The sequence below is a fragment of the Scyliorhinus torazame genome, chromosome 7 (genome assembly GCF_047496885.1).
Source record: "Scyliorhinus torazame isolate Kashiwa2021f chromosome 7, sScyTor2.1, whole genome shotgun sequence".
NCBI lineage: Eukaryota > Metazoa > Chordata > Chondrichthyes > Carcharhiniformes > Scyliorhinidae > Scyliorhinus > Scyliorhinus torazame.
Genome location: NC_092713.1, coordinates 49027210 through 49099298, shown reverse-complemented (window position 1 = coordinate 49099298; position 72089 = coordinate 49027210). Strand labels below are relative to the sequence as shown.

The 72089-nt window shown below is 45.8% G+C and overlaps 1 protein-coding gene across 1 annotated transcript; it reads right to left on the bottom strand.

Annotated features, from left to right (window-relative positions):
* Positions 1-13759: 13759 nt before the first annotated feature.
* On the bottom strand, positions 13760-66749 carry rad54l (RAD54 like). The gene is made up of 19 exons (XM_072510656.1): positions 66195-66749; positions 65486-65794; positions 61896-61961; positions 59435-59554; positions 56725-56785; positions 53652-53787; positions 50885-50954; positions 48613-48901; positions 46095-46219; positions 44202-44352; positions 43835-43961; positions 43224-43298; positions 36195-36334; positions 35047-35157; positions 32180-32303; positions 29664-29742; positions 19913-20092; positions 16812-16975; positions 13760-14671 (listed from the first exon to the last, which is right to left on the bottom strand). The coding sequence occupies exons 2-19, from the start codon at positions 65486-65488 to the stop codon at positions 14470-14472; spliced, it is 2223 nt and encodes a 740-aa protein (XP_072366757.1). The 5' UTR covers positions 65489-65794; positions 66195-66749; the 3' UTR covers positions 13760-14469.
* Positions 66750-72089: the final 5340 nt, after the last annotated feature.

Here is a 72089-nt window from a genome sequence, read left to right as displayed (position 1 = left end):
CACCCTCAAAAGTTCTTGCAGCAACCGCTCCCGTTCCTTACTCTCCTGCTTCCCTTTATGTGCCCTTATTGATATCAGCTCCCCTCTAACCACCGCCTTCAACGCCTCCCAGACCACTCCCACCTGGACCTCCCCATTATCATTGAGTTCCAAGTACTTTTCAATGCACCCCCTCACCCTTAGACACACCCCCTCATCTGCCATTAGTCCCATGTCCATTCTCCAGGGTGGGCGCCCTTCTGTTTCCTCCCCTATCTCCAAGTCCACCCAGTGTGGAGCGTGATCCGAAATGGCTATAGCCGTATACTCCGTTCCCCTCACCTTCGGGATCAATGCCCTACCCAGCACAAAAAAGTCTATTCGCGAGTAGACTTTATGGACATAGGAGAAAAACGAGAACTCCTTACTCCTAGGTCTGCTAAATCTCCACGGGTCTACACCTCCCATCTGCTCCATAAAATCTTTAAGTACCTTGGCTGCTGCCGGCCTCCTTCCAGTCCTGGACTTCGACCTATCCAGCCCTGGTTCCAACACCATATTAAAATCTCGCCCCATTATCAGCTTTCCCATCTCTAGGTCCGGAATGCGTCCTAGCATCCGCCTCATAACAAAGAACAAAGAACAAAGAAATGTACAGCACAGGAACAGGCCCTTCGGCCCTCCAAGCCCGTGCCGACCATACTGCCCGACTAAACTACAATCTTCTACACTTCCTGGGTCCGTATCCTTCTATTCCCATCCTATTCATATATTTGTCAAGATGCCCCTTAAATGTCCCTATCGTCCCTGCTTCCACTACCTCCTCCGGTAGCGAGTTCCAGGTACCCACTACCCTCTGCGTAAAAAACTTGCCTCGTACATCTACTCTAAACCTTGCCCCTCTCACCTTAAACCTATGCCCCCTAGTAATTCACCCCTCTACCCTGGGGAAAAGCCTCTGACTATCCACTCTGTCTATGCCTCTCATAATTTTGTATACCTCTATCAGGTCGCCCCTCAACCTCCTTCGTTCCAGTGAGAACAAACCGAGTTTATTCAACCGCTCCTCATAGCTTATGCCCTCCATACCAGGCAACATTCTGGTAAATCTCTTCTGCACCCTTTCTAAAGCCTCCACATCCTTCTGGTAGTGTGGCGACCAGAATTGAACACTATACTCCAAGTGTGGCCTAACTAAGGTTCTATACAGCTGCAACATGACTTGCCAATTCTTATACTCAATGCCCCGGCCAATGAAGGCCAGCATGCCGTATGCCTTCTTGACTACCTTCTCCACCTGTGTTGCCCCTTTCAATGACCTGTGGACCTGTACTCCTAGATCTCTTTGACTTTCAATACTCTTGAGGGTTCTACCATTCACTGTATATTCCCTACCTGCATTAGACCTTCCAAAATGCATTACCTCACATTTGTAAGATAAAATTGGCATCATCCAAGTTCGGGGCATATACGTTTACCAAAACCACCGTCTCCCCCTGTAGTTTGCCACTCACCATCACGTATCTGCCCCCGTTATCCGCCACTATAGTCTTTGCCTCGAACATTACCCGCTTCCCCACTAATATAGCCACCCCCCTGTTTTTCGCATCTAGCCCCGAATGGAACACCTGCCCCACCCATCCTTTGCGTAGCCTAACCTGGTCTATCAGTTTCAGGTGCGTTTCCTGTAACATAACCACATCTGCCTTAAGTTTCTTAAGGTGTGCGAGTACCCGTGCCCTCTTTATCGGCCCGTTCAGCCCTCTCACGTTCCACGTGATCAGCCGAGTTGGGGGGCTTCCTACCCCCCCCCCTTGTCGATTAGCCATCACCTTTTTCCAGCTCCTCACCCGGTTCCCACGCAGCTGTATCTCCCCCAGGCGGTGCCCCCCCCGCCCATCCTCTCCCGTACCAGCTCCCCCCTCTCCCCAGCAGCAGCAACCCAGTAATTCCCCCCTCCCACCCCCCCCCGCTAGATCCCCCGCTAGCGTAATTACTCCCCCCATGTTGCTCCCAGAAGTCAGCAAACTCTGGCTGACCTCGGCTTCCCCCCGTGACCTCGGCTCGCACTGTGCGACGCCCCCTCCTTCCTGCTTCTCTATTCCCGCCATGATTATCATAGCGCGGGAACCAAGCCCGCGCTTCTCCCTTGGTCCCGCCCCCAATGGCCAACGCCCCATCTCCCCTCCTCCCCCCATCACCACCTGTGGGAGAGAGAAAAGTTACCACATCGCAGGATTAGTACATAAAACCCCTCTTTGCCCCCCACATTCGCCCCACCATTTTGTTCGAACGTTCTTTTTAATAACCCGCTCATTCCAGTTTTTCTTCCACAATAAAAGTCCACGCTTCATCCGCCGTCTCAAAGTAGTGGTGCCTCCCTCGATATGTGACCCACAGTCTTGCCGGTTGCAGCATTCCAAATTTTATCTTTTTATGAAGCACCGCCTTGGCCCGATTAAAGCTCGCCCTCCTTCTCGCCACCTCCGCACTCCAGTCTTGATAAACGCGGATAACCGCGTTCTCCCATTTACTGCTCCGAGTTTTCTTCGCCCATCTAAGGACCATTTCTCTATCCTTAAAACGGAGGAATCTCACCACTATGGCTCTGGGAATTTCTCCTGCTCTCGGTCCTTGCGCCATCACTCGGTATGCTCCCTCCACCTCCAACGGACCCGCCGGGGCCTCCGCTCCCATTAACGAGTGCAGCATCGTGCTCACATATGCCCCGACGTCCGCTCCCTCCACACCTTCAGGAAGACCAAGAATCCTCAGGTTGTTCCTCCTTGCGTTGTTTTCCAGTGCCTCCAACCTTTCCACACATCGTTTCTGATGTGCCTCCTGCGTCTCCGTCTTCACCACCAGGCCCTGTATATCGTCCTCATTCTCGGCTGCCTTTGCCTTCACGACCCGAAGCTCCCGCTCCTGGGTCTTTTGTTCCTCCTTTAGCCCTTCGATCGCCTGTAGTATCGGGGCCAACAGCTCTTTCTTCATTTCCTTTTTGATCTCTTCCACACAGCATTTCAAGAACTCTTGTTGTTCAGGGCCTCATGTTAAACTGCCACCTTCCGACGCCATCTTGGTTTTTGCTTGCCTTCCTTGCCGCTGTTCTAAAGGATCCTCTGCAATCTGGCCACTCTCTCTTCCTTTTTCCATCCGTATCCAGGGGGGATTCCCTTCTGGTTTACCGCACAGTGTTTTTAGCCGTCAAAATTGCCGTTGGGGCTCCTATCAAGAGCCCAAAAGTCCGTTTCACAGGGAGCTGCCGAAACGTGCGACTCAGCTGGTCATCGCCGCACCCGGAAACCAAGCATCCCCCTCTTTACTTGCGGGGTCTTGCCCGCCCATACAAAGCCAGTGATCGATACCCGGTTAAAAAAGGACTGTGGAATAAAGATGGAGAAACACTGAAACACAAACAGGAATCTCGGAAGGACCGTCATCTTCGCTGTCTGCACCCTCCCAGCTAGTGACAGCGGGAGTGCGTCCCACCTCTGAAAATCGTCCTTCATTTGGTCTATAAGTCGGGCCAAATTTAACTTGTGCAGCCGTTCCCATTCCCGCGCCACTTGGATGCCTAGATACCTAAAGCTTCCCCCTACCACTCTAAAACGGCTTTCTTCCATCCTCTGCTGGGTCCGTTACTTACAGGAGCAGGTCGTCTGCGTAAAGCGAGACTCTGTGTTCCATCCCCCGCCCCAGACCAGCCCCTTGAGGCTCTTGGTGCAATTGCCAGCGGCTCTATGGCTATTGCGAACAACAGTGGGGAGAGGGGTCACCCCTGTCTCGTCCCCCGATGCAACCTAAAATAGTCCGATGTTGTCCTATTCGTTCGTACGCTCGCCCCAGGAGCCTGATACAGCAACCTGACCCAGCCAATAAAGCCCCACCCAAATCCGAACCTTCCCAGTACCTCCCACAGATATTCCCATTCTACTCGATCAAAGGCCTTCTGTGCGTCCATTGCGACCACTACCTCCACTTCCCTACCTTCCAGGGGCATCATGATCACGTTTAATAGCCTTACATTGGCCACAAACTGTCTTCCCTTAACAAACCCCGTCTGGTCCTCCCCAATAACATCCAGAACAAAATCCTCAATCCTAGAGGACAAAGTTTTGGCCAGCAGTTTGGGGTCCACATTCAATAGAGATATCAGCCTGTAGGACCCACACAGCTCCGGGTTCTTGTCCCGCTTCAGGATCAGCAAAAATCGTGGCCTGTGACATCGTCGGGGGAAGCACCCCTCTCTCCCTTGCCTCATTGAATGTCCTCATCAACAACAGCCCCAATATCCCGGAGAACGTTTTATAGAACTCCACTGGTTACCCGCCGGCCCCGGGGCTTTACCCGACTGCATAGCCTTCAGACCCTCCGCTATCTCTTCCATCCCGATCGGGGCCCCAGCCCCTAGGAAGTGCCTCATCCCCTCCGGCCCTATTGGGGGTTCCGACCCATACAGCCTACTGTAAAACGCCTTATTCACCCCTGCTGAGTCTCCAACCAGGTTCCCATCTCCATCCTTTACTTTCCCTATCTCCCTGGCTGCTTCCCTCTTTCTAAGCTGCTGTGCAAGCATTCTGGCCTTCGCTCCATGCTCATAAATTGCCCCCCTCAGCTGCTCCACCGCCCTTCCCTGTGGTTAACAAGCAGAACTCCGCCATTAGCCTCCACCATTCCCTTAAAAGTCCTGCCTCTGGGGTCTCCGCAGACCTCCTGTAATATCCCCTTTACCAGTCAGTCCGTCTCTGCCCTGTCTACCTTCTCCCTGTGGGCCCGTATCGAGATCAGCTCCTCCCTAACCACCGCCTTCAATGCTTCCCAGACCACGGCTACCAAAATTTCCTGTGTCGTTGACTTCCAGGTAGTTCTGAATACATTTCCTCAGTCGCGCACCTCTTCGTCAGCTAAAAGACCCACGTCTAACTTCCAATGCGGGCGCTGGTTACTGTCTTTACTAACCTGTAGGTCAACCCAGTGCGGGGCATGGTCTGAGATTGTGATCACCGAGTACCCCGTGTCTACCACCGGGAGTACACTTTATGCACGTGTGAGTGGAAGGAGAAATACCTCACTCTCGGCTGCCCAAATCTCCATGGATCCACCCCCCCCCCCCCCCCCCCCCCATCTGCCCCATGAACCCTTTTAGTTCCTTTGCCATTGCTGGCACCATGCCTGTTTTTGAGCTTGACCTGTCAAAACCAGGGTCAATAACTGTATTGAAGTCCCCTCCCATGACCAACTTATGCGAATCCAAGTCCGGTATCTTCCCCAGCATCCTCTTTATAAACTCCACATCGTCCCATTTGGCACATTCACATTTACTAGTACCACCTGCACCCCCTCCAATTTCCCTCTGACCATAATGTACCGGCCTCCCACATCCGAAACTATTCTTCCCGCCTCAAACACCACCCACTTGTTGATCAGGAACGCGACCCCTCTAATCTTCGAGTCCAGTCCCGAGTGAAAAACCTGTCCGACCCAACCTTTCCTTAATCTAATCTGGTCAGCTACTCTAAGGTGCGTCTCCTGCAGCATTACCACGTCCGCCTTCAGTCCTCTCAAATGCGCGAACACGCGTGCCGTCTTGACCGGCCCATTTAGCCTTCGTACATTCCAGGTGATCAGCCTAGTTGGGGGGCTCATCGCCCCCTCTCCCTTCGCCGATCAGCCATCACCTTTCTTGGGCGAGTCTCCAGCCCGCGCCTCCACCGGCCCTCCCCTAGGCAGCCTCCTCCCCCGACCTCTCTGTCCCGCAGCAAGTCCCTCCCTCGTCAGCAGAGCATTATCCCCCCCTAGTAACAGCACAATGTAAATTGACCCCTTTGATAAGCTAACATCTGCTCACCCACCACTACGCTTCCGTGAGCTAGCCTGCCCAGCTAGCTTGGTGGCCCCCACCCCTGACGCCAGACATTCTCCCACCTATTGTTCCCTCCCCACCTTCCCCCCCGCTCATACACACATATTCAAATAACAAACAATCCCAACACAGTTGTCCGACAGAAAAAAAACCGCTAAACAATAAAAGATCAAGCAAGAGATCCATCATCTGAACAAACACACCTCCATCCCCCAACAGTGCAAATGTAAACTTTAACTCACTCAGCTCTGCAACTGGCCCCAAATCAATACAGAAGGCATTACAAATAGCGTCCACAAAACAAAAAAACAAGCAACTTTTTAAAACATGATCGTTGCAGCAAAGTTCAAAAGTTCTCAGTCCGCCACCAGTCTTTTCCTTTTTGCGAAGTCCAGCGTTTTCCTCCGGTGACTCAAAATAAAAATGTTGTGCCTCGTACGTGACCCAGAGACAGGCCGGATACAGCAGTCCGAACTTCATCTTTTTCTTAAAAAGGGTCGACCTGATCTGGTTAAACCCCGCTCTTCTCCTGGCCACCTCCGCACTCAGGTCCTGATGGATCCGCAGGATACTGTTCTCCCATTTACAGCTCAGTGTCTGCTTGGCCCACTGTCAAATACGCTCCTTATCCAGATACCTGTGGAATCTCACCACCATTGCCCTTGGGGGGGGCGGGAGTGGGTCTCCCATTCGCGGCTTCCTCGCAAGCGCTCTGTGATTCCTGTCCACCTCCAAGGGTCGGGAGAATGCCCCATCCCCCAGCAGCTTCTTGAACATGCCCGCCATGTATGCCCCAGCGTCCGCTCCTTCGGACCCCTCCGGGAGCCCAACGATTCTCAAGTTCTGCCGACGGGCCCTATTTTCTAGGTCCTCCACCTTCTCCAGGAGCCTTTTTTATTATTACTAGTATTAAAAAGTATGTGGCACAGAACCAGTTTATACCCCTATGGGGCAGAAGTTGGCATAAAAAAGCCATGGACGAATAACGGGTAGAAGACATTGTATAACTAAAGGAAAAAGCATACAAAAATGTAAGTAAAACACAGATTCTTGTGAATGAGAGACACACAAAAGAATACCAGAGGGTGACAAAAAAGTTGGCAAGAACGACAAAAATGGAGTAAAAGGAGAAATTTGCAAATGGTATCAAATCAACACAGTCTACTGTTGGGGAAAAGAGAGCGATCAGGAATATGGGCCCCTTGAAAACTGGTAAATTATATCAATGAAAATAAGCAAATGATGGACATGTTGAATAATTACTTGGTGTAAATATTTAGTAGAGGAAGAGACTTCTTCAATACACATATTGAATTAATCGTGGGAATGTATGAAACTTAATGCAAGCAAAATATATCTTCCAAACAGAAAATGCTCGAAATACTCAGCAGGTGTGACAGCATCTGTGAAGAGAAACGAGAGTTCCGGGCTGATGACAGCATGTATATGTAGAGGGTAAATTGTACTTTAATTTTTTTGAAGAATGATTATTGGATAGGGGAAAATCACTGGCTTTTATTTAAAGAGGGCCAGAAAGTATTTGGGGAAATTCCTCATAAGATACTGTTAGCTAAATTGAAACTCATGGAATTGAAGGCAAATATTGACTTGGTTAGGAAATTAGCCAAGTGGCTGGGTATGGCTAAGTGCCAGGATCTGATGAGTGGTCTTCCACAGGGATCTGTGATGGGCCCTCAACAGCAGAGGCAGCGGTGTAGTCGTATTGTCACTGGACTAGTAATCCAGAGACCCAGGGTAATGCTCTGGATTCTAATTCCACCAGGGCAGATGATGGAATTTGAATTCAAGTAATTGCCAATTTTCGTAAAAACCCATCTAGTTCCAGAATGTCCTTTAGGGAAGGAAATCTGTCATCCTTACCTTGTCTGGCCTACATGTGTCTCTAGACCTACCAGCAATGTGGTGGCTGGGCAATAAATGCTAACTTAGCCAGAGATGCCCACATCCCAGGGACGAGTAAATAACTAAAAAAATTCACTGAATATTTAGATGGTGGGATAGGGAGCTCCTTATTAATGTTTTCCAATGACATGCTGTCAGCAGTGTAGATGAAAGCATAATATAAGAAATATATTAATCTTGTCAATAAATCAGACAATTTAATTTCGGTATAGGTAAATTTAATGTCAGTTTGCACCTAAAATGGATAAAACAATATTATTTGTTAAAGGGTGAGGGGGTGAACCGGTAAAGAAATAGTCAAAAGGGCGAATGGAATGTTGGTCTGTAAATCTAGAAGTCCAGAATACAATGGAGCAGAAGTTATGTTACACCTATACAAAGCCCTGGTACCTTAATCTGGAGTACTATGAGCAGTTCTGAGCACCGCATTTTCAAATATATTGGTCTTGGGAAGGACCACAGTACAGACTTATCGGAGTGAAACCTGGAGTCCATGGGTTACATTAGGTGGGGAGATTGCACAAACTAACGTTGTATTTTCTCAGATTTAGAAAGTGGTTATCTGATCAAAGTTTGCAAGATACTAAGGGAACAGATATGACAGAGAAACTATTTCCACTGTTTGGGAAGACTAGGACTAGAGGGCATAGTCTAAAAATTGGATCCATACTTTCCAGCAGTGAAATTTTGAAAGTCTTCACAGAAAGGGTTATAGAAATTTGGAACTCTCATCAGCAAATGGGGATTGATGTTAGACCAAAGAACAAACAAAGAACAAAGAAATGTACAGCACAGGAACAGGCCCTTCGGCCCTCCAAGCCCGTGCCGACCATGCTGCCCGACTAAACTACAATCTTCTACACTTCCTGGGTCCGTATCCCTCTATTCCCATCCTATTCATGTATTTATCAAGATGCCCCTTAAATGTCACTATCGTCCCTGCTTCCACCACCTCCTCCGGTAGCGAGTTCCAGGCACCCACTACCCTCTGCGTAAAAAACTTGCCTCGTACATCTACTCTAAACCTTGCCCCTCTCACCTTAAACCTATGCCCCCTAGTAATTCACCCCTCTACCCTGGGGAAAAGCCTCTGACTATCCACTCTGTCTATGCCCCTCATAATTTTGTAGACCTCTATCAGGTCGCCCCTCAACCTCCTTCGTTCCAGTGAGAACAAACCGAGCTTATTCAACCGCTCCTCATAGCTAATGCGCTCCATACCAGGCAACATTCTGGTAAATCTCTTCTGCACCCTCTCTAAAGCCTCCACATCCTTCTGGTAGTGTGGCGACCAGAATTGAACACTATACTCCAAGTGTGGCCTAACTAAGGTTCTATACAGCTGCAACATGGCTTGCCAATTCTTATACTCAATGCCCCGGCCAATGAAGGCAAGCAGGCCGTATGCCTTCTTGACTACCTTCTCCACCTGTGTTGCCCCTTTCAGTGACCTGTACTCCTAGATCTCTTTGACTTTCAATACGCTTGAGGGTTCTACCATTCACTGTATATTCCCTACCTGCATTAGACCTTCCAAAATGCATTACCTTACATTTGTCCGGATTAAACTCCATCTGCCATCTCTCCGCCCAAGTCTCCAAACAATCTAAATCCTGCTGTATCCTCTGACTGTTCTCATCGCTATCCGCAATTCCACCAACCTTTGTGTCGTCTGCAAACTTACTAATCAGACCAGTTACATTTTCCTCCAAATCATTTATATATACTACAAACAGCAAAGGTTCCAGCACTGATCCCTGTGGAACACCACTGGTCACAGCCCTCCAATTAGAAAAGCATCCTTCCATTGCTACTCTCTGCCTTCTATGATCTAGCCAGTTCTGTATCCACCTTGCCAGCTCACCCCTGATCCCGTGTGACTTCACCTTTTGTACTAGTCTACCATGAGAGACCTTGTCAAAGGCCTTACTGAAGTCCATATAGACAACCAATTATTAATTTTAAATGGGAGATTCATGGACTTTTGTTTCTAAAGTATTCAGGATTTTAGGGTAAAAGCAGGGGTATAGAGTTAGGTCACAGATCAGCCATAACCGTACTGAATGGTGGAATTGACCCTTAAGGGCTAAACGATGAGATTGTACTAAAGAGGATAAAGAGGTGATTTATAAAGTTGCTAGCTGGACTGCTGAAAGTTTGGATAGGTTAGGGTTGTTTATTCTTTGGAACAAGAGGAGGCTGAAGGGATTCCTAATTGAAGTATATACAATTATGAGGAATTGAGATACCGGCCTTATTTCCCTTCGTTGAGCAGTCCGTAACCTGGATCATACGTTTAGAGGGGATTCAAGGGGAAATATTTTCACCCAAGCTAATAATCTTTCTTGTCACAAGTAGGCTTACATTAACACTGCAATGACGTTACTGTGAAAAGGCCCTAGTCGCCACATTCCGGCGCCTGATCGGGTACACAGGGAGAATTCAGAATGTCCAAATTACCTAACAGCACATCTTTTGGGACTGCACCCGGAGGAAACCCGGGGAGAACGTGCAGACTCTACACAGACAGTGACCCAAGCCAGGAACGAACCTGGGACCCTGGAGTGCTACCCATTGTGCTACTGTGCTGCTCATATCCGATGCAGATATCAAGCTGATGAGGATTTGGAAATTAGAGCCTGAAACTGTGGTCGAGACAGAAACCCTCATAACAATTTTTAAAATATTGGATTTGCACTTGAAGCACAGTAACCTAGAAAGCTACAGATCACAAGCTGGAAAGTTGGATTAGGCTAGGTTGGCTACTTGTTGGTCTGTTCAGAGAAGGTAGGTCAAATGGCTTCCTTCTGTTAAAAAAAAACCTTTTATCGTCACAAGTAGGCTTACATTAACTCTGCAATGAAGTTACTGTGAAAAGCCCCTAGTCGCCACATTCCGGTGCCTGTTTGGGTACACAGGGAGAATTCAGAATTCTGAGTTCTGTATATAGTTGTATTATTCTAAGTGGCCTCTTCCTTTTCAAGTATTCCTCATAGCAGCTGTGAGCAGCATAAAATGTACTCTGGGGGGGGCGGGGGGGGGGGAAGAAACACTTCAATATCCAATCACCAAGATTGGCTTCGTAGCACCACAACAGGCCAAGCTGGCCAAGTGTTCAAGGGCATAGCTGCTAGACTGGGTCTGCAGCAGGTGGTGAGGGAATCAGCAAGGGAAAACATACCTCAACCTCACAACCGGCCTACCGCAGATGCATCTGTCCATGATGGCATCAGTAGGAGTTACCACTGAACAGTCCTTATGGATCCATAGTCACTGAGGAAACCCTCTATCGTGTTGTGTGGCACTTACCACCATGCTAAATGGGGTAGATTTGAACAGATCTACCATCTGAAGACTGGGTGTCCATGACGTGCTGTGGATCATTAGCAGCAACACAACTGTACTCGACCACAACCTGTAACCTAATGGCCCAGCATATCCCCTGATGTGTTGGGTGTTCTGGATCACATACAGGTCACCAACACCTGAAGTAGTGCAACGCTATTTTATTAAAAGGTTAACATACTTGAACTGTGGGTAAATACGATACTAGCTTTAACTAAAGACCTTTGCCTTGTCCTAACCAGTTGATGCACTCAGCACATGGTGAATGTCTGTGTTGCAGGCTGTGAGCTCTGTGCTCCTAGCTAGCTGCTACACGAATGAGCGTGATGCCCCCTGTCTTTATAGTGCGTGTGCTCTCACTGGTGATTGGCTACGGTGTTGTGTATGTTGATTGGTCCCACTGTGTGTCTGCACCATGATATACTGGTGTATATTATGACATCCCCCACTCTAACATTACCACTAAGCCAGGGGGTCAATCCTGGTTCGATGAAGAGTGCAGGAGTGCAGATGTCAAGAAACGGTCAAGGCACTGGATACAGTAAAGGCTATGGGCCTTGACAATATCCGGCATTGATCCTGAAGACTTATGCTCCAGAACTTTCCACACCCCTAGACAAGCTGTTCCACTACAGCTACGACACTGGCATCTACCCAGCAATGTGGAAAATTGCCCACGTGTGTCCTGTATACAAAAAGCAGGACAGATCCATCCCGGCCAATTACCACCACCAGTCTACTCTCGATCATCAGTAGAGTGATACAAGGAGTCATTAACAGTGCTATCAAAAGACTTGTTGAGCAATAACCTGCTCACTGACGCTCAGTTTGGGTTCTATCAGGGGCACTCAGCTCCTGATCTCATTACAGACTTATTTCAAACATGGACAAATGAGTTGAATTTCAGAAGGGAGATGAGAGTGACTGCCTTTGACATCAAGGCAACAGCTGACGAAGTCTGGTATCAAGAAGCCTTCGCAAAACTGGAGTCAGTCAATAGGAATAAGGGTGGTTGGAAGTCAAACATCTCAGTGCCGGGACATCACCACAAGATTGTCCGAGGCTCAACCATCTTCAGCTGCTTCATCAGTGAATTCTTTCCATCATTAGGTCAGAAGTGGGAATGTTCTCTGATGATTGCACAATATTTAATATTGTTCGCGACGTAGTCCATTTCCAAATGCAGCCAGACCTGGACAATATCTAGGCTTGGGTTGATAAATGGCAAGTAACATTTGCATTACACAAGTGCCAGGCAATGTCCATCTCCAACAAGAGAATCTAACCATCACCCCTTGACATTCAATGGCATTACCATTGCTAAATACTGCACAACCAAAATCCTGGGGTTATCATTGACCAGAAACTGGACTACCATATTAGCACTGTGGCTAAGAGGTCAGAAGCTAGGAATCCTGCGGTGAGTAACTCACCTGACTCCCCAAAGCCTGACCACCATTTACACGGCACCTCAGGAGTGTGATGGAATGCTCTCCACTTGTCTGGATGAGTGCAGCTCCAACAACTCTCAAGAAGCTTGACATCATCCAGGACAAAGCTGCTCACTTCATTGGCACCCCTTCCACAAATATTCACTACCGATGAACTGTGGCAGTACTACATACCATCTACAAATGCGCTGCAGGAACTCACCAAGGCTCCTTCGGCAGCACTTTCCAAACCCACAATCGCTGCCGCCATCTAGAATGACAAGGCCGGCAGCTACATGGGAACACTATCAACTGGATGTTTCCCTCCAAGTCATTCCCCATCCTGACGGGGAAATATATCATCGTTCCATCAATGTTGCTTGGTCAAAATCTTGGAATTCCCTTCCTAACAGCAATGTGGGTGGACCTACCCTGCAGAGGTTCAAGAAGGCAGTTCACTGCCACCTTCAAAGGCAATTCGGGATGGGAAATAAATGCTGGCTGAGCTAGCGATGACCACATCTCATCCATGAATTTAAAAAAAACTTTCCGTGAACAGACAAAGGTGCAAAACTTTCCAGAAGTTCTCAAGTCCTGCTGCTCGGGATGAAATCAGGAGATGATACAAATGCAGGGGGCGGCATGACACTGGAGGCACATTTTTTCTGGCAGTATCTAATTAATAGGCCACTCCTACCCCTGGCATCCAATTTTGGAGAGATGGTGGCACAGTGGTAATGACGTTGGACAAGTTACCTAGAAGTCTGGGCTAATACAAACATAGAAAATAGGAGCCTTCTCCGCCATTCAAATGATCGTGGCTGATTCTCTATTTCAACGCCATACTGCCACTCCCTCCCCATACTTGTAGACGCCTTTATCTCTATCTCCCTCCTTCTTAAATATATTCAGTGACTTGGCCACCACCTTTCTGTGGTAGAGAATTCCTTCCAAAATGGGCACAATGCTGTCAGATGCAGGAAGTGGTCTTTAATTGAATGCTAAGTGGCTCAATTGACCACCGACATATTGCTGAGATATCTGCTGCTGGCAATATGCCATGGCGGCTGCCAATGACATTGGGTTCCCAACTCGATGCCTTACCTAACCATACTGGCACAGCCCTCCCAGCTGCCATCCCATCTCTGAAGGACTGGGAAAATTCACCCCATAGTGTTTTTTGTCAGAAGCAAAAAGGAAAAATGAAAACTGGATCTTCATAAAAACAAATGAGAGAAACATTTAATATTTAACAAAGAAAATGTACATTTTCTAGAGGACCATCCTTTCTCAATGACACACATGAAGTGACAATAATTGTACAGAACTTTTAATTTAGATATGCGACTTAAAGATGCATGGTCTTCAGATGTCGAAAATTAATTCAAACTAGTTTTTTGAGGGTATCAGTTGCAACAGGCAGGAAAGATGGCGTTACATCCCCAAATTGTGAGAATTTTCAAGCCAGAAATTTCTCAGAAAAGAGAAACTTGAAATATTTTACCCACTGATTTTCCTCCTGCATATTAGAATTTACCAATGTCTTGTGCATATATACAAAAAAAAACCTCCCATTCATAGAATAGATCGTAAAACTGCATTGTATGCTGTTCAGTCCTACACATTTCACATACAATGGAGAAGTTACAGGAGTCAATATTTTATATGAAAAAATACAAAATCCAAGAGCACTTTGAGGACCAGTGATAAATATTTTAACCACGTATACAAGAGCTTCAATATGTAAAATATCAACTGAAGTCAAGGTGGGCGAAGGAGCCTGCTGATGCTCTAATGATATGCTATAATGAAGTTGAGGGACTCCAACTGAAAGCACAGTGCTGTCAAGTCTGTGTTGAAATCAGACTTCAGACATGAAATTCATTTCACTCGTTGTTTCTTCTCCACAATTTTGCATCAATCACCTCAGATAACTCCACGCTGTTGCTCATGGGAGTAGTGATGAAACACAAAGGAGACTGCGGCATCCCAGGCAGACTGAAGGACCATGTCATGTAGTCCACGTTTACCTGCACAGTGGTTCCACTGGGAGAGATCAGACGTACAATCTGAGCCCTCAGGAGGACAGCGCACCTGGTGTCCATTGACACATCGGCGACACTTCAACCTGCAGAAAGGAAACAAGTGGTCGGTCACATTACAGTGAGCTTCAGATACAGACAACTAATAAATATGCAAACACTACCGTTTATTAATCATAATAATAGACATTATTCGGAATCAGAAAATGATTGACAGAGCACAGTTTAGTCCTTTGACTGGTTAGCTGTCCTCAGTTCTCCGCTTAATTTCAGTGTTTTATGCCAATGTATGACTCGAGTGTTACAAATGCAACAGGATATTAAGAATGGTCATTTCCGGATGGGAGAAGGGGAGGGAGCGGCGTGGAACAGATTGGAGAGGGTGTCCTGCAGGGGGACTAGCCTGCAAGCAATGGTGACGGCGCCGTTGCCGTTCTCACCAAAGAAATACACCACAAGCCCGGTGGTGGTGGCTACATTGAAAATTTGGGGACAGTGGAGACGGCATAGGGGAGGGACGGGAGCTTCGGTGCGGTCCCCGATAAGAAACAACCACAGGTTCGTCCCGGGGAGAATGGATGGGGGATTTGGAGCATGGCAAAGAGCTGGGGTAGTACAATTAAGAGATCTATTTGTAGATGGGACGTTTGCGAGTCTGGGAGTGCTGACGGAGAAATATGGGTTGCCCCAAGGGAATGCATTTCGGTATATGCAATTGAGGGCTTTTGCGAGGCAACAGGTGAGGGAATTCCTGCAGCTCCCGACGCAGGAAGTGCAGGATAGAGTGATCTCAGAGACATGGGTGGGGGACGGTAAGGTGGCGGACATATACAGGGAGATGAGGGACGAGGGGGAGATCATGGTAAATGAGCTGAAAGGGAAATGGGAAGAAGAACTGGGGGAGGAGATTGAGGAGGGGCTGTGGACGGATGCCCTACGTAGGGCAAACTCATCGTCCTCGTGTGCCAGGCTAAGCCTGATACAATTCAAGGTGCTACACAGGGCGCATATGACTGGAGCACGGCTTAGTAAATTTTCTGGGGTAGAGGATAGGTGTGCGAGATGCTCGAGAGGCCCAGCGAATCACACCCACATGTTCTGGTCATGCCCGGCACTACAGGGGTTCTGGGTGGGGGTGGCAAAGGTGCTTTCGAAGGTGGTGGGGGTCCGGGTCGAACCAAGCTGGGGGTTGGCTATATTTGGGGTTGCAGAAGAGCCGGGAATGCAGGAGGCGAGAGAGGCTGACGTGTTGGCCTTTGCGTCCCTTGTAGCCCAGCGCAGGCTATTGTTAATGTGGAAGGAAGCCAAACCCCCGGGTGTGGAGACCTGGATAAACGATATGGCAGGGTTCATAAAGTTAGAAGGATTAAGTTAGTGTTAAGGGGTTCGGCTCAGGGGTTCACCAGGCGGTGGCAACCGTTCGTCGACTACCTCACAGAAAGATAGAGGGAATGGAAAAGAAGTAGATAACAGCAGCAACCCAGGGGGGTTGGAGGAATCGGACGGACTCTCAGGGATGTTATTGTATATGTATAGGTATTTGGTATATGTTATTGTATATTGGATTGTATTTTTGGAGTGTATTTATTTTGGACAAGGCAGTTGCCATTTAGTTTTGTTTATATATTACTTATTTATTTGTTTAAAACTGGCCACGGTTATTTATATTGCTTTATTGTTGTGTAAAAGAAACACTACGTATTGTTATGTTTGGCCAAAAAAACTTGAATAAAATATATTTTTTAAAAAAGAATGGTCATTTCCCCATAGTCAGGGAAGGGAGAATAACAAAGTCACTCTGGATTGCTGATAAATCTCCATAGGAGGTGAAATGCTTTACAGGCATTTTCATGTCAGGCACAACATGTGGTACAAGGATATTAAGGAAATAAAAAATAAGTATATTGAAACCCCCATCTGTGTTTTATATTTCTCCATTAGCTCATCTTTCTCCTCGTCTAGAGTGCACTTATTCATATTCTCAAGTGCCTTTTTGGATAAGTCACATCTTTTTTTTCCCTCTCTCCCTGTGGGAAGCTTTGTGTCCCCTGCAGTTATTCTTTATACGCCTTATGAACTTAACCAACATCAAGGGGATAGGTTCAACATCAATCAAGGCACTGCCTTATACCAACTTCTTATACCATCATGTTTTCTTGAATTGATATATTTGAAAATAGCTTCTCCTCAGGTTAGCTGTAAAGTTGATCCAGTGAGAATAGTTACCTATCGTGCGTGTCACTAGTTGTGTTCTCATTTAGAGTAAAGAGCTCCTTAAGTTCTCCGAGCGAGAAGTGTCGTTCAACATCTTGTTCCTCATCCACGACACAGCTACTCAGGGCCTTTTTATGTGTCTGACGCTGGAAAATCTTCTCCTCGATTGTCCCAGTCTGAAACATTACAGGATATTACATAGTGCGTTATCGCATCATTATCTCTCAAAACTCTTCATACAATTATTTATTTACTCAAGTACTGAGTCGACTCAAGCCATAATTTTTCATTTTGTTTGGAACTCTACCTCAACATCTGAAAGGACACTCCATTGGGGTGGCATAGAGGTATTGTTAGTGGACTAGTAAACCAGAGACCCAAAGTAGTGCTCTGGAGACCCGAGTTCAAATCCCACCAATGCAGATGGTGAAATCTGAATTCAAAAATATCCAGAATTAAAAGTCGAATGACCATGAAACCATTGTTGATTGTTTTAAAAATCCATCTGGTTCACTAATGTCCTTTAGGGAAGGAAATCTGCCATCCTTACCTGGTCTGGCCTACATGTGACTCCAGATCCACAGCAATGTGATAAAGAACAATACAGCAGAGGAACAGGCCCATCGGCCTTCAAAGCCTGTACCGGTCATGATACCAACCTTTGCCAAAACCCTCAGCACTTCCTTGTGCCGTATCCCTCTATACCCATCCTATCCATGTGTTTGTCAAGATGTCTTTTGAACGCTGTTAATGTATCTGCTTCCACAACCTCCCCTGACAACATGTTCCAGCCTCTCTAATTAGCTAACACCCTCCAGACCAGGCGACATCCTGGTAAACCTCCTCTGTACGCTCTCCAAAGCCTCCTCACGTAGTATGACTCTTAACTGCCCCCTCAGGGGCAATTAGGGATAGGCAATAAATGTTGGCACAAAAAATTTAATCAAAAACAACTTCAAAATTTAACATGTAAATAAAACTCAGCTCAAATATTTTCTTAGCCAAAATTTATGTTATAACGCGTATGCCATAACAACTATACAGGAAAGCTCAAAGTTTACCAAGGGGATACCTTATTTTCTCGTCACAGTAAAAAAAACCCTGCTTTGCAAAACAAAAAAGGAATCAATGAATTCGTACCAAAGAGCACCTGCTACTGCATGGCCTAAAAATGTTCCAAAGAAAGAAATGGAATTAGGTAGCACCTCATCACATCCTCAGGGCAGCGCAAAGTGCTTCATAACAATCAATTACTTCTGAAGTGGAATCATTTGTTATATGGGCAAACTGAGCATCCAACTGTGCAGAGAAAAGTCCCACAAACAGCAGTTGAGATAACTCGTGCTCACTTAGAAAACATCAATTCACAATGTACCACTCAGTAGTGTTGGAAGTGTTAGATTATGTACTTAAATCCTGGAGTGAGGCTTGAACATCCAATCTTCCAACTCAGTGCTAGTAATTGAACCAACCTGACACTTTAAAGAAGGATAAAGACCAGGCTAACTGAACAAATGCAGGTTAGTATATTTATTTGCTTAAATACATGACAGTAAATCATGTCAAATCCTACTGTTTGTTCTGAAAATTTGAAATTAGCTATGGCAGCCTGTGAAGAGATATTTAAGTGCCTCGATCTGTTCATCAAGCTAAGTTCCTCGAAGGTAATTGAACCAATTGCAGATTTCAATGGAAAACATTTGAGGTAGGCTTGTTAACTCCCAGAGTCAGAAAAGGTTGCAAGAAAAGGACAATATGTAGAAACATTACTTGTATAAGCAAGTATTCAATTTTTCATTATTTTGTCTACTAGAGAAGTTAAATAAAACTATTTAGATAGATACCTATTATAGCAGTTTAATTATTTTCAAGCTAAAGGATCAAGCGAATAATGAGGTCTAATGGGGTGGACTACTTTCAGATACTTTCTAGAGACACATTAAAGCCAAATATACAATAGTAATTACCAAGAGTTTGTTGCTCCCCTCCAACCTCCCTCCCCTCCAACCTCCCTCCCCTCCCACCTTCCTCTCCCCTCCCTCCCCTCCACTCCCCTCCCTCCCCTCCACTCCCCTCCCTCCCCTCCACTCCCCTCCCTCCCCTCCACTCCCCTCCCTCCCCTCCACTCCCCTCCCTCCCCTCCACTCCCCTCCCTCCCCTCCACTCCCCTCCCTCCCCTCCACTCCCCTCCCTCCCCTCCACTCCCCTCCAACCTCCCTCCCCTCCAACCTCCTCAAACCTTGTGGATGCGACACCAGCTGCTGTTCAAGCTCTGAAACCTGGACCTCGAGCTGCTGCATCTAATGACACTTCCTGCACATAATCTTGGAGCTCCCATAGGAAGAAGTGCACTCAGGGCTACCCTGCTTTTCCTCCATCTATTAGATAATAAAACTTGCTACTTAAAAACAAAAGATTCACCAGCTACTCACTTCTTTTCTTCTGTTCTCACTTGAATACAGGGTGGTTACTTGAAATGCTTTATTCAATCCTTATCAAAGTACATTTGAACTGTTGAATTTCCCAGCTTCCTGGACTAACTTCCGAACTTTGGAGAAAGGGTAACAAAGTTACAATTCTTGCCAGCCAATCGACACTTGGCTCTCTTGTATTTTCAGTTTTTTTCTAATCACTTCAATGCTCCTGGTCTGCGTCACCGTGATTCCGGTCTGCGTCACCGTGATCCCGGTCTGCTTCACCGTGACCCCGGTCTGCTTCACTGCGATCCCGGTCTGCTTCACCGCGATCCCGGTCTGCTTCACCGTGATCCCAAGGTGCAAACTACTTGGCTGGAATATTGCATTCAATTTTCTTCTAGGTCTCATCATATAAATGCAGCATTTTAGGATGTGTAATTCTGTGAACTGCATGTAACTGTTATATCTTTAGGCTAACAGCACGAAAGAAATAAATTGCTGATGCATATTGGTTGAATGCAACATTAACAGAGGTGTATTAAATGGGTGTCCCCTATACGAAGGCTGGTACTAGAGTAAGGGCAAAAGCCCGCAAAGTAGCCGATGATGTCATACATGTCATGTGACTTGGTTCTTAAAGAGATATTACATACAAATACAATAACCCACATATATAACAACAAACCAGATTCTTACCGACAAAAGCCTGTAGATGTAGCAAATTTTCTTCTGTCCATCTCGCCATATACGAGCCATTGCTTGTTCGTCATTAGCTGGATTCCAGTCTGGATCAAACATGACTAACCGATTGGCACCAATCAGATTCAAGCCACACCCACCAGCTTTGCTGCTCAGCATGAAGATAAATTCCGGACTCTAGAAAAGTAAATGAATAAATAATGAAACCCTTGTCAAACCAATGTTCAAACTGAAAATTTATTATCGCTATAAAATTGAATTGTAAACTTTCATTGTTTTCCTGACATATCAAGGCACATCATATTAGATTTTCTTAACAGGCCAAGAAATGGCCAAAAAGTAAAACCTCAGGATAGGTTAATGTTTCAAGTCTAGACCCTTCATAAGAAATGAATTCCAGCAAGAATAGCTAGTTGTATAATTATGTGAGCTATACAGCAGACTACAGTTATGTTTGGTATTGAGAAATATACAATGAGAATGTTGAAACTTAAGCTACCATTATGGCCGAGGTAAATCAGTTAGATGCACCTAAAAATCCACTTTATAAAACAATTACATACAGCTGGAATTTGTGCACATTTTATATGGAGGGGTTTTGAAAGAAATCAAATAGAAGAACACTTTGTATACAACCGTTGTTTACATTCAAGAGGTTGATTATAATTCATGTGTTATTAGTTGGCCTTTCTAATAATCAAAAATCACAGAAGGGTAGGAAGAGCATCATGGTTGCGAGAGGGTAATGAACACCAGAGCATTTTCAAAATAGATCAGCAGATATCACCAGTTTTAACACTGGCTGAGCTTAATTCGTCCTGATATTTTTTCTGCTACTGAGCTTCCTGATCTTCACACATCCTGCCACATAATAAGAAATGGAATAGGACTACAGGGAATCAGGATTTCCAGGAGACCGCTGCTTGCCATTTTTTTGTCCCCACCTAGAGGGGCAGCACGGTAACATTGTGGATAGCACAATTGCTTCACAGCTCCAGGGTCCCAGGTTCGATTCCGGCTTGGGTCACTGTCTGTGCGGAGTCTGCACATCCTCCCCGTGTGTGCGTGGGTTTCCTCCGGGTGCTCCGGTTTCCTCCCACAGTCCAAAGATGTGCAGGTTAGGTGGATTGGCCATGATAAATTGCCCTTAGTGTCCAAAATTGCCCTTAGTGTTGGGTGGGGTTACTGGGTTATGGGGATCGGGTGGAGGTGTTGACCTTGGGTCGGGTGCTCTTTCCAAGAGCCGGTGCAGACTCGATGGGCCAAATGGCCTCCTTCTGCACTGTAAATTCTATGATAATGAGAAAATGCAACAGTAAGGTAGTTCTACAGTTTTGGCAGTCCAGCTCCCACTAAAATATTCAGTCTCCTGTATTCCCTTCACTGAGTATGCTGGTAGAGTTAAGAAACAAAATGCAGCATTTCTCTGTGCTTGCTGCTCCTTCTCGACTTTCCTCTCCCTCCATCCACTTCCCTCTCCCTACTTTAACTTCTCTGGTGTCAACGGTAGCATTTCTGCCTCTCCGATTCAATACTCTATCAAACCCAGGATTTGAGCACATAAGCTAGGATAACATATCAGTGCAGTGCTATACCATATTATAAAAAGGATTTAGAGGCAGTGGGACAGTACAGAAAGGAATTACAAAAATTAAAAACAAATTTAGAGTAATCAATTATTATTATTTTTTTCTAATTAAGGGCAATTTAGTGTGCTCAATCCACCTACCCTGCACATCTTCAGGTTGTGGGGGGTGAAACCCACACAGAAAAGGGGAGAATGTGCAAACTCCACACAGACAGTGACCCAGGGCCAGGATCAAACCTGGGTCCTCAGCGCTGTAGGCAGCAGTGCTAATCACTGCACCACCGTGCCGCCCCCCAGGAATTACAAAAATAACACCAGAAAAGACAGATGATATCTATCAGGAAAGGTAGAAAAAATAACTCAGAGGGGTAACCCGATAGAGGCTTTTATAACTGTAAAAGGTTTTGATAAAGAAGCTACAGACAATACTTTCATTTGTGAGGATGTACAGCATTAGAGGCCTTCAGCATAAGATAATCACCAAGAAATCCAAGAGGGAATTCAGGAGAATTTGTCCAGAGAGTGAGAATATGGAAGTTCGATATAAGCTGGGGGAAGTGATTGAGACAAATAGTGAAGACGCATTTAAGGGAAAGCTAGATAAGTATATGAAGGAGAAGTGAATAGAGGATTATGTTGACAAAAGTTAGATGGCAAAGGAGGCTCAAGTGCAATACAATCACCTGTACAGACTTGTCTGAACAAATAAATCTTTTTATATGCTGCATATTCTATATTCTCTGAGATGTATTCTTTTAGATGAGATGTGAAACCAGTTTGCTGGATGTAAACAATCTAATGGTGGCATGATTAAAACAGCAGGGGAGTTTTCCTGCTTTCTGGCCAATAGTTGTCCTTCAACCAAATCAAATTAACAGATAATTTATCTCATAATAAAAGCAAAATACTGCGGATGCTGGAAGTCTGAAATAAAAAACAGAAAAATGCTGAATAAGCTTAGCAGGTCTGGCAGCATCTGTGGAGAGAGAACCTTTTGGACCCGTATGACTCTGCCTCAGAGCATTTATCTCATTTTCGGGTATTTATTACATTTTTATTGTATGAGGGATATTTGCTGTGCGCAAATTGGATGCCATGTTGCCTATAAAAATAGTGATTGCATTTCAAAAGCAATTCATGGCTGTGGAGTACTTTGATTTTGAGGATGTGAAAGGTGCTATATGGATCTTTATTTTTTTTCTTCCCCTTCTCTTTTTGCTGCTCCTCCAAACAGATTCTCAATCTTTACTTCTCTTTTCCTTTAGTGCTTTTACTTCCATTTCTCTTCATATAATGTGATTTTTCCTGCCATTTCTTTGACGAAGGAGATGGTAGTGTAGCAGTAATGTTCCTGATCTAGTAAACCAGAGGTCTGAACTAACTCCTCTGGAGACACAAGTTCAAATCCCACAAAGTCAGATGGAGGAATTTAAATTTGATTACTTAATGAACCCGCAATAAATTATTTAGGAAATTAACGACACATGTTAGTAGGAGGCTTCAGTGAAATAAATCCAAGGCCTATCCTTACTAAAAAAATATCTGAAATATCACTGATTCAGCAAATGTTAACCATTTAATTTTCATATTAAAAGAGAAAAAACACCAATTTCATTGCAAATAAAACAAGCAAGGACCCACCATCTCAATGTGGTAAGGAGATTACAGGAAATAGCTCATCTTGAATTCATTTTAGGAACAGGAGTATTTTCTTTTTTTTTTAAATAATATTTTATTGAAAATTTTTGGTCAACCAACACAGTACATTGTGCATCCTTTACACAACATTATAACAATACAGATAATAATGACCTTTTTTATTTAAACAAGAACAAAAGAAAACAACAACAAATAAATAAATATTAAATAACAAAAATAAAAACTAGCCCTAATTGGCAACTGCCTTGTCTCAGGCCACCACCCCCCCCCCCCCCACCCCCCCACCCCCCAAGTTCTGGGCTGCTGCTGCTGCCTTCTTTGTTCTCCCCTATCTATCTTTCCGCAAGATATTCGACGAACGGTTGCCACCGCCTTGTAAACCCTTGAGCCGACCCCCTTAGGACGAACTTAATCCGCTCTAACTTTATGAACCCCGCCATATCATTTATCCAGGTCTCCACCCCCGGGGGCTTGGCTTCTTTCCACATTAGCAATATTCTGCGCCGGGCTACTAGGGACGCAAAGGCCAAAACATCGGCCTCTTTCGCCTCCTGCACTCCCGGCTCTTGTGCAACCCCAAATATAGCCAACCCCCAGCTTGGTTCGACCCGGACTCCTACTACTTTCGAAAGCACCTTTGTCACCCCCATCCAAAACCCCTGTAGTGCCGGGCATGACCAAAACATATGGGTATGATTCGCTGGGCTTCTCGAGCACCTCGCACACCTATCCTCCACCCCAAAAAATTTACTGAGCCGTGTTCCAGTCATATGTGCCCTGTGTAATACCTTAAACTGAATCAGGCTTAGCCTGGCGCACGAGGACGACGAGTTTACCCTGTTTAGGGCATCTGCCCACATCCCCTCCTCAATCTCCTCCCCTAGCTCTTCTTCCCATTTCCCTTTTAGTTCGTCCATCATAGTCTCCCCTTCGTCTCTCAATTCCCTATATATATCCGACACCTTACCGTCCCCCACCCATTTCTTTGAGATGACTCTGTCCTGCACCTCTTGTGTCGGGAGCTGCGGGAATTCCCTCACCTGCTGCCTCGCAAAAGCCCTCAATTGCATGTACCTGAATGCATTCCCTTGGGGCAACCCATATTTCTCGGTCAGCGCTCCCAGACTCGCAAACTTCCCATCCACAAATAGATCTTTCAATTGCGTTATACCTGCTCTTTGCCACATTCCATATCCCCCATCCATTCCCCCCGGGGCAAACCTATGGTTGTTTCTTATCGGGGACCCCCCCAGTGCTCCGGTCTTTCCCCTATGTCGTCTCCACTGTCCCCAAATCTTCAGTGTAGCTACCACCACCGGACTCGTGGTATAGTTCCTTGGTGAGAACGGCAATGGGGCTGTCACCATAGCCTGCAGGCTGGTCCCCCTACAGGACGCCCTCTCTAATCTCTTCCACGCCGCTCCTTCCTCCTCTCCCATCCACTTACTCACCATTGAAATATTAGCGGCCCAATAATACTCACTTAGGCTCGGTAGTGCCAGCCCCCCCCTATCCCTACTACGCTGTAAGAATCCCTTCCTCACTCTCGGAGTCTTCCCGGCCCAAACAAAACCCATAATACTCTTTTCTATCCTTTTGAAAAAAGCCTTCGTGATCACCACCGGGAGACACTGAAACACAAAAAGGAATCTCGGGAGGACCACCATCTTAACTGCCTGCACCCTCCCTGCCATTGACAATGCTACCATGTCCCATCTCTTGAAATCTTCCTCCATCTGTTCCACCAACCGCGTCAAATTTAGCCTGTGCAATGTGCCCCAATTCTTAGCTATCTGGATCCCCAGGTAACGAAAGTCTCTTGTTACCTTCCTCAACGGTAGGTCTTCTATTTCTCTACTCTGCTCCCCTGGATGCACCACAAACAGCTCACTCTTTCCCATGTTCAATTTATACCCTGAAAAATCCCCAAACTCCCCAAGTATCCGCATTATTTCTGGCATCCCCTCCGCTGGATCCGCCACATATAGTAGCAGATCATCCGCATATAAAGATACCCGGTGTTCTTCTCCTCCCCTAAGTATTCCCCTCCATCCCTTGGAACCTCTCAGCGCTATCGCCAGGGGCTCAATCGCCAGTGCAAACAGTAATGGGGACAGAGGACATCCCTGCCTTGTCCCTCTGTGGAGCCGAAAATATGCCGATCCCCGTCCATTCGTGACCACACTCGCCACTGGGGCCCTATACAACAGCTGCACCCATCTAACATACCCCTCTCCGAACCCAAATCTCCTCAACACCTCCCACAGATAATCCCACTCCACTCTATCAAATGCTTTCTCGGCATCCATCGCCACTACTATCTCCGTTTCACCCTCTGGTGGGGCCATCATCATTACGCCTAACAACCTCCGTATGTTCGTGTTCAGCTGTCTCCCCTTCACAAACCCAGTTTGGTCTTCATGAACCACCCCCGGGACACATTCCTCTATTCTCATTGCCATTACCTTGGCCAAGACCTTGGCATCTACATTGAGGAGGGAGATTGGTCTGTAGGACCCGCATTGTAGCGGATCCTTTTCCTTCTTTAAAAGAAGCGATATCGTTGCTTCTGACATAGTCGGGGGCAGTTGTCCCCTTTCCTTTGCCTCGTTGAAGGTCCTCGTCAGTAGCGGGGCGAGCAAGTCCAAATATTTTCTGTAAAATTCAACTGGGAATCCGTCCGGTCCCGGGGCCTTTCCCGTCTGCATGTTCCTAATTCCTTTCACCACTTCTTCTACCGTGATCTGTGCTCCCAATCCCATCCTTTCCTGCTCTTCCACCGTGGGAATTTCCAGCCGATCCAAAAACTCCATCATTCTCTCCCTCCCATCCGGGGGTTGAGCTTCATACAATTTTTTATAAAATGTCTTGAACACTTCATTCACTCTCTCCGCTCCCCGCTCCGTCTCTCCATCTTCGTCTCTCACCCCCCCTATTTCCCTCGCTGCTCCCCTTTTCCTCAATTGGTGTGCCAGCAATCTGCTCGCCTTCTCTCCATATTCATACTGTACACCCTGCGCCTTCCTCCATTGTGCCTCTGCAGTGCCTGTGGTCAGCAAGTCAAATTCCACATGCAGCCTTTGCCTTTCCCTATACAGTCCCTCCTCCGGTGCTTCCGCATACTGTCTGTCCACCCTCAAAAGTTCTTGCAACAACCGCTCCCGTTCCTTACTCTCCTGCTTCCCTTTATGTGTCCTTATTGATATCAGCTCCCCCCTAACCACCGCCTCCCAGACCACTCCCACCTGAACCTCCCCATTGTCATTGAGTTCCAAGTACTTTTCAATGCATCCCCTCACCCTTAAGCACACCCCCTCATCCGCCATTAGTCCCATATCCATTCTCCAGGGTGGACGCCCTCTTGTTTCCTCCCCTATCTCCAAGTCTACCCAGTGTGGGGCATGATCCGAAATGGCTATAGCCGTATATTCCGTTCCCCTCACCCTCGGGATCAATGCCCTACCCAACACAAAAAAGTCTATGCGTGAATAGACTTTATGGACATAGGAGAAAAACGAGAACTCCTTACTCCTAGGTCTACTGAATCTCCACGGGTCCACCCCTCCCATCTGCTCCATAAAATCCTTAAGCACCTTGGCTGCTGCCGGCCTCCTACCAGTCCTGGACTTCGACCTATCCAGCCTTGGTTCCAACACCGTGTTAAAGTCTCCCCCCATTATCAGCATTCCGGTCTCTAGGTCTGGGATGCGTCCTAGCATTCGCCTCATAAAATTGGCATCGTCCCAATTCGGGGCATACACGTTTACCAACACCACCATCTCTCCCTGTAATTTGCCACTCACCATCACGTATCTGCCCCCGTTATCCGCCACTATAGTCTTTGCCTCGAACATTACCCGCTTCCCCACTAATATAGCCACCCCCCTGTTTTTCGCATCCAGCCCCGAATGGAACACCTGCCCTACCCATCCTTTGCGCAACCTAACCTGATCTATCAGTTTCAGGTGCGTTTCCTGTAACATGACCACATCTGCTTTAAGTTTCTTAAGGTGTGCGAGTACTCGTGCCCTCTTTATCGGCCCGTTAAGCCCCCTCACGTTCCACGTGATCAGCCGAGTTGGGGGGCTTCCCCCCCCCCCCCCCCTTGCCGGTTAGCCATCATCTTTTTCCAGCTTCTCGCCCAGTTCCCACGCGGCTGTATTTCTCCCAGACGGTGCCCCCCCGCCCATCCTTTCCCGCACCCACTCCCCCCTTTCCCCAGCAGCAGCAACCCAGTAATTCCCCCCTCCCCCCCCCCCCCCGCTAGACCCCCCGCTAGCGTAATTACTCCCCCCATGTTGCTCCCAGAAGTCAGCAAACTCTGGCTGACCTCGGCTTCCCCCCGTGATCACGGCTCGCCCCGTGCGGTGCCCCCTCCTTCCTGCTTCTCTATTCCCGCCATAATTATCATAGCGCGGGAACCAAGCCCGCGCCTCTCCCTCGGCCCCGCATCCCATGGCCAACGCCCCATCTCCTCTCCCTCCCCACCTCCCCCCATCACCACCTGTGGGAGAAAGAAAAGTTACCATACCGCAGGATTAATCATACAATACAATCCCTCTTCGCCCCCCCCCCCCCCCCCCCCCACTCGTCCCACCACTTTGTCCAAACGTTCATTTTCGTAGTCCAATCATTCCAATTTTTCTTCTACAATAAAAGTCCACGCTTCATCCGCCGTCTCAAAGTAGTGGTGCCTCCCTTGATATGTGACCCACAGTCTTGCCGGTTGCAGCATTCCAAACTTTATCTTTTTTTTGTGAAGTACCGCTTTGGCCCGATTAAAGCTCGCCCTCCTTCTCGCCACCTCCGCACTCCAATCTTGATAGACGCGGATCACCGCGTTCTCCCATTTACTACACCGAGTTTTCTTCGCCCATCTAAGGACCATTTCTCTATCCTTAAAACGGAGAAATCTCACCACTATGGCTCTGGGAGCTTCTCCTGCTCTCGGTCCTCGCACCATAACTCGGTATGCTCCCTCCACCTCCAACGGACCCGTCGGGGCCTCCACTCCCATTAACGAGTGCAGCATCGTGCTCACATATGCCCCGACGTCCGCCCCCTCCACACCTTCAGGAAGGCCAAGAATCCTCAAGTTGTTCCTCCTTGCGTTATTTTCCAGTGCCTCCAACCTCTCCACAGATCGTTTCTGGTGTGCCTCCTGTATCTCCGACTTCACCACCAGGCCCTGTATATCGTTTTCATTCTCAGCTGCTTTCGCCTTCACGACCCGAAGCTCCTGCTCCTGGGTCTTTTGTTCCTCTTTCAGCCCTTCAATCGCCTGTAATATCGGGGCCAACAACTCTTTCTTCATTTCCTTTTTTATCTCCTCCACGCAGCGTTTCAAAAACTCTTGTTGTTCAGGGCCCCATATGAAACTGCCACCTTCCGACGCCATCTTGGTTTCTGCTTGCCTTCCTTGCCGTTGTTCCAAAGGATCCGCTGCAATCCGGCCACTTTCCTCTCCTTTTTCCATCCGTGTCCAGGGGGAACACCCTTCTGGTTTACCGCACGGTGTTTTCAGCCGTTAAAATTGCCGTTGGGGCTCCTATCAAGAGCCCAAAAGTCCGTTTCACAGGGAGCTGCCGAAACGTGCGACTCAGCTGGTCATCGCCGCACCCGGAAGTCCCCAACAGGAGTATTTTCTATTTGCAGCTTCATTTTACTAATGTGGACACCTCCGTATAAGAAACCTCAAAGTGTGATAAAATACTGAATTTCTAATTCCAGGCCAACGTGAAACAGGATGTAGCTTCGATAAATATGCAGTTAATGTCAAATAAGGTTATTGGGGCTTACCAAGTGGCAAGTCAGGAGTGTAATGGAATACTCTCTACTTGCCTGGATGAGTGCAGCTCCAACACTCAAGAAACTCGACACCATCCAGGGCAAAGTAGCCTGCTTGATTGCTACCATTTCCACAAACATTCAAACCCTCCACCACCGACGAACAGTGGCAGCCGTGTGTACCATCCACAAGATGCACTGTATTGACTCATCAAGGTTTCTTAGACAGTACCTTCCCAACCCACGGCCACTACCATCTAGAAGTACAAGAGCAGCAGATACCTGGGAACCCCATCACCTGGGGACTCCTCGCCAAGTCATTCACCACCCTGACGTGGAAATATATCGCCGCCCCTTCACTGCCGCTGCGGCAACATCCTGGAACTCCCTCCCTAACAACACAGTGGGTGTACCCCCACATCTCAAGGACTGCAGCGGTTCAAGAAGGCAACTCACCATCACCTTCTGAAGGGCAACTAGGGATGGGCAATAAATGCCCACATCCCATAAATGAATAAATTTAAAAAATAAATAAATAGATATTCCACCATGTTCCCATAAACATGAAAAATCTGTATCTTGGTAGACTAACTCCATTTATTGGCAGGACGGTGACATTTCAGCAGTTGTTTCAAAGTTCCAGTCATGTGATACATTATCTCACAAATTACTTGATGGGAATAAGATGTAGCACAGAGACATGCTGTCACTTACTGTGGGATTATTGAAACGTTCCACAATTTTGGCCCTCTTTTTCACTGTCATGGTACCATCCAGTCTAACATACAGGTATCTGAAAGAAGGAAAACATATTAAAAGGTTATTCTTCCTTCAAGAAGAAATAAACAATATTTAATGCTAAACAAGAAGAAACAAACATTCAGCCTTCTCAAAATAAAAGCAAGTTACTGCGATGCTGAAATCTGAACCAAAAACAGAGAATACTGGACAATCTCAGCAGGTCTGACAACATTGGATTGGATTGGATTTGTTTATTGTCACGTGTACCGAGGTACAGTGAAAAGTATTTTTCTGCGAGCAGCTCAACAGATCATTAAGTACATGAGAAGAAAAGGGAATAAAAGAAAATACATAATAGGGCAACACGACATATACAATGTAACTACATAAGCACTGGCATCGGATGAAGCATACAGGGTGTAGTGTTAATGAGATCAGTCCATAAGAGGGTCATTTAGGAGTCTGGTGACAGTGAGGAAGAAGCTGTTTTTGAGTCTGTTCGTGCGTGTTCTCAGACTTCTGTATCTCCTGCCCGATGGAAGAAGTTGGAAGAGTGAGTAAGCCGGGTGGGAGTATAATCTTTGGTTATACTGCCCGCTTTCCCCAGGCAGCGGGAGGTGTAGATGGAGTCAATGGATGGGAGGCAGGTTCGTGTGATGGACTGGGTGGTGTTCACGACTCTCTGAAGTTTCTTGCAGTCCTGGGCCGAGCAGTTGCCATACCAGGCTGTGATGCAGCCTGATAGGGCGCTTTCTATGGTGAGAAGGGAGCTAACATTTCATCTGTGAAGAGAGAAGGGAGCTAACATTTCGAGTCTGGGTGACTATGTCGTTCAGCTACAGTATCCACATAATCTGCAGTGTGAACTGCAAAATTGCAGCAAGAAAAAAAAAACCATGTTACCTCAAAAAGATATAAACCAAAGGATGTTCTCAGTCTCACTGTTGTCTTTTATCATACACACATGCAAAAATGTCCCTGTAACTAAAGTTGTAATCTAGAAGTAAACAATTTATCTTGTTAACCAAACAACTTCAGATTCCATATCTCCACCACCTCTATTGCTGGTTCGTCTTTGTTGCACCATCTCCACTACAATGCTCAAAATAAATTATTTAAATATATCTCTTAGGTTGTTGGCAGCTTCAGAATCCCCCAGTCACTCTTTAGGTTGCAGCTGAAATTACTACAATGTTGAAACAAGCCCTCCTACTAATGTAATAAAACCACTTAGATTCCAAATAGTAGTTTCTTTACAGTAATATACCATAGCAAACGGTATTTTCTTCAGTTTTTAAAAAAACTTCTGCTTGCTACCTTTTTTCACATTTACTTTTCTATTTTGATTAGAACTTCATTTTAAAATAATAATTAGGAACATGGCAGATAATTTGCACTCAGCAAGGTCGCACAAACAAATCAACACTCCAATTTAATAATATTGGTTGTGTATTGGTTGTGCAAAGTATTGACCAGGCCACCAAAGATAACTTTCCTGCTTATCAGATTATATCTCGGATTTTTGCATCCATCGGAGAGGGAAAATAGGTGCTCGGTTCAACGTCTCATCTGAAAGATAATACTTCTATCAGTGCAGTAATCCCTCAGTACCGTACTGAAGCGTCAGTCTAAGTTATGTGCCCCGGCCTCTGGAGTGGGACTTGAACCAATTCAAGAAGCAAGAGCGCAACCACTGAGTCAAGGCAACATTTTTAGAAGCAAATAAATACTGTTCTTTTTATTTTTCTATTGTCCGCACCGAGAATCCATTTGGGAGATTCCAACCATGTTTTTTTTTTTTAAAAAGGCCTCTGATTGGCTGATAATGAGCTCCAAAATAAAGTAAACAGTTGGCTAAAAGCTTGATCAAAGAAGTAGGTTTCAATGAGTGTCTTAAAGCAGAATAGAGAGGTTGTGAGGAGGAAAGGAAATTCCAGAGTTTGAGGCCTGGGCAGCAAAACACATAGCCACCAAAGTTGCAGGGTTGGAGAAGGTTACAGAGATAGGGAGGAGTGAGGCCAAGGAGGTATTTGAAAACAAGAATTGAATTTTAAAATTAAGGTGTTGCTTTACTGGGAGCCAATGTAGGTCCGGGAGCACATTGGGTAAATGGGATTGGTGCGTGTTAGAGTACGAATCAGCCCTCAGGGACATCAGAACACCCAAGTGAATTTTTGAAATAATTTTGTAGCATTTTAGACGAAGGACAGCTGATCCAACTGGTAACTATTTCACCTCTGAATCAGAAGGTTGTGGATTCAAACCCCTTTTATAACCACAGAAGCCAAGACTTACAACTGCTATAACTTTCAGTCAAATCTAATGACCAAATTCTGTAGCTGTTTTTTGTCTTCAGAATACTTGGGCTAACACCATATAGGATTTAGTCACATGATTCGACATTTAAAGCTTCTTCCTCCCTTATCCACATTATGTAGGTCGAGTGTTCCAATACATCACTTATTTAGTTGCAATGTCACACAACTCACCTCCTGTCTCTGCAGAGCTTCTCAAACAAATCAAGAGTCTGTGTGTAGTTTGATACGAGTACCACCTTATCAGAGCTAGTACTTCGAGTTATGGCCAGGATATAATCAAGGGTAAGCATCTTGCCTGAAACAGTAAAACATGGGAGGATTCAAATAATTTTATTAAAAGTATATTTTCCATCCTGTGGTTTAATTATGAAATAAGAAATATTCCACATGCTGTTCAAGAAAACTGCTCAGTTGTAAAATTAAATTTCCTCGAGGTTAGAATTATACCCAGGGTGTAACCCGGAGTTGACTGCATGCAGAGTAGAAAATGGGCTGAAATCTCAGTTGTAAAATTGAATTTCCTCGAGGTTAGAATTATACCCAGTGTGTAACCCGGAGTTGACTGCATGCAGAGATGAAAATGGGCTGAAATCTGGTGAACGCAGGTCTTTGTCTGAAGATAGCCATGTGAAAATGTTCTCAAGGAACATGGGCGGGTAGTGGTTTTGTATGCCTCAGAAGCTGGACCATCATTAAAAAATTCCACCAGAATTCTCACTGCTCGGGCATCACCTTGCTTGAATATACTGCACGAAAAAAAGTTACAAAATAACTCCAAAAAAAATCACTAGAATGGGCTCTCAGTTTCTCACGGATCCATCTAAACCTTCACCCTGAAACAAGCAAGAAAATTAGGCATTGCAGATTTCAAATCCAGCCCTGGATGGTGTACCAGGTTTATGAACAAGCAATTTTGTATTGCGGCAGAAGACCAAGATTTGACAGCGTCTCCCAACAGAACATGATGACAGGCTTATCACATTTCAGCAATTGATACAGATTGGCCTGCATTGGAAACGTGGATGAGACTCCCATGTACTTTGCCACGTTAGCCTGTTGAACCGTGAGCTAAGTTGGAGAGAAAGCAACTGGCCCTGAAAATAGTAGATTCACTGTTGAGCTGTCGTGTATGTCTGACGGGACAAAGCTTATCAATGGTGATATTCAAGAGAAAAACCCTCCCAAAATAGCAATTCCCAAAGCGGTAATGGTCCAAGTTCACGTTAAAGGACGGATGGATGAAAGTGGCTTGATAACATGGCTGAGGAAAGTTTGGAATTTCCGACCAGACAAAATGTCTTCTCAGAGGAAAATGTCTTCTCATCTGAGAGATGTTCTGATCACACCTTGGCCATGAAGTTGTTGCTGAAGTTAGATCATAACACAGTGATATTGCAGTGATTCCCCGTGGTCCACCCAGCTTTGTTCAACCATTGGACATCTCTCCAAACAAGCCGTTCAAGGATAGCATGAGAAAAAAGTAGAATGGCTGGAGGATCAGAGGAAAGAAGACATTCCCCAAAGATATGGCTCGGCATTAGTAATCTTGTTTTAATCCAGGGATGAAATCGGAACAGAGATTGTCATCAAATAATTCAAGAAACATGGTTTATCCAATATACTTGATTATATGTGGAAAGATATGGCCAATGATGATAGTATTGCTGATGAAGATGATGTATATGATAATGCCATTCAAGAAGCAGTTTGGGACGCATTATTTGTTTATGAAGATGAGGAGGATTTTTATGGATTCTAATACGCGCTCAGAACACACTCTCCTGCCAAGTAGTATTCTTTTCTGCACAGTGAAAATAACTGTGCAACTTGCAATAGTGCGACAATGGGAGAGGATGCATTGCAAACTCTTAAAATGATTACATATGAACATAAATGCAACAGACGAATTAGAAAAGTCGGCCATTCAGCCGCTCAAGCCTGCTCCCCCATTCAATAAGATCATGGCCAAACTGATTGTGGCCTTAACTCTACTTTCCTGTCTAGCCCCTATACACTTGTCAATCAGAATCTAATTCCACCTGTAAAATATAGGGATTGGTTTAGCACAGGGCTAAAACGCTGGCTTTGAAAGCAGACAAAGGCAGGCCAGCAACACGGTTCAATTCCCGTACCAGCCTCCCCAAACAGGTGCCGGAATGTGGCGACTAGGGGCTTTTCACAATAAGCGATTTTCATTTCATTTCATTCAATGACCTGCCTATTCTACGCCCTGGGAAACATAATTCCACAGACTCAAGTCCCTCAGAAAAAAATCTTTCCTCATGTCCGTTTTAAAGGGGAGACCCCTTATTTTTAAACCTAAACCCCTAGTTCATCTTTTCCAATGCAGTGCATTGGGATGCAGTAAGTAAAGTTGCCATAGTTCCAGATGACCAGAGGCTGCTTTCCCCTTTTGAGGGGGAGAACTGGCTGGTGGTGATTTAACCTGAGGATCACCACATCTCAAACAAGAGGCCAGCTTGAGAAGGTAGGTCTTCATGAATAACCTCAGGTACAGGAAATTAACCCATGCTGCTGGATATTGCTCTGCATCACGAACCAGCTGTCCAACCAACTGAGCTAAACTGACTCCCATTGCACTGGAGCCCCCATAATAAAAATTCATGAGCAAAGTTTTTTTCCATAATGTAGAAAAAATATATTCTGACAGGCTTGTATCCGTTAGTCACTCGTGAGACCTGACTGTTGTCTTATTACTTTACTTCCAAACACTTCTTTCACAAAACTGTTGAATAATAAAATCAGCCATGCCAGGGAGAGCAGCTGCTGCCTTATTGCACTCAGTAAATGGAAGGAATAAACACCATTTCAGATTGGCTGTCTGGATTCTGGGCACCTGCAGGCACCTTGCCCCAAGCAACCTTTCTTCTAGACAGTAATTGGAGGTGGTTCTTTACATGCAAATCCAAATCTGGAAATGTTGCTGCTAAAGTTATGTGACGTTTCTTCCAGTTTCTGAGTTCAGAAAGGGATTTTATCCATACCTAAATTTTATAGGCATTGACTTAAAGCTTTACCAGACAACTGAGGTTCCACAGATTTTGTGCTGTATCCTGATGGAAAGAGATCGAGTGCTCCCTGAAATCCTTCTTCACCTTCCACACACTTCTCATAGATCAATGTCGGGTCTGCGCAGAAAAGAAACAAAGCATTAGGAAAAACACTGCACATAAAAGGAATTATTCATTTTTGATCTACTTCCTCCGCAGTGTAATAAATTGCACCTCGACTTCTGTAGTTTACTTTTAGTTGATCTTTTCTCTCATTCTTTGGATTCTTTCAACCTCTGAGGCAAGCTACTCCCCCAGGCCTTTGTGATACAGCTGGTTGCCAGAAGATGTACAGCAGGTTTGTTCCCTTGACTCTGTCCCATTAACCTCACTTAGTGCCTCAGCTATGAGTCTTAGCACCTGCAAACCAGACCTTGCTACATGAAAAATGAGCAAAGTCCATGACAAACCCGGGTAATTTCACTACCACCACAATGATTAGTGCTCCTTTGAACCCTCATTCCTGCCAAGCTGCTATGCCATTCTACCTGCTTTTCCTACACCTCATGTAAAAACCATAGAATTCCTACAATGCAGAAAGTGGCAAATCAGCCCATCAAGTTTGTGGCAAACCTCTGAAAGAACACTCTACCTTGGTCCACTCCCCTGCCGTATCCCTGTAACCCCACCTAACCTGCACATCTTTGGACAATAAGGGGCAATTTTTGCATGGTCAATCCACCTAACCTGCACATCTTTGACCCTGGAGGAAACCTACCCAGCCACGGGGAGAATGTGAAAACTGCACAGTCACCCAAGGCTGGAATTGAACCCGGGTCCCTGGCGCTGTGAGGCAGCAGTGCTAACCACTGTGTCACCGTGTCACACCAATATTCTATGCAATGTTCCCTACTATAATTAGTTCTTTCTGAGGATTTCAAAACTGACATTCTGTCTTTCCCTCAACCCAGTACAAAATTCAGACTTCTAAAATTATAGTTGGAGTCAGTTAAACCTCTTTTATACCTTCTCAATAAAAAGAAAATGAATTTTTTAAAAATTCATTAGTACAGTGGCAATGAATTGAAGTATGAAATTTCTCTTTCAGAAATCTGGATTTTCAGACATTAAAACAGAAAAATGACGAATCCAAATCCAATCAATTTACTACTCACGGTTACAAAGTTTTTTCAGTGAAGTAATTGAAGATAGAGAAGAGACGCTCATCTTCCCACTGTGAGATTGTTCCATTTCTACTGCTGGTTTGGCTTGTTTTAAGAACAGTTTGTACAACTCTGACTGCAGAGTCGTCAGTCTGAAGAAAAGAGGCAGAAGTTTAACTAAAATTATAGGAGTACATGGGGGCAGTAAGGCAGGTCCACTTAATTTTCTTACCCTTCCCTGCAGGATGCAAGAGTGTTCGAAAGAAACAGGCTCCAATGACAGAAGCATCTATCGGCTTAAGGTGGACATAAATATATTTAATTGGACAAGGGTAATTGATTTGTAGTTGCCCAGGTCATATTAGTTATATATTATTTGATTTAAAAAATATCACGCAGAGCTAAACCAAAACGAGTAATGAATGTGATTATTAATAATGACAGCAGAAGCCTTTACAATTCGCATAATAGTCATATTGGCAGAGCTGAGTTTCCTTAAATTACCTTTATCCTCCCTTCAACATAAGTATTGCCTTGATACTCAGGGAATAGAAATTATTGGAAAGATTTCAGAAAAAATTGCACTGGAGCAGCTGTGCCTTTTAAGAATACATTATTTCCAAGCATCAGTACTCACCGCAAGACTGTTCCTATTTACCAGTAAAGAATAAATATTGCAGACTTCCGGTTGCGGCTATGGAGAGCTAAGCCGCATGATTCGGCAGCTCCCGCTATCATGGACTTTCGGGCACTTTAGAGGAGCCCCAACGGGAATTTTTTTGACGACGATCCGTGGGGAAGGGAAGAGCAAGGTCCCCCTTCACCTTTTATGGACCGGACCAGAAGTGAAATGGCCAAAAAAACGGCATTGGAGCAGCGGGAGAAGCGAGGGAAAAAAATCAAAATGGCGGCGGCCAGGGACAAAGCGGAATGCGGGCCTGAGCTGCAGGAGTTCATCAAGCGCTGCTTCGAGGAGCTGCGGAAGGAGATGCTGGCGCCTATGTTGTCGGCGATTGAAGGACTAGGGATGACCCAGAAGGCCCACGAGGTAAAGATCCAGGAGGTGCAGAAAAGAGTCAGTGAGAATGAGGACGAGATCTTAGGCCTGGTGGTGAGAGTGGAGGAGCACGAGGCGCTGCATAAGAGGTGGGCGGGAAGATTCGAAGACCTGGAGAACAGGTCAGGGAGAAAGAACTTGCGGATCCTGGGTCTCCCTGAAGGAGTGGAGGGAGCCGATGCCGGGGCATATGCGAGCACGATGCTCGAGGCGATGATGGGCGCGGAGGCCCTTTCGAGGCCTCTGGAGCTGGATGGGGCACACCGGGTGCTGGCGAGGAGGCCCAAGGCTAACGAGCCGCCAAGGGCAATTGTGGTGAGGTTTCACCGACAGAGAGAGGGTCTTGAAATGGGCCAAGAAGGAGCGGAGCAGCAGATGGGACAATGCGGAGATCCGAATATACCCGGACTGGAGCACGGAGGTTGCAAAGAGGAGAGCGGGTTTCAACCGGGCCAAGGCGGTGTTGCACCGGAAAGGAGTAAGATTCGGAATGCTGCAGCCAGCGCGATTGTGGGTCACATACAAGGATCAGCACCATTTTTTGAAACGCCTGAAGAGGCGTGGACCTTTATTCAAACCGAAAAGTTGGACTCAAACTGAGGGTTTGTGAGGGTGGGGGGGGGATGTTCGATGTTTGTTGTATATAGGGTGTTAAGCACATGCAGGAAATGTTACATGGGCTGGGGGAGAGAGGGGGATTGCGATGGGGGAAAAGAGACAAGGCCGCGACAGGAGCTGCGCCAGAGGGGGCGGGGTAGGCTTAGGAAAGCGCGTTTTTTTTCCCGCGCTGGGGAAGAAAGACGGGAGGGGGATTGGAGGAACGCACACTGATTGGGAGATTCCCACACGGGGAGGTCAATGGGACAGCGGGGGAAGCCGGGGTCAGCAGGTGTCAGCTGACTTACGGGAGTGATATGGGGGGAGCAAAAAAGCTAGACATGGGTCTAGCAGGTGGGGGGGGGGGGGGGGGGGTTGCTGCTGCACTGGGCTAAGGGGAATGGGACACAGAAGAGGTGGTCAGGGTGGGGGTCTCCCGGCTGGGGGATCGGAGGGTGAGGGTGGCGCGGACACGGGACTGGCCTAGAAAAGGAGATGGCTAGTCGGCGGGGGGGGGGGGGGGGGGGGGGGCCCAATCCGGCTGATAACGTGGAATGTGAGGGGCCTGAATGGGCCGGTAAAGAGGGCCCGAGTGTTCGCGCCCTTAAAGGGACTGAAGGCAGATGTGGTCATGCTCCAAGAGACACATTTGAAGGTGGCGGATCAGGTCAGGTTAAGAAAGGGGTGGGTAGGACAGGTATTCCATTCAGGGCTAGACGCGAAGAATAGAGGGATGGCAATATTGGTGGGGAAGCGGGTGTCGTTTGAGGCCAAGAATATCGTAGTGGACAACGGAGGGCGATATGTGATGGTGAGCGGTAAGTTGCAGGGGACGTGGGTGGTATTGGTAAATGTATACGCCCCGAACTGGGATGATGCCGGATTCATGAAGCGCATGTTGCGGCGCATTCCGGACTTGGAGGTAGGAGGCCTGATAATGGGCGGGGATTTCAATACGGTGTTGGACCCAGCACTGGATCGCTCCAGATCAAGGACTGGAAAGAGGCCGGCGGCGGCCAAGGTGCTTAGGGGGTTTATGGATCAGATGGGGGGGGGGGGAGTGGACCCGTGGAGGTTTGCCAGGCCGCAGGCCAGGGAATTTTCTTTTTTCTCCCACGTCCACAAAGCCTACTCCCGGATAGATTTTTTTGTTCTGGGCAGGGCGCTGATCCCGAAAGTGCAGGGAACGGGGTATTCGGCCATAGCCGTTTCAGATCACGCCCCGCACTGGGTAGAACTGGAGTTGGGAGAGGAGAGGGACCCACGCCCGCTGTGGCGGTTGGATGTGGGACTGCTGGCAGATGAGGTGGTGGGTGGGAGGGTGAGGGGGTGCATCGAAAGGTACTTGGAGGTCAACGACAACGGGGAGGTGCGGGTGGGGGTGGTATGGGAGGCACTGAAGGCGGTGATCAGGGGAGAGCTAATCTCCATTAGGGCTCATAGGGAGAAGATAGAGGGCATGGAAAGGGAGAGGTTAGTGGGGGAGAGTTTAAGAGTGGACAGGAGATACGCAGAGGCCCCTGAGGAGGGATTACTTGGGGAAAGGCGACGTCTCCAGACGGAGTTTGATCTGTTGACCACAGGGAAGGCAGAGGCACAGTGGAGGAAGGCGCAGGGGACGACCTACGAGTACGGGGAGAAGGCGAGTCGGATGCTGGCACACCAGCTCCGTAAGAGGATGGCAGCGAGGGAAATAGGGGGAGTCAAGGATGGAAGGGGAGCCACAGTGCGGAGTGCGACAAAAATAAATGAGGCATTCAAGGCCTTCTATGAGGAGCTGTACAGATCCCAGCCCCCAGCGGGGGAAGAGGGGATGAGACGATTCCTAGACCAATTGAGATTCCCGAGGGTGGAGGAGCAAGAGGTGGCTGGTTTGGGGGCACCAATTGGGTTGGAGGAGCTGAGCAAGGGTTTGGGGAGCATGCAGGCGGGGAAGGCCCCGGGACCGGACGGATTCCCGGTGGAGTTCTACAGGAAGTACGCAGACCTGTTGGCCCCGCTACTAGTGAGGACCTTTAATGAGGCAAGGGAGGAAGGGACCCTGCCCCCGACAATGTCGGAGGCGACGATTTCTTTGATCCTAAAGCGGGACAAGGACCCACTGCAATGTGGATCGTACAGGCCGATCTCGCTCCTCAACGTGGATGCTAAGTTGCTGGCAAAAGTGCTGGCTACGAGAATTGAGGAGTGTGTCCCGGGGGTGATCCACGAGGACCAGACGTGATTTGTAAAGGGCAGGCAACTGAACACCAATGTGCGGCGGCTATTAAACGTGATAATGATGCCATCGGTGGAGGGAGAGGCTGAGATAGTGGCAGCTGTGGACGCGGAGAAGGCCTTTGACCGAGTAGAGTGGGAGTACCTCTGGGAAGTGCTGCGTAGGTTGGGTTCGGGGGAGGGTTTATTAGTTGGGTTAAGCTCCTTTACAGATCCCCGGTGGCGAGTGTGGTGACGAATCGGCGGAGGTCGGAGTATTTTCGGCTGTACCATGGGACGAGGCAGGAGTGCCCCCTGTTGTTTGCATTGGCGATTGAACCCTTGGCCATATCATTGAGGGAGTCTAGGGAATGGAGGGGGGTGGTCCGAGGGGGAGAAGAGCATCGAGTGTCGCTTTATGCGGATGACCTGTTGCTGTATGTGGCGGATCCAGTGGAGGGGATGGTGGAGGTCATGCAGACTTTAAGGGAGTTTGGGGAGTTTTCGGGCTATAAGCTCAATGTAGGGAAGAGTGAGCTTTTTGTAGTGCAGGCAGGGGACCAAGAAAGGGGGATAGGCGAGCTACCTCTGAGGAGGGCGGAGGGGAGCTTTCGGTACCTAGGGATCCAGATAGCCAGGAGTTGGGGGGCCCTACATAAACTGAATCTGACGAGGTTGGTGGATCAAATGGAGGAAGACTTCAAAAGATGGGACATGTTACCGCTCTCGCTAGCGGGTAGAGTGCAGTCGGTCAAAATGGTGGTCCTTCCGAGGTTTCTTTTTGTGTTTCAGTGCCTTCCCATCGTGATCACCAAGGCCTTTTTTAAGAGAGTAGGCAGTAGTATTATGGGGTTTGTGTGGGCGAATAGGACCCCGAGGGTAAAGAGAGGGTTTCTGGAACGCAGCAGGGACCGAGGAGGGTTGGCTCTGCCGAACCTAGGGAGCTACTACTGGGCAGCAAATGTGGCGATGATCCGTAAGTGGGTGATGGAGGGAGAAGGGGCGGCATGGAAGAGGTTGGAGATGGCGTCCTGTAAAGGAACGAGCTTGGGGGCGCTGGTGACGGCACCGCTGCCGCTCTCACCATCAAAGTACACCACGAGTCCGGTGGTGGCGGCAACGCTAAAGATCTGGGGCCAGTGGAGACGGCACAGGGGTGCAATGGGAGCCTCGGTGTGGTCCCCGATCAGGGGTAATCACCGGTTTGTCTCGGGGAGGATGGACGGGGGGTTTCAGAGCTGGCATCGGGCGGGGATTAGAAGAATGGGGGACCTGTTCATTGATGGGACGTTTGCGAGCCTAGGGGCACTAGAGGAGAAGTTTGAGATACCCCCGGGAAATGCTTTTAGATACATGCAGGTGAGGGCGTTTGTGAGGCGGCAGGTGAGGGAATTCCCGTTGCTCCCGGCACAGGAAATTCAAGACAGGGTGATCTCGGGTGTATGGGTCGGGGAGGGCAAGGTGTCAGCAATAGACCAGGAGATGAAAGAGGGGGAAGCGCTGGTCGAAGAGTTGAAGGGTAAATGGGAGGAGGAGCTGGGGGAGCAGATTGAGGAGGGGTTATGGGCTGATGCCCTCGGTAGGGTTAATTCCTCCTCCTCGTGTGCCAGGCTCAGCCTGATACAATTTAAGGTGGTTCACAGAGCGCACTTGACGGGGGCGAGGTTGAGTAGGTTTTTTGGGGTAGAGGACAGATGTGGAAGGTGCTCAGGGAGTCCGGCGAACCATATCCATATGTTTTGGTCATGCCCGGCACTGGAGGGGTTCTGGAGAGTGGCGGGAACAATATCTCAGGTGGTGAAAGTCCGGGTCAAGCCAAGCTGGGGGCTAGCAACATTTGGAGTAGTGGACGAGCTGGGAATGCAGGAGGCAAAAGAGGCCGGCATTCTGGCCTTTGCGTCCCTAGTAGCCCAGTGAAGGATCTTACTAATGTGGAAGGAGGCAAAGCCCCCCAGCGTGGAGGCCTGGATAAATGGCATGGCAGGGTTCATTAAGCTGGAGAGGATAAAGTTTGCCTTGAGAGGGTCTGCGCAGGGGTTCTACAGGCGGTGGCAACCGTTCCTAGACTATCTCGCGGAGCGTTAGAGGAAGGTCGGTCAGCAGCAGCAGCAACCTGGGGGGGGGGGGGGGGGGGGGATGTCCTGTGAAGGGGGTGGGGGGGGGGGGGAAGGGGGGTTTGCCTACGGGGTGTTTGAACAAGAGAACACATGAAAGATTTGGGAAACTGGCATGTACGGGAGGGAGCCAGTGTACAAAGCTTTGTAACATATCATTTTACCATGTATATATCTTGCTATGTGCGTTTTCTTTCTATTTTGTTACAAGGGGGGGGGGGGTTTATTGTTTGTAAGGGTGAAAAAATTGTGTTAAAAAACTTTGATAAACATATTTTTTAAAAAAAGAATATTGCATTTTGCAGTCAAGTCAGGCCTGATCTTGTTCAACGGGAGGAACAGAAGCAGGCCATTCAGCCCCTCTAAACTATTCTGCCATTCAATCAATCATGATGATCTGTATCTCAACTCCGTTTACCTTTTTTTGTTCCATATACTTTGATATCCTTAACAAACAAAAAATTATCAATCCTAAACACTTCAATTGTCCCAGCATCCACCACTTTTGAGGGGTGAATGGTCCAAATTTTGGGTGGAGTGTTTCCTGATTTCTCTCCTATATAGCCTAACTAATTAAAGAGGATGGTCCTCATGTTCTAGATTCTCTGGCAACGGGAAATAATTTCACAACATCTATTCTATCAAATCCCTGAATCATTTTAAACAGCTTGATTATATGACCTCCACTTCCTCAACGCAAAGGAATACAAGCAGAGTGTGCACGCAACCTATCTTCACAATTTAACCCTTTAAAACTGTGGGACCACCCCAGTGAATCTGTGCTGTACAACTTCCAAGGCCAATACATCTTTCTTGATTCAGTGGCCAAAACTGCATGTGGAGTCGAGTTCCCTTGTGTATCACAACAGAATAAAGAACACATTATCCCTCTCCTCACCATACGGCTTACACATGCCAGTAGAACATAAGGAGTATATCATCCGGTGTCCTGCTTCACGCATGCTGAATCAGTGTGAAGGAATTAAACTGATACCAGTAGGTCAACTAGTATTGCATTAAGGGATCTGAATCAGACATATTATAACCAAACACATGCAATACTAAATGTGATATTACCTGCAGCAGACAATCTGCTCAATCTTCACCGGCAAGTATTTGGAGAGAATATCTGATGTTCTTCGAATTAAACACCTGAAATGAGGATTTGGGCGATATGCCAGATAAAACAAATGTTTGTTAACTCAGATTAAACTTGTCAATTGAGTAATCCATACATAAACAAGGAAGGAACTTTTAAACACGAAGAGTGAATATTGCAAGATGAAGCATACAAGACACATTTGGACACATTTTATATCTTAAACCTGTGCACCTATCTCCCCTGTGATCTCCATCATTGACAAAAACAAAAGCAGCAATATCACAAGAGCACCACCAACTCTCAAGTCTCCTTTCAAGATACACAACATTCATATTTGGATATTTATTGCCATTCCTTCTTTGGCGCTGAATGAGGGAACTTCCTAACACCATTGTGGAAGAACTATAGAACCACAAGAACTGCAACTCCCCCAGCACCTGCGCCTCAGAGGAATGAGCAATAACTGTCTTGCCTGTCACCCACATCCCAAGAACAAATACAAAAAAGATAATTTAGGAATTACTCCGGAATAACACCAGTAATTCTCGTGCCAATTATTTATTTTCTTAAATATATGTTCCCTCACCTGTTCACAATGCCAATCAATTCTTTTAGCTTCTCCTCACCATGCTGTCTTTCATTCTCACTTGCAGCTGCGTCACGGCCCTTCAATATGGGCAATTCAAATCGCTTCTTAAATTCCTGTGCAGTCCCTTAAGAAAGGTTAGAATCATTATTAGTCTGCTTTAGAATTAACCCTTAGCCACACGAGGTGAATCTTCAGGTTTTAGGGTACTTTGTAGCACTCAGGTACAGAAACTGATGGTTTATCTTTTGAATCCAATCAGCAACTAGTTCCAGAAAAAACTCTGTAGCTACATTAAATGCCAGCAAAGGTCCAATTTTAACCAAAACATAACTGTGCAGGTCACACAATGGAAACAAATACTTACCGAGTATTCCAGCATTGACAAAATGTACAAGGCTGAAGTACTCAAGTAGGTCATTCTGGATTGGAGTCCCCGAGATCAACACACGGCGCTTGGCCTTTAGATTGTCCAGGGCCTGGTATGTCTGGTTGTCGGAATTCTTCAACCTGTGGCCCTGTGATGTGAACGGAATACTTTAGAAAGCTTTCACTTGCTTAATTCTTTTGGGAGTTTATATATATATGTTTTTAATTTCTAAAAATTGCAGCAATATGGAAGAAATTAATATTGAACTCAAGGCGTCAGTGAAAATCAGAATCATAGAATTTACAGTGCAGAAGGCGACCATTTGGCTCATCGAGTCTGCTCCAGCCCAAGGAAAGAGCGCCCTATTTAAGCCCACACGCCACCCTCCCCGTAACCCAGTTATCCCACCTAACCTTTTTTTTTGGACACTAAGGGGCAATTTAGCATGGCCAATCCACCTAACCTGCACATCTTTGGGCTGTGGGAGGAAACCGGAGCACCCGGAGGAAACCCATGCAGAGACACGGGGAGAATGTTCAGACTCCACACAGACACCGACCCAGGCCAGGAATCCAACCTGGGACCCTGGAGCTGTGAAACAACAGTGCTAACACTGTGCTACCGTGCCGCCCTTTTTAAAGTTTTGTTTAAAAAAGTTATACAGTACACATTGCACCCGAGTAGGTGTCAAATGTATTTCACACAGGACTGCATATCACATGTACAGCAGAGTATTACAGAGGCACCATATCCCTTGGGAGGTCCTGAACATCACCTTGTATGCTCATCTCAAATATCTGCCCTTCTGATATGGCGAGTTCACAGGTTACAAAATCTACAGCATCACACACGCGTATCTCCCACACAACGCAGGACATGCCAGACCTATATGAAACATTAGGATTTGCTGTACACTATACAAGAACCAATACTGAGGCATACGTTATGAGCGACTAATCCGTTTATACGCAGTGTGCTGAATTCTGCAGGCAAGATGTAGAACCTAAGTAGGTTGTGTATACATGCAGAAAATTTTGCGGTGTATGAAGTTATGAGGGGGTCTGGAAACTGGAAAAGGATCCGTTTGCCTTAAGAGAGCTCAATAACCAAGGGACACAGACTTAAACTAACTGGCAGAAGGATTAGAGGGAAGTTGAGAAGGTTTTTTCACCAGTGAGTGGTGGGGATCTGGAACACAAACTCTGAAGGAGTGATAGAGGCAGAAATCTTTGTTTAGTTAAAAAATACTTGGATATGTCATGAAAATGCTCTAACCTTCAGGACTACTGAAATTGGGATTAGGCTGCAAAGCTATTTATTCCGCTTTAAATAGACAAAGTGTCGATTGGCCTCCTTTATAGATTCTCAATGTTTCAACTAGAGTGTATGCCTCTGAAAGTAAAGTCATAGAGACTTATAGGATTGTTGAGGGTATAAAAAGCCTCAACCCAGATTATTACTTTAAATTAATCTGTAGGAGTAGAACTAGGGGATAGGAGTCCAAACTAGTAAAACCTAACTATAGAACCAAGATTAGGAATTGCGGATTCATTCAAAGAGTGATCAGTGTGAGGCTTTAACTTCAGGTAGAGCAGCAGAAGCAAAAACCCTAACATCATTCAAATTTAATGCAGCAATGGGAGGGGCATTAATTAGGGGATCAAATCCCATAGATGGATTAATTAACGTGTGCCAAAAAGCCTTGACCCGCCTGTGATTATTTTGTGACCGTGTGAATCGAGTATCTACTACCACATATAGGCAAAATAGAAGCAAATGGAGTTGGTCAAACACCAAACACATCCAATTTGGTCAGATTTCACATAGAACAGCAGTATTGTTAAATTGCAGAATAACAGGGAGATTAAGCTACATTACTTAGAATCCTACCTCATCACAAATGACCATGCCAACAGCACTCTTGCAAAGCACGTCGGCATGTAGCCGGAATGTCTCATAAGAAATGATCAGGATTGGAGTTGGAATCCGTAACCCATGCTGGCTCATGAATGTAGCTGCGCGAGGCGGAAAAGGACGAGAATAAAATAAATCAGTCAGCATTAAAATTCTGCCTAAAGCACCAGTTACAGTGGAGATCTGTCTGGGAATTCTCAAACTATGAGGTTTATCAGTAATTTCCTGCAGTATGACACTAGATCCTTAAAAACATCTTATACTTGTTGTCAATTGTTCACTTTCTTTTATTCGCTCTTGGGGATGTGGGCGTCGCTGGCTGGGCCAGCATTTGTTGCCCATCCCTACTTACCCTTGAACTGAGTGGCTTGCTAAGCCATTTCAGTGGGGGCAGTTTAAAAAAAAAAAAAATTTAGAGTACCCAATTCTTTTTTTCCCAATTAAGGGGCAATTTAGCGTGGCCAATCCACCTAACCGGCACATCTTTGGGTTGTGGGGGTGAAACCCACGCAGACATGGAGAGAATGTCCTCATCGACATTGCTGTCCTATATCAGCCCCCATTTCCTGGCATCTCAAATTTAACATTCTCATTCTGGTGTTTGAACCATTGCATGGCTTTACTCCTTGCCATCTCTGTAAATTCTTCTGCCTTGGAACCACACTACCGCCACTCTTCTCCTCCTCCCCCCCCCCAAAGCAAATATTCCCCTTAACTAAACAATAAATATTTGCGACACCACCACGGAGACGTCGGTGCTGTCTTTGAGTAATTCCATCAATTGTTTCTGAAAGAGCAGATAGGGGCTCAGTTCACATCTCATTTGAAAGATGGCACCGCCAAAGGTGAAACGCTCCCACAGATCTGCACTGAAATGTCAGCCTAGGTTATGAACAAGTCTCAAGAATCCAGAAACTTTGGACAGAGGTTGACAGTGCTACCACTAAGCCAAGGCTGACAACTTGAAAAGAGATAGAAATGTGCCCAAAATTAGTCTCCAAACAGACTGAACTCATTTGACAGTTAGAATAAGGAGTGCATTGATAGGGGAATGCAACACTCACTCCTGAAATTTTACAATTAGTGTTAAACATATACATTTCTTTTTAATTACAACTGTACATTTTCCTGCACTATTGCCAAGAATAATTCCATCAAATGTGCAGTACAGTCAGTACCTACCAAACACAAGTTCATTCTGTCTAACCAATCTTGGCTTCTAGTCAAATTACTGTTAAATAAAGTTACTGTTTATAATATAGAAGCTTTTTTATCTAATTCTTCAGCCTATTGGATCTCATCTTCCAGTGTACCACCCTGTCATTGCAACTTTCAAGATAAATCCACCTCGACACTTACCTAGGATTGATTAAACACGTTACCCGAGAGACAGCAAACCCTCAGTACTGTACTTTGAATGCCAGCCAATTGAGTGTTCAAGTCCTGGGGTTTGAAACTATAACCTTCTGACTCAGAAACATAGAAAATAGAAGCAGTAAGAGGCTATTCGGACCCTCGAGCCTGCTCCGCCATTCATTATGATCATGGCTGATCATCAAGTTCAATACCCTTATCCTGTCTTCCCCCCATATCCCTTTAGTCCCAAGAGCTACATCTAATTCCTTCTTGAAATTGCACAACGTTTTGGCCTCAACTACTTTCTGTGGTAGTGAATTCCACAGATTCACCACCGTCCGGGTGAAGACATTTCTCCTCACCCCAGTCCTAAAAGGTTTACCCCTTATCCTCAAAATATGACCCCTATTTCTGGACTCCCCCACCATCAGGAACATTCTTTCTGAATCTACCCTGTCTAATTCTGTTAGAATTTTATAAGTTTCTATGAGATTCCGTCTCACTCTTCTAAACTCCAATAAATATAATCCAAACCAATTTAGTGTCTCCTCATAATCCTAACCAATTTAGTCTCTCCTCATAGGACAGTCCCACCATCCCAGGAATCAGCCAGTAAACCTTCGCTGTACTCCCTCCATAGCAAGAACATCCTTCCTCAGATAAGGACACCAAAACTGCACCTAATACTCCAGGTGTGGCCTCACCAATGACCTATACAATTGCAGTAAAATACCCCTATTCCTAGACTCAAATTGTCTCGCTATGAAGGCCAGCGTACCATTTACCTTCTTTACTGCCTGCTGTACCTGCGTGCTTACTTACAGCGCCTGATGCACGAGGACACCAAGGTCTCATTGTGTATCCACCTTTCTCAATTTACGCACAAATAATAATCTGCCTTCCTATTTTTGCTACCGAAGTGGATGACCTCACATTTATCCACATCATACTGCATCTGCCGTGCATGTGCCCACTCACTCAGCCTGTCCAAATCCCGCAGAAACATCTCTGCAGCCTCCTCACAGCTCACCCTCCCATCCAACTTTGTATCATCTGCAAATTTGGAGGTAAAGATGCTACAAGCAATTCCAAATTGACAAACACGGACTGATAAAAAAAAAAGAAGAAAATTACCTACCCAGTTTCTGGTCAATCTCGGACTTAGTTCCTCCATCAATAGTCAATGATTGTAACTTTCCTGTCAGCCACTTCTCCACCTCATTGTACCAGTTTTTCACCAAACTGGATGGAGTCACAACAATGATTTTCTCAATCTCTGGCTTGACATCTGGGCTTTGTCGCAGGAGGGTCCACATCAGGGAAATGCACTGCAATGTTTTTCCCAATCCCATTTCATCTGCCATAATACAGCCAAAGCCATCCACAATACGTCGGCCTGTCACACAGTCCCACATGAACTTCACACCCTGGAAGAAGACACATAATTTACTTGCTACTTTAAACTAGGCAGAGGCAGTAAATCCTTTTGCGGATCTCAAGTGAAAATGTACATGATCTTAATCAGATCCTAATCTGTCATGTTGCTTAATGGAAGGCACAAAGTGGGAGCCAGGTCCTTAATCCCTGGGAGGAAAAATATAAAGTGCCAACCGCATTCTACACTGATACACCCACCAGCGACCAGGTCATGAATTGCAGCAGCAGAAATCTATGAGCAGGTTGCCCCATGAGCATTTTTAATAGAGCGAGAAAGGAATAGAATATTCAGATTCAAGCAGTCGAGTTGTTTCTGGGATGTTTTCTTTCCGCGTCCATATCCACCAACCCCAACCGCCACCCACCCCCCCCCCCCAACCCAAACCCCACTGGTCATCTCGCTGTGCCACCAAACTTCTATGGCTTAGATTATGGATTGAACACATTCTGTCCGATCACTGTTACCACCAGCTGACAGACGGATACTGGCACATACTCAAGGTCCACCTGGACCTCTTAATTTATCGTCTCCCTGCAGGAGAGCAAAAACTATTACTCTGGACCTTTCTATAGTGTCAGTTTGAAGAAGCCACAGGCAGATTCATTGAAGTGCAATACATTTCGAAAGCTCAGTGATACCGCAGTTTGAAACTTCCTTCTCCAACATTAAAGGTCACCAAGGGTTAGATCTTGTGGGTCAACAGGGGTCTCAACCCTGATTGGAGAACACTTGTCAGCTATGTGGGGGAGGCCTAAAGAAATCAAGTGTCCTTCAGGGATTAAATGGCCATCAGCGGGCATCCTAATTTCTGCTCTCGCAGCTCGATGCAAGTTTCTGCTCTAACTCAGTTCCTGCTCTCACCACTCTACCCCATTTCCTGCTCCATTCCAGTTTCCCCTCTCGCCGCTCCGTCCCAGTTCCCACTCTCGCCGCTCCGTCCCAGTTCCCACTCTCGCCGCTCCCTCCCAGTTCCCACTCTCGCCGCTCTCTCCCAGCGCCCACTCTCGCCGCTCCGTCCCAGCTCCCACTCTCGCCGCTCCGTCCCAGCTCCCACTCTCGCCGCTCCGTCCCAGTTCCCACTCTCGCCGCACCGTCCCAGTTCCCACTCTCGCCGCTCCGTCCCAGTTCCCACTCTCGCCGCTCCGTCCCAGTTCCCACTCTCGCCGCTCCGTCCCAGTTCCCACTCTCGCCGCTCCGTCCCAGTTCCCACTCTCGCCGCTCCGTCCCAGTTCCCACTCTCGCCGCTCCGTCCCAGTTCCCACTCTCGCCGCTCCCTCCCAGTTCCCACTCTCGCCGCTCTCTCCCAGTTCCCACTCTCGCCGCTCTCTCCCAGCGCCCACTCTTGCCGCTCCGTCCCAGCTCCCACTCTCGCCGCTCCGTCCCAGCTCCCACTCTCGCCGCTCCGTCCCAGCTCCCACTCTCGCCGCTCCGTCCCAGTTCCCACTCTCGCCGCTCCGTCCCAGTTCCCACTCTCGCCGCTCCGTCCCAGTTCCCACTCTCGCCGCTCCGTCCCAGTTCCCACTCTCGCCGCTCCGTCCCAGTTCCTACTCTCGCCGCTCCGTCCCAGTTCCCACTCTCGCCGCTCCGTCCCAGTTCCCACTCTCGCCGCTCCGTCCCAGTTCCCACTCTCACCGCTCCGTCCCAGTTCCCACTCTCGCCGCTCCGTCCCAGATCCCAATCTCGCCGTGTGGTTACATGGTTAGTCCTGTAATTCTACTTTTTTTTTTGAATTCAAATTTCACCATCTGCCATAATAGGATTTGAACCCAGAACCCCAGGTTTCTGCACTAGCCTGGATCTCTGGATCGCCAGCCCAATGACAATAACACGATGGCACCAAAGACTTGAGTCTTTGCTTGTTTTTAAATAGTGCAAATAATTATGTTAACAGACACAATAAGTCAATAAAGAATTATTTTCTCATCCATAAAAGACATCAACAGCTATGCACCAAAAATATTCTTGACCTCACCTCTCTCTGATGTGGTCTTAAGACAGAGGATAGGATAGGATCGACCACCACATGTACTGGAAGCTTCTCTCTGACAGAAGAGAGAAATTAAAACAGCAGAATTAGAAAAATGATGTTGCTTGAACTAAGCTAACCCAATGCCTGATTCACAGACTCACATCACATTTATTATTTTATGTTTCTTGGAAGTATTTTTATATTTTTCCGAATGATTTTTAAAAATGTTTAAAATTAGCATAAAGAATGCTTTGCAACACAATTTTAATCTTTTTACTGTCCCAGCATCTCAAATACTTTAATTATACGAACCATTTTCAGAATTGCCTCTCTTATGATTAGGTTTTATTTTATTATATTTAGATTCCTCTTTCCATTCTTATTTATTTAAAAATCAGTACAATAATTTTAAGTCAGATATTAAGTACAATCCCAATATGCTGATCTGAAGTTTCTCTGCTTTCATTTTCACTGCCAAAGTCATTTACGAAGGAAGGATAATAAATACTAGCCAAGCCAACGATGCCTGCATCCCGTGAAAGGATTTTTTTTTTTTTTTTTTTTTTAAAAGAGAGAATTTTAAACCCATGAACAGTAGCGGGTTCAGATACATTTTGGGCTTTTCTATATTAATATTACTATTTGGAAAATTTCAGTCTCCATATTTTACATTGAAAAGTGAGTCCCAATTTCTTAATTTTTCATGGCACTGGCCTTGATACCTCTGGAAGTGTGCAGTAATGAACAGAACAAGCGTCTGTAAATTACTTTGGCCACTAAAATTAAATTTGATAGAAGCAAATTACTGCGGATGCTGGAATCTGAAACAAAAACAGAAAATGTTGGACAATCTCAGCAGGTCTGACAGCATCTGGGCAGCACGGTAGCATAGTGATTAGCACAATTGCTTCACAGCTCCAGGGTCCCAGGTTCGATTCCCGGCTTGGGTCACTGTCTGTGCGGAGTCTGCACGTCCTCCCCGTGTGCGCGTGGGTTTCTTCCGGGTGCTCCGGTTTCCTCCCACAGTCCAAAGATGTGCAGGTTAGGTGGATTGGCCATGTTAAATTCCCCTTAGTGTCCAAAATTGCCCTTAATTGGGTGGGGTTACTGGGTTATGGGGATCGGGTGGAGGTGTGCGGTTGGGTAGGGTGCTCTTTCCAAGAGCTGGTGCAGACTTGATGGGCCGAATGGCCTCCTTCTGCACTGTAAATTCTATGAAATATCTATGAAATATCTGTGGAGAGAAAAGGGAGCTGACATTTCGAATCTGGTTGACTCTTCGTCAAATTAATTTTGAGGTGGTAGGAGCCGACTTTCACTTTCCAGAAGCAGTTGAACATCACAAGTACAGACTTCACTTTAAGTTTACGACATTAAGCAAATTTAACAAAAGATGAATAAGATGAATATTTACAGTAGGATTACTTTTATTTTTCTCTTTGAAAGCAAAGTTGATAAAAAGTTAGAATCCAAATGCTAATCTGTACTTGAAAGCTTTCATATATTATTTCTTTTTGTCTTTCATAATGCGATAGAAGCGGTGGTATCCTAAGGTTTTCTTTGAGAGGTTGTAAAATTGACTTTTAGGTTTGAACATCAACAGCTCCTTAAATAGCCCCGAAGACCAATATCAGGAATTCCTAGATTTCAATAGTCTACTATATTTGAAACATACATGAACGGGGCTGAAACAACCAACCATTAATTTTTTTAATCGTATTTTTTAAATAATCTTTATTGTTACAAGTAGGCTTACATTAACACTGCAATGATGTTACTGTGAAAAGCCCCTAGTCGCCTGTTTGGGTACACAGGTGAAGAATTCAGAATGTCCAAATTACCTAATAGCATGTCTTTCGGGACTTGTGGGAGGAAACCGGAGCATCTGGAGGAAGCCCACATAGACACGGGGAGAACGTGCAGACTCCGCACAGACAGTGACACAAGCCGGGAATCGAACTTGGGACTCTGGCGCTGTGAAGTCATAGTGCTACCCACTGTGCTAACGTGCTGCCCAATACAGATTGAGTTGGATTGAAAGTAGCTTGGTTCCTCCCTTAATCTTTTAAAAAAAATTTAGTGTACCCAATTCATTTTTTCCAATTACGGGGCAATTTAGCATGGCCTACCTTGCACATCTTTGGGTTGTGGCTGCGAAACCCATAGAAACACGGGGAGAATGTGCAAACTCCACACGGACAGTGACCCAAAGCCGGGATCGAACCGGAGACCTCGGCGCCGTGAGGTAATAGGGCTAACCCACTGCACCACCGTGCTGCCCTCCCTTAATCTTAGGCAACCAATGAAGTCTGCAGCATGTGTGTCAAGTTAAGGTTAGGCTAAGAATCCAATTGTAACTATTTAACATTTTATATATTTTCTTTTCATGTACGGAATGATCCGTTTGAGCTGCACCTCAGTACACGTGACAATAAACCAATCCAATCTGCAGCCTCTGACCTGCTCTTGTAGCCACAGTATTTATTTGCCGAACACGGAGAATAAAATGAAGAATACAACATGCTTATTGGTGAAAGGCTTCACAAAGTCCACCAATCTGCCAAGCTGAAAAATTAACTCTCAATAGTACAGATCAGATATTTTGATCAAGCAGATTCTACTTTACAGGTTCCCACATGTCAAGAAGAGGAAAATAGATCAAACTATCATGAATTTTACACACTGTAGTTGGTTGAGAATACTTGGGGCAAGCTTTTAAGTACAGTAATGATATTACATGGGTATGGCTACAGGAATTGATGTTACTCACTTGTCAGCCTTTAGTTGGTCATGTGCACTCAGAGGTGGAGGTTCATAGAGTACCAGAGCACCTTCTTCATATGGATCATGGAGAGATCGTCTGGCTCCTGCACGCTTAATCCCAAGTGCCCTCAATCCAAGAGAACCTTAAATACAACAATGCATGCGAGAATTAGTTATAATCAAAACTTTCACTCACTATTATGTAGACCATCAAGATTTTGCTCATTAACATTTGGAGCCCACAGCAGATTCAGCCTCCAGAAAAATAAGGCTATTTCTTCTGAATTGGACCGCATAAAATTAGGGGTTGTAACAAAAACAATTCTGGAAGCACTGAAATGTCAGCGATTACCAGAAAAATGCTGACGGTGACTTTTTATTAATAAACTTTTTTAAAAAACCAAAGTTTTTGCATTAGTATCGTGTCATGATACAACGTCACATATCAAGCTCTGATGAAAGGTTATCGACCTTAAATATTAATGCTGTTTCTCTCTCCACACAAGCTACCTGACCTGCTGAGCATTTACAGCTTTCACTGATTTTATTTCAGATTCCCAGCATCTGCAGTAGTTTGCGTTTGACATTTTAATTTTGGAATGCAATGACCATCACATATACAAATGCTGCAGCCATTTTGTACTAACAATATTTTACAAACAGTTGTTCGTTGGGAAATAAATATTGGCCAGGTGTCACATGTCAGGTTTGGGTGAGGATAACGAAGGCCCGAAGGTGGCTAGAAATGATATATATATCGAGGATGACAAAATACGCAATTACACCTTCATGCAAAGGTGTTTATTTAAAATCTCTGTGCAAACAAAATTTACAATACACCCCAAAAGATGTTTTGGTGGACCAAAATAATAAAAATCAAACACAAAACAAGCACTTCACCAGTGTGGCTTTCCAGTTATGAGCTACGGTCTCAGTTCCAACTGTAAAAATACAGTCCTTTCCAGCCAACTCCTTTAACTTCTCATCAGGTATCCATTTAACTTTGTTATTGAGCTTCTTTGTACCTTCCTGTTGAGGCATGACATAGTCACCACCTTAGACCAGTTGTTCATTATCACCTTCACTGAGCTCACTTGGCCATCATCGGCAAGGACGCTTTGTATCTCCTGACTTGTATCTCACACGGACTTGCTCAGGGTTCTGGGATAATCAGTCTCCAATAGTTAATACATCAGCTGAGTGTCGTTATTCACTGAGTGCCAGCAATGGAGTCACCATATCCCTGGGTTGCTCCAGTGTGTATGTATGCTCCCCGCCACTCCTCCAGCTGCTGTCCAGCTCCGTTTACATATATTCCCCAAATCCCACGCCCAGCCTCTCTCTTAAACATTCTCCGTCAACATTTTTTGAATGTGCACACGTGTCCTGACCGTTTATAGACCAAACATCTTCTTAAAGGACAATTTTCATACAGAGCCTAAATTAGACTGAGTTTCTCCAATGAAACACGTCATATCCATGGTTCAAGAATAGGTCCAACTCTAGAGTAATAACTTCCGCTTCCTACATGAACATTTTCATTGGCATTTCAGTAAACAAACACAAACAACTGGCAAGTCTACAGTTGTGTAGAACCTTGGTAATGCCGCACTTGGAATATTGCACACAATTCTGGTTGCCACACTACCAGAAGGATATGAAGGCTTTGGAGAAGCGGTTTATCAGGATGTTGCTTGGTCTGGAGGGTGTTAGCTATGCGGAGAGGCTGAATAGACCCGGACTGTTTTCATTGGAATGACGGAGGTTGAGGGGCGACCTGATAGAGGTCTGCAAGATTATGAGGGGCATGGATAGAGCGGATGGGCAGGCACTCTTTCCCAGGGTGGAGAGGTCAGTCACTAGGGTGCATAGGTTTAAGGTCCGTGGGGCAAAGTTTAGAGGGGATGTGCGAAGCAGGTTTTTTTACACAGGAGGGGAATGCCTGGAACGCGTTGCCAGGGGAGGTTGTGGAAGCAGATAAAACAGCGTTCAAAAGGCATGTCGACAAACACATGGATAGGATGTGTATAGAGGGATATGGGACTAGGAAGTGCTGAGGGTTTTGGCCAAGGTACAGGCTTGGAGGGCCGTAGGGCCTGTTCCTGCGCTGTATTGTTCTTTGTTAAAACACAAACCGTAGCTCCAAACCAGAGCTGTTTTCTTCCTCATCCTGTTTAATACCAGTCTTCATCAAGCAACTATCTAATTCCCTCTAGATCAAAAATAAAATTCTGTTTGACTTTTTGCATCCGGTCTACGTGCTCTTTAAATGACATGTATTACCGTGTATAAATGAATAATATTGGACATCAGGGCCCAGTTTCAATTCTGGGCAAATTACTGGGTTTTGAGTGAGTTTAAATTGGGTCTCAGGTAATTACTTAAAGGTTACAAACTTAAACACAGTTTTGTGAATGGTTTGTCTTCACTGTTGCAGTTTATAATTTCCTTGGTTGGATTAGTGTAAATGCTTCTCAAAATCTGTCCTATGATTCGACATATCAGCACTGTAGCACAGTGGTTAGCACAGTTGCTTCACAGCTCCTGGGTCCCAGGTTCGATTCCCGGCTCGAGTCACTGTCCATACGGAGTCTGCACGTTCTCCCTGTTCTGCATGCTCCGGTTTCCTCCCACAGTCCAAAGATGTGGTTAGATGGATTGGCCATGCTAAATTGCCCTTTGGTTAGGTGGGGTTACTGGTTTACGGTGATAGGGTGGAGGTATAGGCTTAAGTGGGGTGCTCTTTCCAGGAACTGGTGCAGACCCGAAGGGCCGAATGGCCTCCTTCTGCACTGTAAATTCTATGATTCTATGATATAATCTATAAATCACCAGATCCACTTGATTAAGAGTTTTGGAACTCACTTTAGTATATCTATTTTATCTTAAAACTGATCCAGTTACAATTTTCAAAGTTAACAGATCAATTAAGGAGTTCCTACTTGTGGGGCTAGTGCATTAAAGCTCTACAATATATAATGTAGTTATTATATCTAGTCTCACTACCATATTCTACCAGATGCTACTGATAATAGCTCAGACAAAAGAGGAGATTTTTCTACTTGGGTTGCTGATTATACCTGTGTAGTTTGGAATAGGCACTCGGAAAGGTTTGGCCAAGATGCTCCGAATGAAAGCCTCCTGTGGGGAACAGAAAGAGATGTCAACACGTACATCCATCTTACTAATACAGTGATGATAGATCAATGTGAAATGAGTCTCTGTTGTCATTGAGTTGGGTTAGGTAGGCTGCAATAATCTTTTACATTCTGTATATTTCTATTGATATGCTTATTAATAATGGTGTAATTGATTCTGTTTGGAGATTTTTGAGAAAAAGAGACATGCTATTCAAGTTTTTTGTCTTGCACTCATTAAAACTGGCAATTAGTTTAAGATTTAACTGGCAGTTAACAGTTCCCTGCTGCATTTTCCATAGCAACATCTCTGCCGACCAATCGGCACTCTATTTTCATGCAGTATAAATTGTTGTTCTCTTCACTGTTGGTTTATCTTGAAGCTACCCTGATGAGTGCAAAACAATATACTTTGACAGCATGTCTATGTTTTTCAGCAGTAGTCAAGTTCTGTACTATCAATTATTGAGATTTACTTCAACTCTGTCAAAACATTTCCCAAGTTTATTAACATGATATGAAATTATTCTGAAGTGAACCACCCGCACCAGGAAATAAGAGTGGAAAACTTCTAAATAAATTGATTAGAAGGGCAGTGTAATTTCATCTTTTGGATCCGACTTCAAATCCAGATCAAACGGATAGATAAAGGTCAATGCTACCCACTGGCTATATGGGTTTTATAATAAATAGGGTTAGGCCACCTTGATCAAGTTCCTAGTAGATGAGAGAGTTCTTAGCACAAAATCAGCTCCAGTTTAGGTCTAATGTCTGTCAGATATACCACAATCAATGGCTAATGTAGACAATGGAAACATGACACTGGTAATGTAAGAAGCATCTTCTGTTGAGGCAATATTGTTGGTGTTACTCTGCACCTAATCAACCCTGTGCCTGACCTATGATTGCAAGATGCTGAGAATAGGTGCCATTGCAAAAGCATTTAATTTCCTCTGTTCAAATGTAATAAATGGGAGAGGGCGAAGGGAATAGTGAAGGCCATCCTCTCACATTGTAGAGACTATTGCATAGAAAAATGCAGCAACTATTTTAAACATCAAAAGATCATACAAGCCAAGACATTAAGATAGAGCTTTACAGCCAATCATGTGGGATCAAGCTCCATTCCAGGACTTGAGGACACTGAACTGAAAGGTGGCATTCACCTGAGGGAGGAGCATTGCTCCGAAAGCTAGATTTGAAACAAACCTGTTGGACTTTAACCTGATGCTGTAAGACTTATTACTGTGCTCACCCCAGTCCAACACCGGCATCTCCACATCATGAAATGTCTCGTTAGACACATACTAGCCATATGAGCTGGAAATTAATTCATTTATTTTTACATAATGTATAATTTTAAAGTTGACTGAAGCCATGCTGTTCTTGTGTCTCAACCAGTGAACCGGTTTTTAAATTCATGTTCATTTTTGGTCTTTCTCTTGGGAGGAGGAAAATAACAGACTTTTAAAAACACATAATGGGATTGAAAGGCACTGCAACCAGACTCAATCCTATCTTCATGTGCTGCCAAACCTACACATTCCAGGCAACTTGTGTCCTTCCCCCTTAGTCCAGAAAGCAAGATCTATGGAAGGAGTCCTAACACCCAGATCAGCCAACACAACACAGAGTAAAGCTATAGTGCCCAAACATGTCCTCTTCCCCACCGTTGACACTTAAAGAGCGTTAAAGCCAGGAACTCAAGTCCAATTGCACTTATATTTAATCTTCATTGGCTTGTTCTATGTTACAAATGTTACGTTTGTAAGATTGCTATGTTTTGGGACTGTCACTTTAATTTAGATTAAAATGGAGGAACAAAGGGGTTATAGGAACATAGGACTCAGGAGCAAATGCAGGCTATTTTGTGCCTAATCTGCCAATTTTGTGCCCACTTGTTTGGCCTGTTTGAACTCCATTCAAGGAGGTATTCTTACTGGGAAGAAGTGTGGAATATTCACACCTGCAGCACAGTAGCATAGTGGTTAACACTATGGCTTCACAGCGCAAGGGTCCCAGGTTCGATTCCCGGCTTGGGTCATTGTTTGTGCAGAGTCTGCATGTTTTCCCCATGTCTGCGTGAGTTTCCTCCCACAAGTCCCGAAAGACATGCTGTTAGTTAATTTGGACATTCTGAATTCTCCCTCTGTGTACCCGAACAGGCACAGTTGACATTTTGTGTTATCCTGCTAGTCATCCTCTAGAAAGTTCAAAAACTTTCTAAAAGTTTATGATCTCTAAAGGGATGTAACACCTGCCCTAGCCTGGAAAAGATTGTTTTTACAGTATCTTATTAATGAATGAATCCCAAATAGAAAACAAAGATCTAATGGCATCAGCAAATTAGCATATGTGCAAATTAATGAGAACATGCTCTGAAACTTTATACATTAGCAACTGAAGCTCCATATGATACTCCACATGCTCAAACAGTAAACAACCCATACACCCTGGACTAGCATACAAACCAACAATTTCCTTGGTCTATATAACTTAGCAGCACACCACATGATCAGTAGATTGAGGCAAAATTGTATCACAGTTGTACAGTTATGTAGATTCTACTATACTTATTTAAAATTGTAATCAACATCTGCAGGGCCCTGCCACTGTTCCTCATAATGAACAATTTGTGGTATTGGTCACTCACATGCTGGCTGCTGTCAAGGCACACAGGTTGATTGGTCAGCTGGGCTAGTGGTTTCCGAAATGGTGACACAAAACTTTCACCAGCGTCATACTCGGATCGCACCTTTTGCCTTTTTGGATTCTGTAAAAAAAATATTCAATTTTTAAAATGTCATGCTTTGTGATTTTACACAAATTACATAAACTAGCTCGTCTCATCAATCACCTGTCCATTCCTGTCACCAAATCACCGGGGATATCAAAGATACTGCACATTAATATTCCATCAAGAGAAATAATTCTATGTGGACTTTAGCCCAGTGACTCCCTAATCTCAAGTGGGAAAATGGGACAAGATTTGATCCATTAATCGTAAAGATCTTAAGTCAGTAAAATCGAACATTAGGGGCAGGATTCTCCAACACCCCCCACCGGGTCGGAGAATCACCGAGGGGCGGAGTGAAGCCCGCCCTGCCGAATTCTCCGGCGCCGTTTTTTTGGCGGGGGCGGAGATCACGCCACGCCGATCGGGGGCTGTTGGTAATGGCCCCACCCCCCGGCGATTCTCCGGTCCCCGATGGGCCGAGCGGCCGCCCGTTTTCAACCAGTCCCGCCGGCGTGGATTAGACCAGGTCCGTACCGCTGGGACCTGGCTCTGAGGGCGGCCTTCGGAGTCCTCGGGCACGGTGGCCTGGCCCGCGATCGGGGCCCACCGATCTGCGGGCGGGCCTGTGCCGTGGGGGACTCTTTCCCTCCGCTCCGGCCTCTGTAAAGCTCCGCCATGGCCGGCGCAGAGAAGAAACACCCTGCGCATGCGCAGCAAACACGCCAGCGGTTCTGCGCATGCGCCAGAACACGCTGGCGCTCCTGCGCATGCGCCAACTCGCGCCGGCCGCCGGAGGCCCTTCGGTGCCGGTTGGCGCAGCGCCAACCACTCCAGCGCCGGCCTAGCCCCCAAACGTGCCCGACGCCGGAGTGGTGCATGCCACTCCTTGGCGCCGGTACGGCCCGCCCCACCGGATACCGGAGATACCCGGCCAAGGTGTTTTTAGGTGTCCAGATCACCAACAACCTGTCCTGGTCCCCCCATGCCAACACTATAGTTATGAAAGTCCACCAACGACTTTACTTTCTCAGAAGACTAAGGAAATCTGGCATGTCACCTACGACTCTCACCAACTTCTACAGATGCACCTTCGAAAGCATTCTTTCTGGTTGTACCACAGCCTGGTATGGATCCTACTCTGCCCAAGACCGTAGGAAATTACAAAACGTCGTGAATGTAGCCCAATCCATCACGCAAACCAGCCTCCCATCCATCGACTCGGTCTACAATTCCCACTGCCTCAGAAAGGCAGCCAGCATAATTAAGGACCCCACGCACCCCGGACATACTCTTTTCTACCTTCTTTCGTCAGGAAAAAGATACCAAAGTTTGAGGTCACGTACCAACCGACTCAAGAACAGCTTCTTCCCTAACAGCCATCAGACTTTTGAATGGACCTACCTCATATTAAGTTGATCTTTTCTCTACACCTTGCTATAACTGTAACATTATATTCTGCAGTCTCTCCTTCCTTCCCTATGTACGATAGGCATTGTTTGTACAGCATGCAAGAAACAATACTTTTCACTGTATACTAATACATGTGACAATAATAAATCAAATCAAAGGTGGGGGGGTGCGGGGTTTGGTGAGGGGGACTGTATGTGTTAATGGTGACTGTGGGTGATTCCCGATTTCTTTTTGTTATTTGTTTATGTTAACAGCGAGCTGCTGTTTGGAGGGAGGATGGGATTATTGTTATTGATATGGAGACTGACATTGCATTCGTTACTGATTATTGTTTATTGTTGGTGGGTATAAGTTTGGGAGAAAATGTGAAAAAGGAGAATAAAAATATATATTTTTTTAAAGTCAGTAAAATCAAAACCTTCAATTTTAGCCAATCTTCTCTCCAACTGTTCTGCCTCATTTGATTTCACACCACCATATATTATATTTTTAAGCAATTATTTTCAGCTCGTGAGAAAGAAATTCCCGTGTTACCTTGTTGAAAGTTTTGACTGCAACTTTCCTGAAGAGATAAGAAAAGTCTAGACTAAGGAAAAACCCTATTGGCCTCCTGAAACCTATCCCATTAGCTGAAATGAGATGAAAAGGAAAAGTCCACTATATTGCAATTCAAACATGACTAGTTGCAAGAAGTGGTTTAAGCAGGTCAGTGTTTCTCAAGTAATGAAGTTTCTCAAGTATGGACCTTGTTTTCTTTGATTTAATTTTCTTTTCATTGCATTTCAACAGGTTTCACCTGAAGAACTGCAATTTCAATTGAGGAGCCATCACTCTTCATAGACACTCAAAGATACATTCCTATTTACATCAAGCACAGTAGCAATCACTTGGAAAATAACACACACAAGCACCTAAATAAAAGACATGAATCATTCTTTCATTTCTAAGTTGTATGAGGTTACTGTACCGTATCCTCATCAGGCAAATGTCCTGGCTTACGCTTGGCAAGCTGACTCGGGGCTAAGCTTCTTCTCTATGGGAGGAAAGTAACAAATTTACAAAAAGTTAGAAAGGTAGACTTGCATTTTTACACCACCTTTTATAACCTCAGGGCATCCCAAAGCAGCCAATGATGTACTTTTGAAGTGTAGAAAGCAAATTGGCAATAGCTTACAGCAAGCTCCCACAAACAGCCATGTGATAAGTTTGTTCTTTTTAGTGATATTGGTGGAAAGATATACATCGATTAGTAGAAAGCTTCTTTGTACAGCTTGAGCACCCCTTATTCAAAATTCCAAAATGCGAAAAGTTTTGAAATCTGCACTTCGTTTCGTGACGCCACGAGTGGAAAATTCCGCAAAACTGAGAAGGTTCCGGGTGATGAGCACCCCAATACATCAGACGGTTACAAACCCTAGAAGGGGGTGTTTTGGCGCCAAAATGTCAGTTTGTTTTCAGCATAGCCAGACGTTAGTGCATTACTCACTGTGATTATCGTGATTCTGCTGATTACGAGGCAGCTGGATGGGTAAAATTATATAATTTTACAGGCATTCCAAAATACGAAAAATTCTAGAATCCGAGACACTTTCGGCCCCATACATTTCGAATAAGGGATGCTCAACCTGTAATAAACTTCAACTTACTATAACATGCACACACAGTTTGAAAATGCAACTTAGTTTTTACCTTGCTTGGAACGTCTTGATAACTGTTAAAGAACCAACATTCTGGTTTATATATAAATGGAAAGCAATCGAAGGAGAGTGCTCTGAACATACTTTAAATATAAAGCAGATTTGCAATCAAGTAAAGATTTTGGATCAACTACTTGGCAAGTAATCATAAAGAAAATCGGTGTTAAGTCCTAAACATACATCTAACCTGCAATGCACTCTTTCTGGTTTAACAATATCCCTCCTATAAGGTGACCAGAACTGAGCACGGTATTCAATGTGTGGTCTTACCAAAGTCGTGTACAACTTCAACAAGACGTCCCAACTCCTGTATTCAATATTCTGGCCAATAAAACCAAGCATGCTGAATGCCTTCTTCACCACCCTGTCCACCTGCAACTCCACCTTCAAGGAGCTGTGAACCTGTATTTCTAGATCGCTTTGTTCTGTAATTGTCCCCAACTCTTTACCATTAACTGAATAGGTCCTGCCCTGATTTGATCCACCAAAATGCATCACCTCACATTTATCCAAATTAAACTCCATCTGCCATTCATCGGCCCACTGGCCCAATTGGTCAAGACCCTGTTGCAATCTTATATAAACACCTTCACTATCCACTATGCCACCAATCTTGGGTGTCATCTGCAGACTTACTAACCATGCCTCATACATTCTCACCCAAATCATTTATTTATATATATATCACACAAATAACAGTGGACCTAGCACTGATCCCTGAGGCACACTGCTGGTCACAGGCCTCCAGTTTGAAAAACAACCACCCTTCGGCTTCGGTCGCCAAGCCAATTTTGTATCCAATTGGCTACCTCGCTCTGGATTCCGTGAGATTTAACCTTCTGCAACAACATATCATGCGGTACCTTGTCAAAGGCCTTGCTAAAGTCCATGTGGACAACATCGACCCCACTGCCCTCATCTACCTTCTTGGTTACCCCTTCAAAAAACGCAATCAAATTTATGAGACACGACTTTCCCCTTACAAAGCCATGTTGACTTTCCCTAATTAGCCCTTGCCTGTCTGAATGCCTATAGATCCTGTCCCTCAGAATACCTTCTAACAAGGGCAGCACGGTAGCCTTGTGGATAGCACAATTGCTTCACAGCTCCAGGGTCCCAGGTTCGATTCTGGCTTGGGTCACTGTCTGTGCGGAGTCTGCACATCCTCCCCGTGTGTGCGTGGGTTTCCTCCGGGTGCTCCGGTTTCCTCCCACAGTCCAAAGATGTGCGGGTTAGGTGGATTGGCCATGATAAATTGCCCTTAGTGTCCAAAATTGCCCTTAGTGTTGGGTGGGGTTACTGGGTTATGGGGATAGGGTGGCGGTGTTGACCTTGGGTAGGGTGCTCTTTCCAAGAGCCGGTGCAGACTCGATGGGCCGAATGGCCTCCTTCTGCACTGTAAATTCTATGATAATCTATGAACTGACCCACTACAGAAGTAAGACTCACTGGTTGGTAGTTCCCGGGTTTATCCCTACAGCCCTTCTTAAACAAGGGCACAACATTTGCTATCCTCCAATCTTCAGGCGCCTCTCCTGTGGCTGTCGGTACTGGCAATTTCCTCCCTAGCCTCCCACATCGTCCTGGGATACATTTCATGCGTCTCCTTAGTCACTCTTTTGCCCTTTGTATCTGTAAAAGCTCTTTGGATTTTCCTTTGTCTTATCTGCCAAGACAATCTCGTGTCCCCTTTTTGCCCTCCTGATTTCTCTCTTAACTCGACTCCGATACGCCCTACACTCTTCTCAAGTGATCCACTTGATCCAAGCTGTCTATAGATGTCATATGCCTCTTTCTTCCTTTTGACCATGGCCTCAATATCCTGAGTCATTCAGGGTTCCCTACTTCTACCAGCCTTACCCTTCACTCTAAGAGGAATGTGCTCACCCTCAGCCCTAGTTAACATACTTTTGAAAGTCTCCCACTTACCAGCTGTCCCCTTGCCTGTAAACAGGCTCCCCCAATTAACTTTTGAAAGTTCCTGCCTAATACCATCGAAATTGGCCTTGCCCCAATTTAGAACTTAAGTTGGTATTTGGGGAAGAATGCAGTTTTCTGTACGGTTGGTATGTCAATTGATTTGCCAGCTTGGCAATCTTGTTTGAAGAAAAATTTGCCTTTGCATATTTATCAAAAATGTTCCAAAGTGTTTCATATAAAATGAATTATAGTGACTATTATGTCGGGTAGTGCAACAGCCAACTACATACAGCAGAATTTCACCAACTGTAATTGTTTATCAGGTTGGTTAAGGGGGTAATGTTGACTGCAACACTGGAAAAACACCTTGTCGTTCTTCAAATAGTGTCACAAGGTCTTTCACACCCAATTCATCCATACAAGTCCAACGGGGCCAGAGTTTAACATCTCTTTTGAAGAATGGGACATCTGACAATGCTCCATTTCTTTAGTATAGCGTTGCAAGCTCAACCTACAGTATGTGCTACAGTTTCGGACTGTAACTTTAAGCCACAAGCCTCTGACTCAGGAATGAATGGAGTAGCAACTAAACGTGCCGCTGACACTTTCCGCAGTAGTTCTTTTTAAAAAATAAATTTAGTACCCAATTCATTTTTTCCAATTAAGGGGCAATTTACTATGGTCAATCCACCTGCCCTGCACATCTTTGGGTTGTGGAGGCGAAACCCCCGCAAACACGGGGAGAATGTGCAAATTCCACACGTCAGTGACCCAGAGCTGGGATCGAACCTGGGACCTCGGCACCGTGTGGTTAACCTCTGCGCCACCATGCTGCCCTTTCCGCAGTAGTTCTGATGGGAATATCCCAATTAAAAACAGGACAGTTGAAAGAGAAATTCCAAATGCTCTGCCAACTCAGTCAGCCTCTTGCTTTACTTACCATTTTCTGAAACGGTGATTCCAACGCAAGTCAGAATATCCACTTATTCCATCAGTTTTAAAGTTGCGTCGTTCTCATCAAAATTCCATGATGACATTTAATTGGAAGGGCTGAAGATGGACCGGCTTTGTCTAATCCAACCTCTCGTCCACAATCGCTGAACAGTGGGACTTCTTCAGCTTCTGTTCTCTATTCCATTGCTGAGCAGTTGATTGACTGCTTTAGCGACTCCAATTATCAAGTCTTAACTTCATTTAGCAACTCATCCAGCTTCCACGGCTGAAGTCATTCTTAAAACCTTAACATTTTCTGATAAATTTGGATACTTTATAAATCAATTCTAAACAATCCTGTGTTCTTAAAACCCTTTTCAATCTTATGTTTCAACTTGATGCTGAACTGATTTATTTTCTCCCCTCCTCGCATCATTAATTGCTAATTTTTCTTAATATTATGAAATCCTCTGAAGAGTGCCAGTGCCTTTTACAATCTCAATGTCTTCTCATTTACATCAATTACTTCAATAAACACTATTAATCACAATCTCAGTACATCTGTTAACAAATGTAAACATGATTAGTTCACAATTCATCAGTCGATCAGGTCTCTGTGCAATTCTGGATTTGCTTCATTTTCAAACATACTTTAAGCCAAACAAAGCAGCATTATATTCACCGTCTAACAAACACAATCTATTCAGAATGCATACCTCTGTCTTAATATCTGGATTGTACGTTGTACCCCTCTCATATGATTGTCTCTTTTACAGTCCTTAGATTGTAGTTGTCACCTCGTGTAAATTAATAGGCAAAATCTCAGTCTCCCAGTGCCAGCCCTGGCTCAGTGCCCCTGTGCTGGTCCCTCTCTCTTTCTCTCACTCTCCCTGTGCCGGTCCCTCTCTTTCTCTCACTCTCCGTGCCGGTCCCTCTCTTTCTCTCACTCTCCGTGCCGGTCCCTCTCTTTCTCTCACTCTCCCTGTGCCGGTCCCTCTCTTTCTCTCACTCTCCGTGCCGGTCCCTCTCTTTCTCTCACTCTCCCTGTGCCGGTCCCTCTCTTTCTCTCACTCTCCCTGTGCCGGTCCCTCTCTTTCTCTCACTCTCCCTGTGCCGGTCCCTCTCTTTCTCTCACTCTCCGTGCCGGTCCCTCTCTTTCTCTCACTCTCCGTGCCGGTCCCTCTCTTTCTCTCACTCTCCGTGCCGGTCCCTCTCTTTCTCTCACTCTCCCTGTGCAGGTCTCTCTCTCTCTCTCTCTCTCTCCCTCCCTCTCTCCCTGTACCAGTCCCTCTCGCTCTCCTCCCCCTCTCTCTTTCTCTCCCTCCTCTCACTCCCTCTCTCCTCCTCCCCTCTCCCTCTCCTCTCAATCTCCCTGTGCCGGTCTCTCTCTCTCGCTCTTCCTCTAATTCAGCTGCGGCCGGGATCGCCCAATGTCTCCAACTCCAATACTTTCACCGCCTTCCCCCCATTAGCTGGCAGACACTCGCGGCATCTCTCTCTATTTAATTATTTATCTCTTCTATCTCCTTCCTCTCGAAATTGCCGCCGAGGCGTTGGTGCGCATGTGCAGTGCGGGTTACGGGTGCCGCTGAGGCTCAGGAAGGTGAGCGGGACCGCGCTTCACAAAGAGATTGTCCTTTGCTCAGTTCACTGCCAGCTGAAAAATATCTTCAAAACCTTCTGCTTTTTACGCCGACATTCAGTGTGTTGATCATTAAACCCTCGAACCATTCTCAAAGTGTTCTCTGACCCACTGGGAATCAAAGAAGTTTCATTAACTCAGCTCATACAATTATTTTAAACAGCTTTGGCAAAGAGGCATCCAGACTCGAAACGATAGCTCCCTTCCTTCTCTCTCCACAGATGCTGTCGGACCTGCTGAGATTGTCCAGCATTTTTTGTTTTTGTTTCAGGTTCCAGCCGCAGCAATTTGCTTTTATTTTAAAGAGGCATTACCTTCATGAAATGGCGTTCTGTTTGGGCGTTTGGAAAAATAGAGTTTTGTACAACATCTTTTTTCTAGTTAAAATCTCTAGATGCTGGGAAATGGAAGTTACTGGAAACATCCCGTGGATGGTTAATGTCCTTGGAGGACAGATTGTGATTATTTACAACTATTCCCTTTTCAAGTTGAAAATTGAGGACGAACAATAATCAGAAAAGGACAAAAGAAATAGAGCATCAAAGCACTGCCAACCTAGCATTGTCCAGCACCAGCTTACCTCCTTCATCTCTTAGTGGCCCACTGCTACCTGGGTGAGAGGTAGAATTGGATATTGTCAACATATGTACAGACAGGTCTTCACTGTGGCTGGGTCAAAGTCCTGGATCCCTTCCTAACAGCACTGTGGGTGTACAAGAAAGTAGCTCACCACCACCTTCTCAAATGCAATTAGGGATGGGCAATGGGTGTTGACCTAGCCAGCGATGCCCCGTCACATGACAAAATAAATAGAAGCTGCCCCCATACCTTTACTTGACGTTACCTGGAGATGGTGTCCTGATAGGAAAAGGAGCAGCCCAGGCAGAAATATTGTGTTATTTGTCTGGAGACTGTGCTGGGGCAGAAGGTACTGGAGGAAAGGTGGTCACTACAATGGAACAGGTAGGAATGAAAAACAGCAAAGGCAGTGACATGAAGATGAACCAATATGCATGGGGGCGGATTGTGTCACACATTAATAAGAGGAGGTGATTAGTGGAAAATGTAGACATGAAACAATGTTCAGAAGAAACATGGTGGAGAATTTAAGAGTAATTACTGGAGATGGGAGATTATCCGAACTTTTTAAAATTTGTTCACCGGATGTGGGCATTGCTAGCTGGGCCAGCATTTATTGCCATCTCTGTTGAGAAGGTGATGGTGTGCTGCCTTCTTGAACTGCTGCTGTACATATTTTGTAGGAACAACCACAATGATGCTATGAAGGGAATTTCAGGATTTTGACCCAGTGACTGAAGGAACAGCGATATAGGGGGAGGGGGGCATACAGTACTTTGCTTCCTGAAGTCAACGATCAGCTCTTTATTGATGGGCAGAGTGTTGTCGCTGCACCACTCCACTAGGTTCTCTATCTCCCTCCTGTATTCTGATTCGTCGTTATTCGAGATCCGACCCACTATGGTCACGTCGTCAGCAAACTTGTAGATGGAGTTGGAACCAAATTTTGCCATGCAGTCGTGTGTCTACAGGGAGTATAGTAGGGAGCTAAGCACGCAGCCTTGCGGGGCCCCAGTATTGAGGACTATTATGGAGGAGGTGTTGTTTATTCTTACTGATTGTGGTCTGAGTGTCAGAAAGTCGAGGATCGAGTTGCAGGGTGAGGATCCAAGTCCTAGGTTTTGGAGCTTTGGTATGAGCTTGGCTGGGATTATGGTGTTGAAGGCGGAGCTGTAGTCAATAGCCTGATGTAGGAGTCCTTGTTGTCGAGATGCCTTAGGGATGAGTATAGGGCCAGGGAGATGGCGTCTGCTGTGGGCTGGTGGCGGCGGTATGCAAATTGCAGTGGATCTAGGCGTTCTGGGAGTATGGGCTTGATGTGTTTCATGACCAACCTCTCAAAGCACTTAATTACGATTGATGTCAGGGCCAACGGACGGTAGTCATTGAAGTACGTTGCCTGGTTCTTCTTTGGCATCGGTATGATGGTGGTTGATTAAAGATTATGTAGAATTGAACCAAAATGGGGAGGTGTCGGCAGCCACTTTTGGGAAGCACTAAAAGCAGTGGTTCGAGGGGAGATTATCTTGTTCAAGGCACATGCAGATAGGAAAAGAACAAAGAAAAGTACAGCACAGGAACAGGGCCTTCGGCCCAAGCCCGTGCCGACCATGCTGCCCATCTAAACTAAAATCTTCTACACTTTCTGGGTCCGTATCCCTCTATTCCCATCCTATTCATGTATTTGTCAAGATGCCTTTTAAATGTCACTATTGTCCCTGCTTCCACCACCTCCTCCGGTAGCGAGTTCCAGGCACCCACTACCCTCTGTATAAAAAAACTTACCTCGTACATCTCTTCTAAACCTTGCCCCTCGCACCTTAAACCTATGTCCCCTAGTAATTGACCCCTCTACCCTGGGGAAAAGCCTCTGAGTATCCACTCTGTCTATGCCCCTCATAATTTTGTAGACCTTTATCAGATCGCCCCTCAACCTCTGTCGTTCCAGTGAGTTTATTCAACCGCTCCTCATAACTAATGCCCTCCATACCAGGCAACATCCTGGTAAACCTCTTCGGCACCCTCTCTAAAGCCTCCACATCCTTCTGGTAGTGTGGCGACCAGAATTGAACACTATACTCCAAGTTTGGTCTAACTAAGGTTGTATACAGCTGCAACATGATTTGCCAATTCTTATACTCAATGCCCCGGCCAATGAAGGCAAGCATGCCATATGCCTTCTTGACTACCTTCTCCACCTGTGTTGCCCCTTTCAGTGACCTGTGGACCTGTACACCTAGATCTCTCTGACTTTCAAAACTCTTGAGGGTTCTACCATTCACTGTATATTCCCTACCTGCATTAGACCTTCCAAAATGCATTACCTCACATTTGTCCGGATTAAACTCCATCTGCCATCTCTCCACCCAAGTCTCCAAACGATCTAAATCCTGCTGTATCCTCTGACAGTCCTCATCACTATCCGCAATTCCACCAACCTTTGTGTTGTCTGCAAACTTACTAATCAGACCAGTTACATTTTCCTCCAGATCATTTATATAGACGACGAACAGCAAAGGTCCCAGCACTGATCCCTGCAGAACACCACTAGTCACAGCTCTCCAACTAGAAAAGCACCCTTCCATTGCTACTCTCTGCCTTCTATGACCTAGCCAGTTCTGTATCCACCTTGCCAGCTCACCCCTGATCCCATGTGACTTCACCTTTTGTACCAGTCTACCATGAGGGACCTTGTCAAAGGCCTTACTGAAGTCCATATAGACAACATCCACTGCCCTACCTGCATCAATCATCTTTGTAACCTTTTCGAAAAACTCTATCAAGTTAGTGAGACACGACCTCCCCTTCACAAAACCATGCTGCCTCTCACTAATACGTCCATTTGCTTCCAAATGGGAGTAGATCCTGTCTCGAAGAATTCTCTCCAGTAATTTCCCTACCACTGACGTAAGGCTCACCGGCCTGTAGTTCCCTGGATTATCCTTGCTACCCTTCGTAAACAAAGGAACAACATTGGCTATTCTCCAGTCCTCCGGGACATCACCTGGAGACAGTGAGGATCCAAAGATTTCTGTCAAGTACTCAGCAATTTTCTCTCTAGCCTCCTCCAGTATTCTGGGGTAGATCATCAGGCCCTGGAGACTTATCTACCGTAATATTTTTCAAGACGCCCAACACCTCGTCTTTTTGGATCTCAATGTGACCCAGGCTATCTACACACCCTTCTCCATACTCAACATCCACCAATTCCTTCTCTTTGGTGAATACTGATGCAAAGTAATCATTTAGTATCTCGCCCATTTCCTCTGGCTCCACACATAGATTCCCTTGCCTACCATTCAGTGGGCCAACCCTTTCCCTGGCTACCCTCTTGCTTTTTATGTATGTGTAAAAAGCCTTGTGATTTTTCATAACCCGATTTGCCACTGACTTTTCGTGACCCCCTTCTAGCCCTCCTGACTCCTTGCTTAAGTTCCTTCCTGCTTTCCTTATGTTCCACACAGGCTTCGTCTGTTCCCAGCCTTCTAGCCCTGACAAATGCCTCCTTTTTCTTTTTGACGAGGCCAACAATTGCTCTCGTTATCCAAGGTTCCCGAAATTTGCCGTATTTATCCTACTTCCGCACAGGAACATGCCGGTCCTGAATTCCTTTCAACTGACATTTGAAAGCCTCCCACATGTCAGATGTTGATTTACCCTCAAACATCCGGCCCAATCTAGTTTCTTCAATTCCCTCCTAATATTGTTATAATTAGCCTTCCCCCAATTTAGCACATTCACCCTAGGACCCCTCTTATCCTTGTCCAGCAGCACTTTAAAACTTACTGAATTGTGGTCACTGTTCCTGAAATGCTCCCCTACTGAAACTTCTACCACCTGGCCGGGCTCCCCAATACCAGGTCCAGTACAGCCTCTTCCCTAGTTGGACAGTCTACATATTGTTTTAAGAAGCTCTCCTGGATGCTCCTTACAAACTCTTCCCCATCTAAGCCCCTAGCACTAAGTGAGTCCCAGTCAATATTGGGGAAGTTGAAGTCTCCCATCACAACAACCCTGTTGATTTTATTTGTTTCCAAAATATGTCTACCTATCTGCTCCTCTAACTCCCACTGGCTGTTGGGAGGCCTGTAGTAAACCCCCAACTTTGTGACTGCACCCTTCTTATTCCTGATCTCTACCCATATAGCCTCGCTGCCCTCTGAGGCGTCCTCCCGTAGTACAGCGGTGATATTCTCCCTAACCAGTAGCGCAACTCCTCCACCCCTTTACATCCCCCTCTATCCAGCCTGAAACATCTAAATCTTGGAACGTTTAGCTGCCAATCTTGTCCTTCCCTCAACCAGGTCTCTGTAATGGCAACTATATCATAGTTCCAAGTACCAACCCAAGCTCTAAGTTCATCTGCCCTACCCATAATACTTCTTGCATT

Coding starts and splice junctions, on each gene's coding strand:
- rad54l (XM_072510656.1), bottom strand. Junction 56,786..59,434: donor GCCTTGACAGCAGCCAGCAT/GTGAGTGACCAA, acceptor TGTTCCCCACAG/GAGGCTTTCATTCGGAGCAT. Junction 53,788..56,724: donor GCCTATTCCAAACTACACAG/GTATAATCAGCA, acceptor GTTGTATTTAAG/GTTCTCTTGGATTGAGGGCA.